Source organism: Pinus tabuliformis, chromosome 7 (assembly GCF_031772625.1).
Source record: "Pinus tabuliformis cultivar Carrire ecotype Pingquan chromosome 7, CPIR1, whole genome shotgun sequence".
Taxonomy (NCBI): Eukaryota; Viridiplantae; Streptophyta; class Pinopsida; order Pinales; family Pinaceae; genus Pinus; species Pinus tabuliformis.
The window spans coordinates 1,359,501,627-1,359,573,715 of NC_142293.1; the positions used below are offsets into that span (position 1 = coordinate 1,359,501,627).

The window sequence follows — 72,089 nt, forward strand, 5'->3', positions numbered from 1 at the left end:
GGGCAGTGGGTCGTGCATGGGCGCGCCCGCCCAACTCGGCAAAGAAGACTTGTGTTGTATTTTGGTTAAGTCGTGGTGAGACCACCGTGCGCTCTTGCACGGGTGGGCGCCCAACTTGGGTAAAACGCCGGTGGAGCCAAGCTCCCGGTCACTTGTAAAAATTCTTCATATAATAAAAGATTATTATACATGTGATGTTGTTCTCCTGTTGTTCTATGATGTTCTTATATTAATGGTTTCCGCACATTAATATGTTATTCATGGTTTAATGATGAATGTTAAGGCGTAGTTCGTAAAGTAAGATAACAATGGAAGATGTTAATTACTTAGGCAGTGCTGCACCCGGCCAATTTAACGAAAAAAGAATTTGGGGCGTGACAATATTTATACAAAGGGGAACTTCTGCAGACTTGATCAATTCTTCTTCTGTCTATGGTAGATCTTCAGGGAAAAGATAGAATAGCAAAGGACTGTCCTTCACAGATATTTGTAGAAGTAATATTTCTCATACTCGGAGGTTTGGGAGTTGATACAACCCAGTGTACAGGGAAAGTGAGGTCTTCCCATTTGATAGTTTGATGTTCTACTTTCTGACTTTTGGAATCAGTTAGAACCACAACACTTGACTTTGATTCTTTACTGGGTGCATGGAGGACTGCAAGATAGAGAGTATTGGTATGGCGAAAGCATCCTCTAGTCTGAATGGCAATGTTATGTGTTTTCTTTGACATATCAAATCTAGTTGTCTGGATCTGTAGTTGGAGAATATTGTCAATTGTTTCATCAAAGACATATACTGAAAAGTTTGGATAACAATCGAAATAGACTCGGCCATTTGACAGAGGAGAAACTATTCCTCCAATCAAGGAATCGGTATACTTATTATGTGTAAGATCTCTGACAGTAGCTAGTACGAAGGTATTTAGCCCCTGGTGTGTGAAAGCATTTATGCCAATTTTGATACATCCCAAATGCAGGTATTGAGTTTTTAGTCGTTCGGCTTCAGCTTGAAGTTGCTTAGAGTTCAGAAGGGGAATGGACTGGACACATTCTGAATTTTTTTGGATTTGACTAATAGACTCTTTAATGGAAATTCTTGTGGAGGCCTTTAAATGGGAAACATTAAGATCTGAATATACATGAGAAGCATCAATACTAGGGAGTTTCCATCTAGTAGACGGTTGTGACTCTTCATATTCCAATTCAACAGAATTTATCACACGACTAGAAGCAGATGGAAACATATCCTTGAGGGGATTTTCTTCAATCTTATCTTTCTCATCTAGTTCTCGGAAAGAAACAGATCTTCTGGATGGATCCATTTATCTATAAAGAGTGATGTAATTGAGAACTAACCTTCACGAACCAGACGATACTGCTGGCTCTGATACCAATTTTATGCAGGGGCTCCTTTATTTCCTTTTTCTGAAGCTTGCAACAGCAACACGGGCTGACTAGCCTTGTTGAGTTTTCTTCTTTGTGTTTACTTATTCACCCATACATGAACCCATACAGGAACTTACTTGGGTATTTCACACTCTAACGGCCTTTCTTTGCGGCGTCCTTCGCCTTCTTCGGCCTTGGTGTCCCTTCTACCCTTTGGCGAACCTCTGGCGAACTTCTGGTTTGAATAACACAAATGCTATCCCAACAGACTTTTTGAATAGTTTTAGAGTTTCAACACTAATAAAGTTTCCGAATTGAAAAGAAGAATTGAAGAAAAAAGATGTTATGAGGAACCCAATGCTTTATGGCACATAAAGCAACACAATATTGATTTGCCATACAAACCAGGATATGAAGGTAGGCCTTGCAAAAGTAGAGCTATACCTATGAGCAAGGAATACAGAGATCTAGCTTTAGTCTCTGTTTTTTGTGACATAAGTCCCTCCTTTATTAATAATTATTTATCGCAAGGACGAGGTCTGCTCGACATGGACCGAACGTAAACAATCAATTTTTACAGAAATATCCTACAAAAAGTCGTCCGTTATTGGTGTGCTAGATACACTCTCATTGTATAGTGTTCTTTATGTATGACGCAACCCAATCTTTGCTCTTGAAGTTCTTCCTCCATGGATTGACCCGAGAACCTTTCAGTGGTTAAACTAGTTCATGAATGAAATCAAGGAACCGAATGGACCTTTGACCATAATGGTGCGAATTGTCCGAAAATACATATACAGATGTGCGTATGAAGAGAAGAGATAATGATCAATGAGAGAAAGGTCATGAATATCAAGTTTCATATTTCACAGATGATCTGGACATAATTTTGAAGTATTTTCGGTTTTAGTTATGGATAAATTGGTTCTAGTTATAGATAAATCGAAGACTTCCTCATGATCCTTATTCATATCCATCTACCTACTTCATATTCCAAATATGGATGAATTTAAACTTTTAAATAAAGTTGGATTTTACCAAGGTGGTAACTTCCATTTATTATTTACTGGTCTGATCGACCCAATATGGAACATTTTTTTTTTATTGATGATATTGGCAAAATCATATTTATATATTCTTCATGGAAATTATTTCCATTTTTGTATGAGAAAAAATCCTCTTGTTCTTGGGGTTTCCGCACGTGTAGAAAAAATGTGGGACGTATTGCTCAAATCATTGGCCCAGTACTGGATGTCTCTTTTCCTCCAGGTAATATGCCTAATATTTACAATTCATTGATAGTTAAGGGTCAAGGTACAGCCGGTCAAGAAATTCAGGTTACTTGTGAGGTACAACAATTATTAGGAAATCATAAGGTTAGAGCTGTAGCTATGAGTGCTACAGATGGTTTGACGAGAGGAATGAGAGTGATTGACACGGGAGCTCCTCTAAGTGTTCCAGTTGGTGGAGCTACTCTCGGACGAATTTTCAATGTTCTTGGAGACCCTGTCGATAATTTGGGTCCTGTAGATGCTTGCATAACATCTCCTATTCATAGACCTGCTCCCGCCTTTACAGAGTTGGATACAAAATTATCCATCTTCGAAACAGGCATTAAAGTAGTAGATCTTTTGGCTCCTTACCGCCGTGGGGGAAAAATTGGTTTATTTGGAGGAGCTGGAGTGGGTAAAACAGTACTCATTATGGAGTTGATCAACAACATTGCTAAGGCTCATGGAGGGGTATCTGTATTTGGAGGAGTAGGAGAACGTACCCGTGAAGGGAATGATCTTTACATGGAAATGAAAGAATCGGGAGTAATTGATGAACAAAAAATATCAGAATCAAAAGTGGCTCTGGTCTATGGTCAGATGAATGAACCACCGGGATCTCGCATGAGAGTCGGTTTAACTGCTCTAACCATGGCCGAATATTTCCGAGATGTTAATGTGCAAGACGTACTATTATTTATTGATAACATCTTCCGTTTTGTCCAAGCGGGATCAGAGGTATCCGCCCTATTAGGCAGAATGCCTTCCGCCGTGGGTTATCAGCCAACTCTTAGCACGGAAATGGGTTCTTTGCAAGAGAGAATTACTTCCACAAAAAAGGGATCCATAACCTCGATTCAAGCAGTTTATGTACCTGCTGACGACTTGACCGACCCTACTCCTGCTACGACATTTGCACATTCAGATGCTACTACCGTACTATCGAAAGGATTAGCTGCGAAGGGTATCTATCTAGCAGTGGATCCTTTAGATTCAACATCGACTATGCTCCAACCTTGGATCGTAGGCGAAGAGCATTACGAAACTGCACAAGGGGTTAAGCAAACTTTACAACGTTATAAGGAACTTCAAGACATTATAGCTATTCCTGGACTGGATGAATTATCGGAGGAAGATCGTTTAATCGTGGCAAGAGCAAGAAAAATTGAACGTTTCCTATCACAACCCTTTTTCGTAGCAGAGGTATTCACAGGTTCCCCGGGCAAATATGTGGGTCTCATGGAAACAATTATAGGTTTTCAAATGATCCTTTTTGGAGAATTAGATGGTCTTATCGAACAGTCTTTTTATTTGGTGGGTAATATTGATGAAGCTACCGCGAAGGCTATAAACTCTAGCATGGAAAGTTAATTCTGAAAATGACCCTAAATCTTCGTGTACTGTCTCCTAATCGAGTCATTTGGGATTCAGAAGTTAAAGAAATAATTCTATCTACTAATAGTGGTCTAATTGGCGTATTACCCAATCATGCTTCACTTGTGGCAGCTGTAGATATAGGAGTTATGAAAATACGTCTCAATGGGCAGTGGTCCACTATGGCTATGATGGGCGGTTTCGCCAAGATAGACAGTGATAGAATAACTATATTGGTAAATAATGCAGAGAGAGATGTTGACATCGATCCCCAAGAAGCCCAGGAAAATTTTCGAATAGCTAAAGCTGACTTAGCTCGAGCCGAAGGCAAAAGACAAGCAATTGAGGCTGATTTAGCTCTTAAAAGGGCTAGAACCCGATTAGAGGCTATCAATGCTAGCCCCCCGTCTCTAAATAACATTTTCTATAATGATATGAAAAATGGATTCAATGTTCCGCCTCGATCCAAACACGTGGAGTAAAACTTATTAGATACCATTGAAAACTCGATGGCATCTAATAAGTTTACCTACTATTGGATTTGAACCAATGACTCTCGCCATATGAAAGCGATACTCCAACCACTGAGTTAAGTGGGTCATTTATTCTCATAGGTAGAGTTGGATTTATAAACGATTCTAAATCGAAATCGAATTAAATGTATAGACAATGTATGTGTCCCTGGCACAGATCGAACTTATTGGAACGTATTGGATCATAGTATTGGATCATGAAATATCTACCTTGACATAAAGTGATCCATCTGGTTAGTATAGTAGTGTATCACCAAGACTGGCAAGGAAGGGCTATAGCTCAGCAAGGTAGAGCACCTCGTTTACACGTGCGCCAATGGTTTTCGGGAGAGTTTATCGATTCGTCCGATCCACGAAATAGATTCTATGTGAAATAGTCTTACTCTATAAATTTGTTTCTCTGGGGAACAATAGCATGACAAAGATTAAGTTCGATCTGATTCGAATTACGGATCTAATTGTTATGGTCAATCCCAGCTCTGTTCAATGCCAGGCATAATGAGTATAATACGGGGACCTCAAAATATATTCTTTTCGCTCTATGAACTTTTAGGTGTATGAAGTGTCATATTTTACTTTTGGAGCGAGCGATAGAAGAGACTCTATTTGAGTCAATCTATGCCCGAGCAAGGCAGACCTACGTCAAAAAAACCTTTTGAATAACTTTGGGATTGCTTCCGAAGGGTAAGAATTTGGAGCACACGGAGCCCTATTAGTATCTTACCGGAAAGAGGAGAATGGCAGACTAACCGATCTTTCCATCAGTTAATGAAAGAGCCCAATGCGAGAAAATGCATGTTGGGTTCTTGGAACAGTTCAAATTATTTTGATAATAAGAACTTTGATCTGTTCTACCGAGAAGGTCTACGGTTCGAGCCCGTATAGCCCTATACATTCCACTAAGTGATACTATTTATATATATCCCCTCATAGTCCATCCCTATGACTTGGCCTTGAAAAGTCTTTCAAATCATATCAATCTCATGTCCTTATCTAGATCGATGGATGGGAACGTTGGACCAGAGCAGGCATATTAGTATTTTGGATCGATCGAGATTGATCCGATACCAGATGATCAAACCTATAAACTATTTTTATTTTTTTTTATCGCTAGTTCTTTGAAAAATTCGAGAGTTCTCTCGAATATCATATGTTCCAAGCAATCCATAGAGCAGTCAAAGTATCGATTGGACATGTGACTTTTAGCTCCATCCAAACGCAACGCATTCCGTTGGGGTTGAACAAAATTTCCGTTCAATCGAAAATCCCGGATGTATCTATCCCTTTGCTAAATATCGGGGCGAAGATCTTGATCAACTAGGATTCTCTACAATAAGTTATGTGCGGTAAATCGAGCCTATTTTTGAACCATAGAAGTGGCAAGTATGACAGATATTCCGAATACTTGGGCAGAGAAATTCTCTGGAGTTGATCCATCCTAGCTAAAGGCGAACCTTTGGTTCATTCTCTTTCTTCACCTAAGATCATCACATGGTTTTTGAGACCCAAGATTTTCATATTGGGACAAACACTCTTCCTTGCCTCTAGTTCCGTTCTGGTAACATATCACAAAAATGCAATCTACCGGCTATGCATATTAGATCTACATCTGGACCAACGTTTGCTTTAATCTACCCCACTATTTTATAGAATACACATATTTCATGGAATGCGTTCTGGAACAAACAATAGAATAAAGAAGTCTGTTGGGTTGGGACGAAAGAAAGAAACTATTACCCCTTGTCCAGAAATTATGTGGACAGCGACCTAAAAGAAGCTGCTTTCTGCCCCGTTACAAATAAATCTCTACTCGGCAATAGATCTGTCCGAAATGATTTTATATCATTGTGAGATGAGTGGGCTCATCTCATAACGAACTTATATGTGAAAGATTTGATACGTTCCACGGATCGATTGACGCCTACCAATTCTGTTCGCTTGATCTAAACTTTCAAACGAATTAACTGAAAGACAACAATCAAATTTATATTTGATTCATCAAATGTTCACTATCTCCGTCGGTAGATGAGCCTTTAAATTTGTATCTTTGTCCCATAACCTGCATAATAATATAACAAAGAACTTGATTGTATCCTAACCGTGCATGTAAGATAACAAAATTTTCCAGATTGGAAAACCCTATACCTTCTAATACGAGAAGGAAGGATACAAGTTCAAATGGTCTAGATTCATCGAATCTGAATATATGATAAGCGAATAGGGTAGAACTTGTCGACACAGCCACAACCTTGATCATTTTAAACAACGACTCTCCGATCAAATACCCTGCCCAGAGTTGTTCAGATGGACAAGATCTTAGTATCAAGATAAAACATTCAATAAATATCGAGATAGATCTCGATCTATTCCATTTACACCGAACCATTTTAATGGTTATGGCCCGTTCGTTACAACTCGAATAACGTGGGATCTACCGAACCAATCTGCAAAACTGTGTTAGTTGAAAACTAAAATCTAATAGGGAAAAACAATAATTATCGCCCATGAGTGAATAGACAAAGGATCGATACGAAAAAAGAAAGATTCTTCTTTCACGTTCAAAAGAACGGAGGGAAGATGGGATCGTGATATTTCTCCGGGAGAAATACAAAATACTTCATATTTATCACATATTTGATAATAAGCCATACAACTTGTTCGAGAGTTGAGAGTTAGTCATCGATCTTGCTTTGATCCCCTATCAGAGGTCACCGACGACCCACATAAGAACAAACGTTAGCTCATTTTTTATTCTTGGAAGAAATGATTGTAGATAGATAAATTGGTTTTTCCGGGGTGGACGTAGCCAAGTGGACCAAGGCAGTGGATTGTGAATCCACCACGCGCGGGTTCAATTCCCGTCGTTCACCTCATAAAAGAAGATAAAAAACGGACTGGATCCGAATCCGATTTGTTGTCATTTTCATATTTCGGTGAAAATATTTCTATCTATGTAATAGAAATGGACACCCGAGCCTTCTTTCTTCGTGGGAAACATGAGCCCTTTATCGGACTTGAACCGATGACTTACGCCTTACCATGGCGTTACTCTACCGCTGAGTTAAAAGGGCCCCCTCATCATATATGAATGAGTGAGTCTACTATGGTAGATGGACAACAAATTGGATATGGATGATCCATCTATCTTTATAGATATCAAGTTGAGAACATATATTATAGTAGCTCGTAGGGTAAGGATCGCTATACTGGAAACTCCGGGCTGAGCTGATACGAAACGGATGGAGAAAAGTTATGCCTGAGAGCAATTGCTGAAATATGTTTGTATTGCTAGAAGAGCCAAAGGCTCAACGGGTCAGGTCCTATTGCAATTACTTGAAATGCGTTTGGATAATATTCTTTTTCGATTGGGTATGGCTCCCACCATTCCCGGAGCTAGACAATTAGTGAATCATGGACATATCCGGGTCAATGACCATATGGTAGATATACCAAGTTACCCTTGCAAACCTCAAGATGTGATTACTATAAGAGATCAACAAAGATTGAGAGCTAAGAATATGGAGCCATTCCAGTTTATGGCTCTTTTTCTTCCTGGAAGAGGAAGATCTTTCTAAAATGAATTAGAAAGAATTCAATTAGAAGATTAGAGGAGTTGAGCACAAAAAATTCCTTGATAAAGAGAAAGAACAACCTAGAATTTCTAAAACTAGAATGGATAGAATCCTTTCTTCTCTCTCGGAAATAGAAGAGAGAGAATTAAGGAATTTGTTGTGGGGAAAAATGCCTATGCAGGACGATCCTATCCACCTAAGGTGTGACAGTGCCTTAGCAACAAACGAATACAGCTACACTGGTTTCTTCCTTTATGAAATATGAAAGAGGGGAGATCGATAGACTTACCGTTGTCTTCCATTTGTCCCTCGATCTAGATCCTCTTCTCTTTGGATGTTCACAGCTACTTGCCTCCTCGCTTGCTCAAGAGAACAACTACTTGATTCCACGAGATCACAAGAGAACAACTACCTGTGACAAGAGAACAGCTACTTGCGACAAGAGAAGAACATAACACAAAAGCATATATTCATATTCATAAATGATTCAGGATTAGAAGTGAATCAAATACACTAATGCAATCATACAAATACACCAGTATATAGGAGCAAACCAAGATAGCTTTATTGATAAGTAACAGGGTTCAGGAAGAGATAGAACCCATAGGGCTCCAATCCAGCATCTCCTTCCCAGCAGAATGGAATTCCTTCTTCAGCTCCCTTCAAAGCATTAAGCACCCAATGATCCAGTCTCAAACCAACAACAATTCTTTACATTCACAAAATTCCAGCCTCCTCTTCCCATGGAGGAGAGATCTATATATAGATCTTTTGGAGAGAGGATGAGTCAGCTTGAGGCTGGTATGAAGCTGACTAGTGTCCTCTCCCTCTCTCAGTTCTTAAGTCCACTTGGAGGTTCTTGCTTCCACTTGGAGATTTGGAACCTCTTACTCATCACCGGTCGAATTCCCTGATCCAAGTGTCATTTTGGAAGCTTCCTAGGCATTGACACCTTGAGGAATGACTCTGCCACTTGTCCAAACTCGCTCAGTGCAGGTAGCCTTTGCTGGAGTTGACATTCAACGCAGGTAGACAATGGAGCAGTTGACATTCAGCGCAGATGCTCAGTGGAGCAGTTGACATGATCCAGAATTGGCTTGTTTTTGAGTGTTTTCAGGTGGAGAACTTCTGTGAATTGCTGTGGTTAGTTAGCCTTGTTCCTCTAGGGGTAGGAACAACATATTTAGGGACTTTGGATCCCTTAGATTATGGACATTTCATGCTCAATGCTGTAAGGCACAAAAATGTCTATAACAGTTGCCCCCTAAAGTATGAGGCCGTTTATCGGGTGAAATGCTTTATCCAGGAGGGTCCGAAGTTCATCCATCTGCTAGGAGGGGACCTGTAATAAAATACAATACAATACATTATGATTCATACTGCTTTCATGATCTAGCTGAGGCGGGCATTCCCATGCTCAGCTTTATAAATTCATTTTCGTACATAGAACAGACGATCGTCTGATGGTAGACTGATAATTTTGGCGGAATTATCATCCTTTGAGTAGGATGATCATCTGCTGCAATGATGTACATCTCAAATGTCTTTATTTTTCCTGAATATATATCGCAGCCCGGATGGATGAAACTAGATCCGAGGTCTTCAAACTCGTTCGATCTTCACTTTAAGTACAAGTCGATCCATGTGAGAATTGCGCTGAAGTCGAACATGGAAAGACATCGCTTGATTACCGGTCGATGATGTAAACCGTTAACAAGCGCGAGAGGAATCACCGATAATGATAATGACCCTCAAGGTACTGCAGTACAATTCACGTGGTTTGAATAAAGGACTTGGCATCGAAAACCACGCAAAATCTTCTGGTCGAAGGTCATTGATGTATACCTGTCGCCGGAAGTGAGAAACTTGCCATTGAGGCATGCAAGCTTCAAAGTACTGAAGGGGTTGTTCCTAGATCAACTTCTTGGATAATGAGCTGATGTCTACAAGAAGTGATCCGTCAAAGGAGGGCCTTGATGAATCCCACACCAGTGACACGGAACAAAGCTAATGATTTTAATGGAGGTGAAAACGATCTGTGACATATGATTCAGGGTGGCGGTCATGAATGGATGAAGGATAATGTATGGCAGTGGATGGGACCCGGTTGACTCTTTTCTGAACGACTTCTCTTGAACATTTGGTGACACTGATGCGATGGATTGGTAGCATTGCCCCAAATATGGATGGTATGGCGAGACCATGGTGATGTGACCGGTGAATGAGACAACCCAACCCGATTGTGATACGGAGGAAAAGTGTCATGTTCAAGAGCGACCTGCTACCATCAAAGTTCTCTTTAGTTTTTTCCCAATTTTTCCCCAGTCATTGCTGACCAGTACCTCTTTATTTTTGTCAAGCTTGAGGAGGATAACATATGCTTGTTCTATAACCTGCCCTTCGGGCAAGCCCATCGCTATGTTTTAACGAGCCTAGCGATAGGGAAACTCGTTCTCGTCTAAAGACAAGTTTGTCGCTATTTAATGATTTTAACGCGTCTAACGACAAGGATAACTCGGTTCTTTTCATTTTTAGAGAGTCTGAAAAGATACATAAAGTCAACTCCAAAATTCCTTTTTCGTCATCTAATCCCTTAAGTCCGAAAAAGTATAAAACAAAACAGAAGGGATGAGTTTTCGATAGTTTTAACGAGCCGAATAAAACAAGCGCTCGATCTTTTTGTGCAATAATCCCTCAGGTCCAAAAAGATTAAAATCTAGAGGAGGGATAGCACTTCCGGTCGCTTTAACGAGCTGGAAGGCCAGAACTCGGCAATCTTTTCATATTTTACGAGTCAGTTGAAAAGAGCTTAAAGAAGACTCGTCTTTTGAGGAACGAGTGATAAACAGGGATAGCAGCTGATTCCAGGTACAGGTTGGAATTTTCCAATCACGGCAGTGTCACAAGGATGGCTAGGTGAAATCACTCTTCGCAGTTGTTCCTCAAAATGGGTAAACAATCATATGGAGGTGAACGATCGGCCAAATGAAAAGTGGAGGTGGCAGGTGCAAACACGACCAAGGCTTTTATGGCAGATAAGGTTACATACACAATGGTTATTTACCGGTAATGGGTTCATTTTTTAAAGAGCTTGAATGCGCCAAAACACTGCTCAAACTTATGTTTATTTTTTAACGAGCATGAACTATGTGCTAAAACTGCTCGGATCTTGCGTTTATTTTTTAACGAGCATGAACTTTATGCTAAAACTGCTCGATTATACCAGTCATATGATAAGAGTGTCTCATTGGAGATCGCTATTTTTTATGGAGCTTCATCTCACCACTCTTTGCTCCGGATCCTTTCTTTATGCAAGTTCGGAAATGACTAATCCTACGAGTTTAAAGGGTTAGAGGTCCTAAAAATTTAAAAAATAAATAGTTGCCCCTTGCTTGCACTCCAAAAGGTTTGCATGCCCCTAGGTATAAAACAGAATTTCAAGGTTACCTCTACTTCTCTTCCGTCAAAACATTTGTTTTAACGAGAGAGGCTTACCTCTTTCAGGTTACCCAAAGATTGTCTCGTTAATCTTTCAAACAAAACACTTCTCCAGCAATGTCTACCAAAATAGACAAAGGTGGGTGAAAAGTAGTTTATTTCACTCACATAACTTTGACAAAAGAATCTTATTCTAGAACAACCCCTCTTCCTCTACGGACGGGGTATGGACTAGTCATATTCTCCCGCGGAAACCTACCCTATACCCAAAGTTTCCCTGCCGAAGCAGGCCAGGATGCATGCCCCCTGGGTTCTAGTCATATCCTCCCGGATTACTCGCGCTCATCAGGAGGACGGACCGTGGGTTGAGACACTTCTTGCGTGTATAGACCATTTAGGGATGGCACATGACTATTTGCGATGCGTGATCCGGGAAATGAAAGTTGGTCCACGAGCTTGACCACTCTTCCTTCATGCGGAAAACACATTACTCTAAAGAGTGAGGAGACGATGGCCCCCATGCAATATATATAATCTCGTCCAAGGAGTAGGTTATAATCCAAGGGTCCTTGAACGACCATCACGTTCATTTGAACGATCTTCCCTTTCAATGTTATGGGCACATTGGGGAGGATCCCTAAAGGTCGACTAGTTCCTTTATCAAAGCCTGATAGATTTCTCATTTCAGGCAAAAGCGCAGGCGAACCAAGCGCTTTCCAAGCAATAGAGGAAAGGATACTCACAGATGCCCCTTCATCAATAACTGTGCCAGCCAATACCATTCTGTATATTTGGACAATAATTCTGAATGGTATGCTAGCTGGCAAGCGGGGTCTGCCCAGTTGGTTCCAGTCAAAGGACACAACCAGGTTGCTCGGTGGTGGGACCGAGTATACGGCCGGATAGCGCTCTGATGAACTTCCTTCCTGCGATAAAGGAATGGTGGCATTGCCCCCTTGATCATCAGAGTCAGTGCTGATGAAGAGAATCTGGACGGTGTCGTCTTGATTTTCCTCTGTGATGGTGTCATTCGAAGATAGATCCTCTGACGGCAAAACCGGGTCAACTGCCGTTTCAACCTTTAGACATTCGTCAGGTATGGATTCAAATGGTTCATCTTCAATGACAGGTGCTTCGGCTGATCACCTGGGCGGGTCAGTCGGATTCTCAACTAGCGAGGGACTTGGCAAGAGTTTATGATATCCAGGAGGAAGTTGCGCTCGTAAAATTGGGCGATCTTCCAGAACTCTTTTTGCCTCGTCTAAGAAGGGACAATGGTGGATGGCGTGATCGCCTTCACACAGTCTGCAGGGAAATTTAGCTTTCCCGCTCTGTCCTGGGGCTTCACTCCCACTAGTTGACGGTAAGCAATCGACATGGCTATCAGAGGTTGATGCTACCGAATTGTGCAAATGGGGGGACCAGTCTCTTAGTATCCGGGGGATACAGGGACAATCTCTATGGAAATGGTCTCCCTGGCATATGACGCATGGCGATTTAGGCCTTACGAGTACGGTGTGTGGATTTTTGTTAGATGACATTTGTTTGCCCCCAGTCGCCTTAGGCTCCTTCTTCTTCTTTTCTTTCTTCTTCTTCTCCTTCTTCTCCTTAGGAACACGGTTTTTTGATCTACCAGTTCCGTCAAGCGAAGAGGAAGGAGGGGAGGAAGTTGAAGTGGAAGGCTGGGAGGCAACTCTTGTCTGATCTAACTGTTGGCTCGACTGTTCAGGAATGGTGGTATTCTGAACGACATTGGTTGAAAAGAGCCATACTGGTAGGCCAATTGTCAGTCCTGGAAGCGACAATGTGGCCATGTGGGGCGCACCAACATCTCCCCAAGAGGAGAAGGGACTAGGATTTCCACCAAGAGGAATTCCTTGGTTGGTGTGCTCCATCTTTTCAACCTAAAGATCAACGCAGGATAAAAGGGTGATTGTTCCGTTTAAAATAAATTGTTAACGACGCTTTAGACACAACTTGCTTTTTCAGTTTTAAAGAGTCGAGAAAAAGCTAAAGATGACTCTAGTCTCCTTCGATGTTTTAACGAGCCCGAAGTGACAAATGCTCGGATGGACTTTTTCTGTTATAGAGTCTGAAAAAGGCCAAAAGAAACTGCTCTGGAGATCTAGGCAGAGGGTGTGCCAAACTTTTCGCAAAACCACAGAATACTTTTTACGGTACGGGTGGTCGATCTTCGTGAATGCTGTGTTCACTGCATTGCGATCAGTAGGGCGGCCGACACAGCTTCCTAAGGATAAAAGATATATGCCTATAGGGGTCTCCCAATATATACGCGACGGTACGTGGGAGCACAAATCTGTACTAGCGCTACCGTCTCTCAGGAGGAATCACCCACCTTCTTCGAGATCGACAGTCACTAGGCTTAACGACGCCGGAACACGTCTCTAGCCTAGACCTCTATGTTGTGCGTTATGTTACAAAGCGTTGTTAGGTTCATTCAGTTTATTTTAGGTTGATCTTTTTAAAGTTTGCCTTTCAAGGTTCACCACGAGATGTATGATACAAATTCCTAAATGCAGTCTAAGATGATAAGCAAGCTTTATTATCTTTCAACTTTGAAAATCCTAGCTACTAAGGGAAAAGGAACTATCTTTTCTCAAAGAGCAATCAACACACTCTAATGCACTTTTCCTAAATCCAACATGCAAACTATCAAATGCAAAATGCACAATGCAGGTGTTTGTTTTCCACTTTCTTAGTATAAATGCCTACAAAGAAAGCTTTTTGCACAACTTTGAATTTGTTTTTAAAATGATCAATACAAACAAGCTCACTCTTTCGAAAACAACAAGGGTAGAAGAGATTACAATCACTTTGCTACTTTCGAAATAAAGACTTGTTTTGACACTTAAAAGACACAAATTCAAACCAATAAGCAAAAGTAAATTTGTAATCAATCTGCAAATAGCCAATGAACTCTCTTCTAAGACCACAATCAATCAGATCTGAATCAAAGGCTACAGGATGACTACTTTACTCATGCAAAGGAAGACTGTAAATGACACCACAAACACATAAAAACATTCACAATATTTTTGTACAAAAGGAGGCTGAATCTAAGTAAAGAAAAAGGTTTATCAGACTGGTACCTATGCTGGTCAAAGGCTGCAAAAAACAGAGATCAAAACAGGGCAACAGAGGACAGAGAACCCCAGCTACACAAGGCTAAACTGGTTCAGCGCAAGTCCAACACTGTGGAGATGACATTCAGCGCAGGTAGCCCTCACGGGACCTGCGTTGAAATGCAGACTCCCTTCACAGTGTCTGCGCTGAAAGGAGAAACTCTCGTTTCTCTTGGGTTCCGGGTCATAAAATGCTCAAAAATCAACTGTTTCAGGCCAAATCAGAAACACAAGCAAGGTATAAACAGAGGGATGCTTTGAGAGGGTACTAAAGACTATCACAAAGGATCATCAAATCACTTGTGAGTCCATTGTTAGATCATAGCCAAAATCCAGTGAAGGATCAAGGTAGCAACAGTCTACTTTGCAGAAGCAGTTCGATGCTGTTGACTCTATGAAGCAAACAATGATTTAAACACAAATGAAATGAATAAACAAGTTCTTCCCCAGCGGAGTCGCCAATTTGTTGTGGGGAAAAATGCCTATGCAGGACGATCCTATCCACCTAAGGTGTGACAGTGCCTTAGCAACAAACGAATACAGCTACACTGGTTTCTTCCTTTATGAAATATGAAAGAGGGGAGATCGATAGACTTACCGTTGTCTTCCGTTTGTCCCTCGATCTAGATCCTCTTCTCTTTGGATGTTCACAGCTACTTGCCTCCTCGCTTGCTCAAGAGAACAACTACTTGATTCCACGAGATCACAAGAGAACAGCTACCCGTGACAAGAGAACAGCTACTTGTGACAAGAGAAGAACATAACACAAAAGCATATATTCATATTCATAAATGATTCAGGATTAGAAGTGAATCAAATACACTAATGCAATCATACAAATACACCAGTATATAGGAGCAAACCAAGATAGCTTTATTGATAAGTAACAGGGTTCAGGAAGAGATACAACCCATAGGGCTCCAATCCAGCATCTCCTTCCCAGCAGAATGGAATTCCTTCTTCAGCTCCCTTCAAAGCATTAAGCACCCAATGATCCAGTCTCAAACCAACAACAATTCTTTACATTCACAAAATTCCAGCCTCCTCTTCCCATGGAGGAGAGATCTATATATAGATCTTTTGGAGAGAGGATGAGTCAGCTTGAGGCTGGTATGAAGCTGACTAGTGTCCTCTCCCTCTCTCAGTTCTTGAGTCCACTTGGAGGTTCTTGCTTCCACTTGGAGATTTGGAACCTCTTACTCATCACCGGTCGAATTCCCTGATCCAAGTGTCATTTTGGAAGCTTCCTTGGCATTGACAAGTTGAGGAATGACTCTGCCACTTGTCCAAACTCACTCAGCGTAGGTAGCCTTTGTTGGAGTTGACATTCAACGCAGGTAGACAGTGGAGCAGTTGACATTCAGCGTAGATGCTCAGTGGAGCAGTTGACATGATCCAGAATTGGCTTGTTTTTGAGTGTTTTCAGGTGGAGAACTTCTGTGAATTGCTGTGGTTAGTTAGCCTTGTTCCTCTAGGGGTAGGAACAACATATTTAGGGGCTTTGGATCCCTTAGATTATGGACATTTCATGCTCAATGCTGTAAGGCACAAAAATGTCTATAACAGTTGCCCCCTAAAGTATGAGGCCGTTTATCGGGTGAAATGCTTTATCCAGGAGGGTCCGAAGTTCATCCATCTGCTGGGAGGGGACCTGTAATAAAATACAATACAATACATTATGATTCATACTGCTTTCATGATCTAGCTAAAGCGGGCATTCCCATGCTCAGCTTTATAAATTCATTTTCGTACATAGAACAGACGATCGTCTGATGGTAGACTGATAATTTTGGCGGAATTATCATCCTTTGAGTAGGATGATCATCTGCTGCAATGATGTATATCTCAAATGTCTTTATTTTTCCTGAATATATATCGCAGCCCGGATGGATGAAACTAGATCCGAGGTCTTCAAACTCGTTCGATCTTCACTTTAAGTACAAGTCGATCCATGTGAGAATTGCGCTGAAGTCGAACATGGAAAGACATCGCTTGATTACCGGTCGATGATGTAAACCGTTAACAAGCGCGAGAGGAATCACCGATAATGATAATGACCCTCAAGGTACTGCAGTACAATTCACGTGGTGTGAATAAAGGACTTGGCGTCGAACACCACGCAAAATCTTCTGGTCGAAGGTTATTGATGTATACCTGTCGCCGGAAGTGAGAAACTTGCCATTGAGGCATGCAAGCTTCAAAGTACTGAAGGGGTTGTTCCTAGATCAACTTCTTGGATAATGAGCTGATGTCGACAAGAAGTGATCCGTCAAAGGAGGGCCTTGATGAATCCCACACCAGTGACACGGAACGGAGCTAATGATTTTAATGGAGGTGAAAACGATCTGTGACATATGATTCAGGGTGGCGGTCATGAATGGATGAAGGATAATGTATGGCAGTGGATGGGACCCGGTTGACTCTTTTCTGAACGACTTCTCTTGAACATATGGCGACACTGATGCGATGGATTGGTAGCATTACCCCAAATATGGATGGTATGGCGAGACCATGGTGATGTGACCGGTGAATGAGACAACCCAACCCGATTGTGATACGGAGGAAAAGTGTCATGTTCAAGAGCGACCTGCTACCATCAAAGTTATCTTTAGTTTTTTCCCAATATTTCCCCAGTCATTGCTGACCAGTACCTCTTTATTTTTGTCATGCTTGAGGAGGATAACATATGCTTGTTCTATAACCTGCCCTTCGGGCAAGCCCATCGTTATGTTTTAACGAGCCTAGCGATAGGGAAACTCGTTCTCGTCTAAAGACAAGTTCGTCGCTATTTAATGATTTTAACGAGTCTAACGACAAGGATAACTCGGTTCTTTTCATTTTTAGAGAGTCTGAAAAGATACATAAAGTCAACTCCAAAATTCCTTTTTCGTCATCTAATCCCTTAAGTCCGAAAAAGTATAAAACAATACAGAAGGGATGAGTTTTCGATAGTTTTAACGAGCCGAATAAAACAAGCGCTCGATCTTTTTGTGCAATAATCCCTCAGGTCCAAAAAGATTAAAATCTAGAGGAGGGATAGCACTTCCGGTCGCTTTAACGAGCTGGAAGGCCAGAACTCGACAATCTTTTCATATTTTACGAGTCAGTTGAAAAGAGCTTAAAGAAGACTCGTCTTTTGAGGAACGAGTGATAAACAGGGATAGCAGCTGATTCCAGGTACAGGTTGGAATTTTCCAATCACGGTAGTGTCACAAGGATGGCTAGGTGAAATCACTCTTCGCAGCTGTTCCTCAAAATGGGTAAACAATCATATGGAGGTGAACGATCGGCCAAATGAAAAGTGGAGGTGGCAGGTGCAAACACGACCAAGGCTTTTATGGCAGATAAGGTTACATACACAATGGTTATTTACTGGTAATGGGTTCATTTTTTAAAGAGCTTGAATGCGCCAAAACACTGCTCAAACTTATGTTTATTTTTTAACTAGCATGAACTATGTGCTAAAACTGCTCGGATCTTGCGTTTATTTTTTAACGAGCATGAAATTTATGCTAAAACTGCTCGATTATACCAGTCATATGATAAGAATGTCTCATTGGAGATCGCTATTTTTTATGGATCTTCATCTCACCACGCTTTGCTCCGGATCCTTTCTTTATGCAAGTTCGGAAACGACTAATCCTACGAGTTTAAAGGGTTAGAGGTCCTAAAAATTTAAAAAATAAATAGTTTCCCCTTGCTTGCACTCCAAAAGGTTTGCATGCCCCCAGGTATAAAACAAAATTTCAAGGTTACCTCTACTTCTCTTCCGTCAAAACATTTGTTTTAACGAGAGAGGCTTACCTCTTTCAGGTTACCCAAAGATTGTCTCGTTAATCTTTCAAACAAAACACTTCTCCAGCAATGTCTACCAAAATAGACAAAGGTGGGTGAAAAGTAGTTTATTTCACTCACATAACTTTGACAAAAGAATCTTATTCTAGAACAACCCCTCTTCCTCTACGGACGGGGTATGGACTAGTCATATTCTCCCGCGGAAACCTACCCTATACCCAAAGTTTCCCTGCCGAAGCAGGCCAGGATGCATGCCCCCTGGGTTCCAGTCATATCCTCCCGGATTACTCGCGCTCATCAGGAGGACGGACCGTGGGTTGAGACACTTCTTGCGTGTATAGACCATTTAGGGATGGCACATGACTATTTGCGATGCGTGATCCGGGAAATGAAAGTTGGTCCACGAGCTTGACCACTCTTCCTTCATGCGGAAAACACATTACTCTAAAGAGTGAGGAGACGATGGCCCCCATGCAATATATATAATCTCGTCCAAGGAGTAGGTTATAATCCAAGGGTCCTTGAACGACCATCACATTCATTTGAACGGTCTTCCCTTTCAATGTTATGGGCACATTGGGGAGGATCCCTAAAGGTCGACTAGTTCCTTTATCAAAGCCTGATAGATTTCTCATTTCAGGCAAAAGCGCAGGCGAACCAAGCGCTTTCCAAGCAATAGAGGAAAGGATACTCACAGATGCCCCTTCATCAATAACTGTGCCAGCCAATACCATTCTGTATATTTGGACAATAATTCTGAATGGTATGCTAGCTGGCAAGCGGGGTCTGCCTAGTTGGTTCCAGTCAAAGGACACAACCAGGTTGCTTGGTGGTGGGACCGAGTATACGGCCGGATAGCGCTCTGATGAACTTCCTTCCTGCGATAAAGGAATGGTGGCATTGCCCCCTTGATCATCAGAGTCAGTGCTGATGAAGAGAATCTGGACGGTGTCGTCTTGATTTTCCTCTGTGATGGTGTCATTCGAAGATAGATCCTCTGAAGGCAAAACCGGGTCAACTGCCGTTTCAACCTTTAGACTTTCGTCAGGTATGGATTCAGACGGTTCATCTTCAATGACAGGTGCTTCGGCTGACCACCTGGGCGGGTCAGTCGGATTCTCAACTAGCGAGGGACTTGGCAAGAGTTTATGATATCCAGGAGGAAGTTGCACTCGTAAAATCGGGCGATCTTCCAGAACTCTTTTTGCCTCGTCTAAGAAGGGACAATGGTGGATGGCGTGGTCGCCTTCACACAGTCTGCAGGGAAATTTAGCTTTCCCGCTCTGTCCTGGGGCTTCACTCCCACTAGTTGACGGTAAGCAGTCGACATGGCTATCAGAGGTCGATGCTACCGAATTGTGCAAACGGGGGGACCAGTCTCTTAGTATCCGGGGGATACAGGGACAATCTCTATGGAAATGGTCTCCCTGGCATATGACGCATGGCGATTTAGGCCTTACGAGTACGGTGTGTGGATTTTTGTTAGATGACATTTGTTTGCCCCCAGTCGCCTTAGGCTCCTTCTTCTTCTTTTCTTTCTTCTTCTTCTCCTTCTTCTCCTTAGGAACACGGTTTTTTGATCTACCAGTTCCGTCAAGCGAAGAGGAAGGAGGGGAGGAAGATGAAGTGGAAGGCTGGGAGGCAACTCTTGTCTGATCTAACTGTTGGCTCGACTGTTCAGGAATGGTGGTATTCTGAACGACATTGGTTGAAAAGAGCCATACTGGTAGGCCAATTGTCAGTCCTGGAAGCGACAATGTGGCCATGTGGGGCGCACCAACATCTCCCCAAGAGGAGAAGGGACTAGGATTTCCACCAAGAGGAATTCCTTGGTTGGTGTGCTCCATCTTTTCAACCTAAAGATCAACGCAGGACAAAAGGGTGATTGTTCCGTTTAAAATAAATTGTTAACGACGCTTTAGACACAACTTGCTTTTTCAGTTTTAAAGAGTCGAGAAAAAGCTAAAGATGACTCTAGTCTCCTTCGATGTTTTAACGAGCCCGAAGTGACAAATGCTCGGATGGACGTTTTCTGTTATAGAGTCTGAAAAAGGCCAAAAGAAACTACTCTGGAGATCTAGGCAGAGGGTGTGCCAAACTTTTCGCAAAACCACAGAATACTTTTTACGGTACGGGTGGTCGATCTTCGTGAATGCTGTGTTCACTGCATTGCGATCAGTAGGGCGGCCGACACGGCTTCCTAAGGATAAAAGATATATGCCTATAGGGGTCTCCCAATATATACGCGACGGTACGTGGGAGCACAAATCCGTACTAGCGCTACCGTCTCTCAGGAGGAATCACCCACCTTCTTCGAGATCGACAGTCACTAGGCTTAACGACGTCGGAACACGTCTCTAGCCTAGACCTCTATGTTGTGCGTTATGTTACAAAGCGTTGTTAGGTTCATTCAGTTTATTTTAGGTTGATCTTTTTAAAGTTTGCCTTTCAAGGTTCACCACGAGATGTATGATACAAATTCCTAAATGCAGTCTAAGATGATAAGCAAGCTTTATTATCTTTCAACTTTGAAAATCCTAGCTACTAAGGGAAAAGGAACTATCTTTTCTCAAAGAGAAATCAGCACACTCTAATGCACTTTTCCTAAATCCAACATGCAAACTATCAAATGCAAAATGCACAATGCAGGTGTTTGTTTTCCACTTTCTTAGTATAAATGCCTACAAAGAAAGCTTTTTGCACAACTTTGAATTTGTTTTTAAAATGATCAATACAAACAAGCTCACTCTTTCGAAAACAACAAGGGTAGAAGAGATTACAATCACTTTGCTACTTTCGAAATAAAGACTTGTTTTGACACTTAAAAGACACAAATTCAAACCAATAAGCAAAAGTAAATCTGTAATCAATCTGCAAATAGCCAATGAACTCTCTTCTAAGACCACAATCAATCAGATCTGAATCAAAGGCTACAGGATGACTACTTTATTCATGCAAAGGAAGACTGTAAATGACACCACAAACACATAAAAACATTCACAATATTTAATTAAAAAACAAGTAATAAAAATAACATAATAAATTAACCCTAAATAATAAGTGTTCAATGACAATTATGGACATAATATATATATTTTTAATTTAATTAAAAAACAAAAACAACATGACTACATTTGAAATAAATTTCCCATTTGGAATATTACACAAATATTTGATACAAATTAAATAATATCATTTTTCTAATAATTATTTAAAGCTTTATTTAAAAAATAAACACATAAGCTATATAAGTATTATCCAATAAATATTTGTATGATACGATATATAAATATCTTGTTCACTAATTAAAATAAATAAATATTGTTTGATTTTAGTAATGTAATGAATATAAAGAATTTTTAAAAGTTTATGTATTAAATATAAATTAAATGGTTGATAAGTATTAAAACATATAATATGCAAGTAATTCAATTTTTTTAGAAGTAAAAAATATGTATATGTCTAATCAAGTTTCCAATTGTTATAAGTATATTTCCCTTATGAAAATTTATAAATATTCCATGAGATGAATTTAATAATTAATATTACAAGAGGCTCCTTATTCATGTCTTTGGTCTATCTTTTATAAAAATCCAAATCAAATTTATAATGTAAAAATAAATAAATTTAATAATTATATTATGCATTCCAATTTTTAATTTAAAAATAAATAAATTTAATAATTATATTATGCATTCCAATTTTTAATTTAAAAACAAATAAATTTAATAATTATATTATGCATTAAAATATTAACAAGGTAAATATCTAAGCAAATATCCTTTGAGACAACAGATACCTTATGCAGCGACTCATACAATTGAGCCAACAAACATCAAGGGGTTTCACTCACTTATGCTCGGTGAGGTTTGGTTTATTTAAATTAAAAAACAAAATTCGATTTTTTTTATTTATTGGTTAAATAGTAACTTAATTTTGAATAATCATGCTCTTTCTACAACCATCTAAGTTAACTATTGCTATTTTGACTCAGTTAAATTACGTAACAATAAAAATAAAAATAAAGCATAATTAAAAAAATATACAAACAAAATTAAGAATTTTGAACAACCATATTGTTTCTACGACCATTTAAGTCAATGGTTGCTATTCTAGTTAAATTATATGACAATAAAAATAAAAATAAAGCACAATTAAATAAATAAATAAAATTAATAATTATAATTGGTAGAGATGTTTTTATGTAATGTTTAACATTTTGATTTAAGTCAAATTACATAAAAATAAAATAAAAAGATCAATGTAATTTAAACATTTTAATTGGTCAAAATAAAATAAATAAAACCAATTAAAATAAATAAAAATAATCTTAAAATATAAAATAATAATAAAAATAAAAATAATCCATGATATTCATGTGAAATATAGCATCTTTAAAAAGGAAAATTTAACTTGAGTGGCTTAATGGTTAAGAGCATGTGTTTCTTCCTAAGAGTTAAAATATAAAATAATAATAAAAATAAAAATAATCCATGATATTCATGTGAAATATAGCATCTTTAAAAAGGAAAATTTAACTTGAGTGGCTTAATGGTTAAGAGCATGTGTTTCTTCCTAAGAGGTCACAGGTTCAAAACCAGAGGGGGTTAGAGTATATATGTCTTGCTAGACTTTGCAGTCAAATCACTAGAGAAGGTGGGTCCCTTGTCCCATAAACAAGGGGGTCTCATACACCAATTTGGTGTCTGGCTTAGTTGTGACCTTAAAAATAGATATTATTATTTATTCTTATTAACTATACTTGATAAATGGAAAATTAAAATAGATCTAAAATGATATTAATAAATCTTATTAAAACAATTTTATTTGGAAATTTATCATCCTTAAAATTAAACCATCAATTAAAACCCTTTTAAAAGTAGCATTGCTTTTTATTTAAATAATTTTCCAAATCAGTTGCAACCTAACTTTGAATTATAGCTATATACTACTTTTGTTTGAAATAAATAGATGGGATCTTCTAACTATATCATTCATTTAAATCTTTAAAATTATTTATTCAATAGTCATTTTCCAAGTTACCCACTAATTGCAATCATATTAAGGTTACATGTACTTAAAGATCTCTAGCTAAGTTGGTTTAAAGATATCAAGGATAAGAATCCAATGCACGGCACGACTTCTTTTTCCGGCAATTCCTATTTCCACCTCCATAGCAAAGTTAATGCTATGGAGGGTACCTCTGTCAGAGTCTCACAGAGCACGGCGACGGCATGGACCATACCTCATCCGATTATACATCATCCCTCTCCGGCATCCCTCTCCGGCTGCCCAGCAAAAAGCCCCCGGCGATCCTGCCCGCAGCCAACCTTGCAGTTCCCCTCACATCGTATTGATGACATCGTATTGATGATGTATTGATCCGCCGAATCAATAGCGCGTGGCCTCCACTCAGATAAGGATTAATGCCGGACGGGAGAGCTCACCAACCTCCTCCGGCCTTCAAAGTCCCGGCAGAACATTATCTGCAAAACCATTCGGCGAACAGAACAGAGCAGACGTTCAATACCTGGAGGACCTGGCCACTGGTTATCGAGATTTGCGGTTGGCAAGGTTAGTGCCCCTGTCACCATTGAAACTTAGTCTTCTATATGACACACCTTTGAACTGCATACATATGACACACCTTTGAACAAACAGAGATTTTGATCTTTTTCTAAATGGAGTTGGCTGCGGAGTTCTAGATTCAGTGTTTCAGATTTCTCATATTCTGTGTTATAAATTTTCTTTGAGCATCAATTGGACAGTTGCACTCGGGGCTTTGTTATTTGTTTGCATTTGTCATTAACTTACCTGTAGTTTATGGGTTTCAACAATAATAGTTTTACTTCAACTGAGCAATGATCGTACTGGTTATCATGGGTTCAGGGGGCTACTATGTATTCAGTTAAATGCAAAACTCTAATGTCGTTCATCTAGCAGTCAAGTTGTGTTTCCACATCACCCACGCTGCATGAATTATCTGTGAGTAAAAGAGGCTAAGCACAATGCTCAAAAAGGAAATTACAACCATGGGGTTTCACTGGAGTTCCACTTACAAAATATGTTGTTGTGCTTGTACTGTGCTTTGCACGGTCAGAAATTTTCGAGGTTAACTACTTACGAATGGACCTTGCCCTTGTATTGTTGAGGTTCTTGTATGATCTTATCTTTCTACCAGTGTTGTTTAGTTTACATTGTCTCCCATCTATGAAGTCTATGATGAACAAAATAGCTCTAGAACGCTTCCAAATCAGCATGATTAGAGATTGTATAGAACGGAAAATGAACCGTTAGCTTCATAATGTGCCCACCATAGTTACTCTGTATTGTAACAGTGCTTGGAATTTAGTTAGAATACTTAAAGGGGTAATCTTATTTCTAAATACATGGTATTATTCGTTTGGAATTGTTCACACTTCATTTATAATCAATTATTATAATGATTACTATGATTTTGGACCTTGTATGATAGACTGAGAAGTGACAGTCCTAAAGCTGTAGTGATATATGGTTTTATCTACTCTAGTATGCAAGAACTTTTGCAATGATGCTTCTAAAAAAAATTGTGTTTCAAGATGCTTCCAAACATTTTTTCGCGTGTTAAAAACATTTATGTCGGTAAACCAGAGATGCTTTCAAGCCAGGCCACTGTTTACCTAGAACAATAGAAAATACATCGAAGAAATTCCAACTTCTTTACCGTTGATATTTTGAAAAGTCTGTGCATAAACCTACCTAAAGACAAAGGATAGAGTAAACTTTAAAATGCCACTTGCCCGTAGATGGTTTTGAATTCCTTGAAAAGTAATAACAACAGAATCCATATACGAAGAGTAAGGTTTAGAACAACAGAAAATATATTGAAGAAATTCCGACTTCCTTATTGTTAACATTTGCAAATGTCTATACATAAACCTAAGGACAATAAAATCTGGAAATCTATATGCCCGTAAATGCTGTTGTTGATTTCCTTGCTGAGCACTAAACTAGAACCTGTATTAGTCTTCTATATCGTTGAGTCATGAATTCAAACCCTTGGGAAGCCATGAAACTTGATTGCTCAAACCTTTCTGCTGACCAGAAGGCACTGCTTGAAGCTACCTACGTGCATGCAAAAGCTAGACAGTAAACAGAGCATAGGATGGTAAACATTCCATTAAATTTCCATGAAAAGGTAGACCGATATTGGATTCCTTCGATAAACATCAGTCGTCTCTTACATGAGCATTTGCAATGTAGAACCAACAACTGAATGTTACCCTTTTAAATTATAGGCTCCAACAACCCACAATCATCACCAGTCTCAAAATAGTGAAAAATCGTTCCTGAACAAATTAGCAAGCCTTCGAGTTTAACTCCTGGATTTTGTTGATCCATACACTAGTACTGCCAATTGGATGGATAAAAATTTATGAATGCTGTAATTTACCAATTTTTCCTTCACCAATCCCAAAAAGAAAAAAAATACTTCATGAATTAGCAAGCCTTCTTCTTTTCTCCTGGATTTTGTTGATCCATACCCTAGTGTTGACAGCTGGATACAAAAACAAACCTTTATGAACGCCCTAGTTTACTAGTCTTACTCTAAAATGAGATTAAGTGTGCCTAATGACAACTATTTCATGGACCTAGCTGGTTTATAAAAGAACATCACAAATCAAGAGATAATAGATGCATGCAGAAAGAATTCAAATATACACAAAAACAGAGCAAGTTTAGCATCTTTCATGAATTTTCAATAAAAATACATAGTAAATTAATTGGGTATATTTTAGGTGGTCATGAGGAATGATTGTTATCTTTCATAATTAGATTCAATTCTCATAAGTGACATGATAAACTAATATTGAATATATTATTAAAATGCTTTCAAACCTTATTTTAAAATAGATTTAACCCCTCAAAAGTATTTTACCTTTACCTAAGAACAAAACACACCCAAAAAAAAAGCATTTCTATCTGCTTAGCATTATACTCAGAATTAATAACTCGATAGACTCATAAATAAGTCTAGACCCAAATAGACTATACAATAAGGACCTCGTTGCATTAAAAGAATACATCAGTGCGATCCGATAGCATTAAAATTTTCAAGTTCTTTGAGGTTAGTTTACGGGTTAGTGTAAACTAAGAAAAGGTACAAATTCATTAAGAAAAAAAAAAATAAAAAAATTCGATGCATTTTAGTTTTAGATAAATAAAAATGGTGAAAGTTAAAAATAGTTTGATTTATTTGTATTACATAAACAGTAATGTGCTCAGAATTTAAGTGCCAACAGACCAACCACCGTATATTTAGCTTATATCTATTCACTTTGTTAACTGGAAAAATATATATTTATGTGTTGACATTATTTAACTCTTTTCATTATTTATGTGTTGAGTTTTTATCATCTACATAAAAAGTTGAGTTGCAACAAATAGATATGTTTTTTGTCCAGTAACGTATTATATATAGCTTTTTGATATATTATGGCTTTTTAAATATATCAAGGATTTAAGAACATTTTATTCTATTCCAGTTTTCAATATTTTAGTGTTTAAAATGTATTTTAGTGTTTATTCTATTATTATGTTGTTCTTTTTAGATTATGGTATATGGAGAGCATTAGTGTCTTTACTCTCCTCGTTATGTTTGCAGGGAAAAAATATGTCCTGTAAAAAAATGGCATCCTATTTTACCTTTGTTGAAGAATCCATAGAGCCCTCCCCCATGGAGTGTGCGGGTTACAAGTAGTATGTGCATCTCCCCGAGCTCAGTGCCATGTGGAAATTCAAGGAATGGCCTGGTTGGTCTAGAGAGGGGTTGGTAAAGGCTGCCTTACAGTCATTGGAGATTACTTTTCAGTTTGTTTCGTCTGTCCTCTGTGACACAAGGACTTACATTGACAAAGAGGAATGGAAGAGAAGGCTTGAATCCTTAATTAGTTCCCAGATTGAGTTGATTTCAATGATTTGTGAAAATGACAAGCAGGTTCCCACTCTTCAGTTGTCAGTAAGTAGTGGTGTTTTCTCATGGAAAGTTTTCCATGAGGTATGGCAGAGACCTGGTGCTTTACCTGTGGTTAGCAGAACAAGTGAAGAGAGCTTACTTCCTCGTTTGGGTACATGGAAAAGCGCTGAAGCTATGGTTTCTAGAATATGGCTTGCCATTGAAGGCCATATGCAGAGGACTCCCTTCACTTTAGGTCTGGGGGAACCAAATATGTCAGGTAAGCCTCTTCTTGAATATGATAGAATCTGCAAGCCAAGATATTTGCACTCTTTAAAACAACATAAACAGTTCCATAATCTAGAAGATGCCAAACTTTGCAATGTCCTCCAGATCTTTGAGGCATGGGTATTTGTAGGCCAAGAATTGTTGCAGAGAGTATATGAAAGAATAGACTCTGGGGATTTCGTAGGAGCATCCACAGACTGTTGGATGGTTGAAAGGATGTGGAACATGCTCATAGAAATTGTGAATTTGCTTCTAGTGATGGACCCAGATGATTTCCTTTGCCTTAAACACCAGTTGGCAATTAGCAGCACTAGTACGCTTGCAGGTGCATATTGCCTTCGGTCTGCCCCCCTTAGAGACCTTACAAATGCATGCAAGGAACTAAGGCATCTGGTGCCCAAATTCATCGGTGTTGAGGCTGATCCAAAGGGTGGACCAAGGCTCCAGGAGGCACTTATGCATTTGTTTCATTCACATGGACTGCGCTCACATAACACTTCAGGTGCTTACCATGTTGCAACAATACATGTTCTGTTGGCCTTCCAGGCAATAGAAGCCGCGGTGAAAAGGTTTTTCTTCTCATATCAGCAGCTGGTAGTAACAACCATTGGTAGCACTGAAATGAAGGGTCCATCATATCTAGGTGCTTGTGATGCCCTACGTCATATATATTTTGAACCACCTTATTTCCCCAGTGTGGATGGTGCAAAGACATTTTTGGGTTACTATTGGCACTAAAAGTTACAACTATGGTGGATGGTACACTGGAAGATCTACAGACAGATCAAGTGAAATGTACAAGAGAAAGAATAGTGCCTTCAGTTTTTCAATGTATTACCCCAAATACATACATACACTTTTTACATTGACAGTTTTGAGTACTATACATAGAATTATATTGGATATAGGATTAGACTCATTTTTGTTCATCCCCATCAGTAGGACCAATCAATAGAACAGTGGTAGAAATTTGGGATTTTTTTTTTTTTTTTTTCCCTCTCCAACGTGGATAGGATACTAAGGATTCATAGTGTGCAATTCCTCCTTCGTTAAATAGTGTAAAAGATTGTCCAAAATTAAAAAGGTAATTATTAAAATTATTAAATTTTACGAGTTGTTTCTTTTTTTAATTTTTTAATTCTTTACCTAAATTTTATGATGAGTTTAATGATATTTATATAATTCATTATAAATTTTAACATGAAATGTAGTTTAATGCTGTTATTTTTATATATATTTTAAAGATTTTTTTATTCAGTGTGTGAAACTGAGATAATTATAATTATAATTTGTTAAGTTTGTTTAATGGAATGCATCATAATTTTTTTGATGCAATTTTTTTTTTTTATTTTTTTTATTTTTATTTTTTATTTTTATTTTATCAGATTTTTTGTTTTTTAAGATTTTTTAATTCACTGTGTGAAATTGAGATAATTATAATTTTAGATTATTGAATTTATTTAATGGAATGTATCATAAAAAATTTAATGTATTAAATCTATATCATATTCAAGCTACATTCCTACCATAAATATCCACTCATTTCCAAAGTTTTGAGAAAAAATATTAGATAATGCAGTTAAGATTGACTAATAACATATAATTAGTATAGTTTTTTATCTCTACATTTATTTTACAAAGTACTCTGATACTTCATACTCTACTTTAATTTTCTTGCACATGGCCTTGTGTTATTGCTTAAGATGTCATTTAATTTAACTGAATTTATGGTAAAGGTATAAATTTTGCCTTTAGTTTTAATTTTGAGTGATTTTGATTTGATTGCCTTAGATTTGTTAAATTTGATTTTTGATAAATAGTTTTACATGCTTGATTAATATAGGAAAAATACAAAAATTCTTTTGGAAACAAAGTTTGCTTTGGTAGCATTTGTAGTCTTTTGAAGAAAAAGGAAATTTCGTGAATAATTAGTGGTCATGAGTTGCATGTTTTGAAAAGATAAAGAAAATTGTTTCTTTGATTGTCTTTGTTAAGAAAGTTGTTTTCTATAAAATTTGCATTCTTCCAACTCTCTTAGCTAGGAGATTCATTGAAAAAGAAAAGTAGTGTAAATCATCTTAGGTGCATATTTGTAGTGGTTGAGAGTCGAGTCTACACACCACCAGTTTCATCTCCACTACCTTTTGTCTTAAGAAAGCCATAAAATTAACGCTTAGAGTAAAATCAACTTAGTAACTTTTTATTTACTAGGGCTCTGAAACACCAATATAGATCAGGCTAGTGTCTTGGAGTAGGAGAGTAAAAAACTCTCCAAGACAACAAAACCAAACAAGTAGCTTATCTTGTGATAGATTAAATCCAGCTGTTTCATTTATACTCTGGGAAAGCTCCTCTTAAAGGAGAAGCACGAGCTCGTGTCCGAACCAGTGAGGGGATCAATCCTCCCTCGTTGGGAACGACGCCAGACACGCACGTATTACAAACGGTAAACCTCGGATTAACCATTGTCGAGGAGCCAGGGGTCACTTGTCGGTAAACCTTGGATTATTGTCAAGGAGCCGGCAAGGGGATTGAGCTTGATACTCTGCCCTTGCGTGCTGTCGGAGTGTAGACTGTTCCCCCAGGTATACTTGTTGCTGTTGGTAACCTTAGTGACCATAATCTTTAGGATTCTACCGAGGTGACGGTGGAGGGAAGATCCCACTGTACCTGGAGCAGACGTCGGCTAGACTCACTTGGATTTTCCGGGGGGTTCACTTCACTCGAGACGGTTAAAGTGGAGGAACTTGTGCCGGTCTATTCATTAAGCAGGTTGCCGGGGTAACTGTTCCACCCGCCACTTCTGTACTGAATCCGGCGATGTTGGGTTTCATCTCCAACTAGCGCTTTCGGTCCGGAAGGCTACTGTTTGTGCTTGGTTTGATGCCCTAGATTCTTTAGGCGTGTGCTTCAAATTTGTTTGGTTCTTTAGAGACTTTAGGCAGTTTGCTTTGAGATTTTACTTTGTTTGCGTGTGCAGTAGTTAAAAGTCTTTAACTGTGGCGGAATTACCAAGAAAGTCCCGTAGACTTCGGGGCCAGTCTCCTGAGATTGTTTCCGTGGCCGAATTGTTGAGGACATCCCGTAGAATTCGGGGTGAGGACACAAATTGCGTCTGGGGGGAAACCTCAAGGACAGTATATACCTGTGGTACAATACATTCCTCAAGGTCAGCCCCATCCTCAATATGTACCCCAAGGTCAACCCCAGTATCAGAGCCTTGTTTTGTTCATTTGTTATTAACCTTGGAATTCCCTAGCATTGGTAATCTTCAAGCTTATTACTCTTGATATTGGGGGTTTGTTGGGGACAGGTTTTATGTCTCTCCGTTTCATCCCTATTTGAAGGGACCCATTAACGCACCATCTTATGTGTCAGTGTTAGGCAGTTCCCTTTGACCAATTCCAGCGCAGTGACTCATCACAAGTCGCCCCTCGACAATAACATGGTGGCCCCACCTCCAGAAAGAATTCATATGTCATGCATGGGTTAGTCTAAATTTGTCAGAGATATTTAAGCTTATTAATGACCCAATTTCTTATGATCTTAGTTATCGTACAATGTCATCTAAGATCCCCTGAATATTACTTAATCCCAAAGTGGTTTACGTGAAAAGTATAAAATATTTACTAAAAAATGAGACTTCCATGCTTAGTACGCTATGCATTGATCAAGACCATATTATTTACTCAAGCTAAATTATTTTCAATGCAATTTGTATAGGTATTTTAAGAATGAATAAGTGGGGGAGGATTAACGAGTTGGAAGTTGAAGACCCGGAAGATATGATACAATTTTCAGCAGAAGACTTAACATGGACAGAGATTGAGGGGGACCAAGTTGCAGTTATTCCATATTGTCGACTTGATGATTTCATAAGTGGAGAGGAATCAAATGAAAGTGCACCCACCCAATTTCTTCTTAAGAATCACCGAAGTAAAAAAATAGAGGATATCAAAGTCACCAATTACTCAACATTCTTGGAGTACAGTGTGTGAGTCTCTATATGCTTTTTCAAGATATGTGTAATTTTTTCAATATGCATAAATATTATATCTAATTTGCAGTAATTTTTTTACGTACAGTTATTGGTGTTCATATGGTCCACAGTCGACAAGGAGAATTAGGAGTGCATCATCAGATCCAAAGACAACCCGCAATCGACATGAAAGTATTAAAGTTGGTTGCCAATGTCACTTCTTTGTGCGACGACTTGTGATGAGACCAGATGATGCTGTAATAATATATACTGCATGTAGACATATTGATGAATCCAATGTTATTTGTCATGGGATAGATGCAATCGGAAGTTCCATGAGATTCAATTATGCACCACATTTAAGTTGGCATATGCGATCTACAGTCCAACATTTCGTTAAAAGAGGTTTTAATGCTACAATGATATGGGACAAGTTCATCTCTGATGTGAAGGATGGATCCGGTGAGTTATACACAGGGATACTTCGAGATACCTACATGACAAAAAAAGATATAAGTAACATTTACAATGATATCATAAGGCTAGAGTATGTTAAAGATCAAAGTGATCCAAAGAGTGTGGAGTGCTGGTACAAGGAAAACCCAGAGAGTTTTTTCTTCTACCAAAAACAAGATCTTGTTGAAAATATCCCTTTTATCATAGGCATACAAACAAAGTGGATGTGTTCAATGATGCTGAAATACTCTCACAATAATATTATCTCAATGGATTCAACCTTTAGTACAAATAAGTACGGCGTGAGTACATATTTATCCTAAATCCGATTCATTTATTTAACCTCATATTAATGCATGTATCTTATATAAATGTAATTATGCATATCTTTTGTAATGCAGTATCAACTTTACACCTTAATGGTTTTCGACGAACATCACAATGGGGTTCCAATAGCTTGGGTGATATCATCACGCAACACTATAGCTGATCTTTCTAAATGGATGTTGGCCTTACTTGCAATTGGAAACAAAGAGCGACCAGATTGGCATGTTCTTGCCTTCATCACGGATGATGCTACTGCTGAAATTGAAGCATTGAGGTGATGTGTTTATTATTTTTACAAGAGGCATAAAAAATATTGTTAATGTATAATCTCACTAAAAATTATGTTATTGCAGGTCTACGATCAAGTGCAAAGTATTATTATGTGTGTGGCATGTTCGTCGTGCATGGTTGAAAAATGTTGGAAACAAGGTCAAAGGGAGGGAAAACCAAATACACATTTTTCGTGGATTAGGTGAAATCATGCACATGTGTAAAGATGATGAATCTGTGCGAAAGAAAGTTGAAAGCTTATTTGAAGAATTCAGTGAACAAATTTTTTTTTTTGGAATATTTTAGAAATACTTGGCTGTCCAACAACAAAATATGTAAGCTTCTTATTGGTGGTTATAATGACTCTATTTTTCATGTCATATGTATACTTATTAATATATAACTAATAACTTTCTTTCTACAGATATGTGGGCAAAAGCATACAGAAATTTTCCACATTCAAATCAAGATACGAACAACGCCATTGAATCTTACCATCGGTATATCAAGGAAAGGTACCTATGTGAGAAGAACAATGCATGCCACAGAAGGGTTGATTGGTTAATCTATGTTTTGTTGACAAAGGTTGTATTATTTTACAATCATATGCACCATTTAAAAGAAGCTGGTTTTGTATGACCCAGAAAAATACAGGAACAACTGAATTCATCCAAGTGTAGAGCTAAGAAAATCCCAAATGAAGATTGTGTGCCTGATGAAAAGAGTCATGACTACTGGGTTCGTAGCCAAAATAAGGATACTCGTGACATTTGGTACAATGTCATATATAAGGGTTCTAATCTACACTTCTGCAATTGCAATTGGGCCCTAAATGGAAATATCTGTAAACATGTATTGAAAGTTGAGATGTTAGTGAGTAACACTATTTTGGGTGAAAATGTAGCACCTGGTGTCACTGATCCCACGACAGAAAGGCCTAGAATTTTATTTGATTTGAATGAAACACCTATATTGGTCCCAGAAATCCAAACAGAGCTTTTTCCATGCTTTGATTCTCCTCCCAATCTGAATTATCATAATGAAACAAGCATTGATAATTTAGAGAATTTCTCATACAATGTTGAATCGACCAATGTACGACAAGATAGTGCATTCTCTGAACATGATGAGATGAAACATGTTAACTCATCAACTCTTGAGAAATTGAGATCCATAATACCTACAAATTTGGAACAGGCATATGCATTGAACAACTTGGTAGACAAAGCATGTCAAGAATACAACAAAATGTTTTTCAATACTATAACTCCATCCAAGATCACTACCAAGAGAAAACATAGTTTCTTGAGTCCAGTAAATAAAAAGAGGCGATGTGGTCGCAAGTCAAAGTCAGGGACAGATATACTACAATTTGAAAGGGTTGGACGAGTTCATGCAAGGAAAAAAAGAATGGATGAACAATTGGAGTCATCTTCTCAAAAACAAGGAAATATGGACCACGCGCCTGAGATAATTCAAGATTCTATTATACCCAATATTGGTATGGAAATGTCATGCTATGCATTGTTTTACGTTAAATGCGATATATTATCATGTTCAACACATTTGCATGACTATACGAACTATTTTTATTGTTACAGCTGAGGGACCCACATCTCACAACATTCCAAGTTGTCGAATTCGTTTATTCGATGAACATGCTACCGAAAAAAGATCTAGCATTGGGAACACTGCTTCAGCGATTAACACCCCAATATCCTCCCCAAGGGTGCTCCCCCTATTGTTGAACCAATTAAGATGTATCATCGCCCACACCCACCACCTCTTTCCTCCACAAATTCTTCCATGCCTATAACCACCTCTGTAATACCTTCCCAATGCTCACCCCTACCCTTCAATCATCCACCATTCTCATTTTTTCAATCGTCCACCCTTAACATTCCAATTTCCCCCCTAGGTTAATCCCCCGGCCTATAGTGATTCCCACTATTGTACAACCAGTGGGGGTGTATCGTCACCCGCACCCACTACCTTTTCCCTATTTCACATCCACCATGCCTTTATCCAGCGCCCCTGAACCATGCCTATATCCGTCACCAAGTGCTCCGCCATCTACCCAGGAAGGGTTGTCTTCTCCATTGCCTCAAATCCTCACGGTGAGAATGAGTATTTGATCAAAATATCATCATGAATTAATGAAATTGATTATATGCCTTTCAATTTTTACAACTAATTGATTATTGTAATTTTTTGCAGAGACATCAATTTGGAAATCCACCTGGGAGTGCCTCATGGGACGAGGGTGACTTAGAGACCCATACGGTAGATCGATCATGATGTTGTTTTTCCATTATGTCATTGATGGGCATGAGATTCCATTATTTATGTTGGAAATGAAGTTCTATTTTGTAAAAAAGAAACATGTATAGTTGGACCTATTTTGAATAAAAAATACATAAATTTATATTTGTGTTTATGACAACATCTCCATTGAATTTTAAATCCTTATGTGGATGCGATGTTATATTCTATCAATGTTACATTACTTTTTGATGAATAGTTGTAACGGATTTTGTTTTTATTAGTTACAAATTATCAAGTTTATAAGTTAAGTGCTTCAACTAACCTTGTAATATCAATTAAACCATCCTTCAAAATAATTATTTGAGCTTTTCAATGGTTGGAAAATATGTATTATAGACTTCCCCATTATTCCAAATGAATCCCTCTTTTGATTTTCTAACTAATGTTTAATTAGATAACGTTTTAGAATTAAAATAATAAAGTATTATAGTGAATTACAAATGTATTGAAAACAAATATCAATTAAACCAACCATTAAACAATTGAAAACAATTAATTAAACCAACCATTGAAAACAATACAATTAATAAAACAAATACAATAGTTTGAGCTTTTCGATGGTTCGAAAACTTATGTTATATTGAAACATCCACAAATGACTCCAATTTTAATAATTGTATTTTGGGACGGACCTTCATTGATTTTTGGAGAAAGTTTATTTAATAAGGAAATAAAAATATTCAATATTCTTTTTCAAACTTTTGATTATGAGTTGATTATTCTCTTATTTATTTGAAATTTTGAAAATAAGATTTGTTTTTTTCTTTATATATAACATTATAAGTTAAAATGAGAAATCTAAAACATTTCTCATTAAAATACTAACAAAAACAAAAACGAATATTTGACTTTAACAGTAAAGACATATTTGACTTTAAGAGTAAAGAGATTAAAATACCCATTTGACTTTAACAGTAAAGACATATTTGACTTTAAGAGTAAAGAGATTAAAATACCCGGTTCCCGGAGCTAAATATGATCATAACTATAATGTATCTAGAAAAGTTTTATAATTCCATTTATAAAAATATAATTGAATAATAAGTATCACTTAGTATTTCATTAATCTTTTTGGAATTACTAAAAAGCTTTTTAATAATAAGTATTATTATTAATATTACATAAGTCTTTTTTGGTCCTGAAGATGATGGGAGGTAAAGAGAACTATTTAATATTAATAATGAATCTTATTAATAAAAAGTTTTAAAAATTTCGGAAAATATTAATGAAATGTTGAATGACATGTAATTATTTCATTTCACTGTATCATAGTTATATCATATTTATTTAAAAAAAATGTAACTTCTAATGTATTTATTGCTTAAATTAAATATTCATTTTTATGAATATTTGAATAATTTTTAGAAATAAAATTTAAAAACTTTTTCTCAATATATTAAAATTATATCATATTTATTTAATGAAAAATGCAATTTCTAATGTCTTCATTGCTTGAGTCAAATATTCATTTTTGTGAATATTCCAATAAGAAATGTTATGGATTTTGCATTTTCCCATATAAAGTTGTGTAACCTTTGAAAAATGAAAATTTAATTATAACTAGCAATTGCACTAGATGTTGCAAAGGAAACTTAGTTAGGCATAAATTCGAAGAATCGTGATATATAAAAGATCAATATATAAAAAAAAAATAAAAAAAAAATCAATGCAAACAAAATTTTGAAAAATAAAACATATAATTACCCTTTTATCATTAGAAATATCTTCTACATTCTACATCTCCATTCTTTACCCTTTTACATTACAAAGTTATCAAATTTATCTGAAACAATTTCTAACATGAATCATATCCCATAATACAAAAGAAATTTAAAATAGAAGAAAAATTTAAAAATGGACAACTTACGCCATCATTTTATTTTTATTTTTAATATTATTTTATTATTATTATAAATAAATAAATTTTTAACTTCCTTTGAAAATTATTCTGTGTGAAATAATTCATACTTCATTGAAAATCCATCTTCAATGCAAATTGTAAATTTATTATTTTATCATTTTTTGATGAAGAACATTTCATATTGAATTGGATTCACTCTCATTACATATTAAAAAAATTAAATAATTGGTAAGTATTGCATTAAAATTATCATTTGAACCAAATTTAATAATTTTCATATTAGATTTTGAAATTATCATTATATTAAGTAATATTGGAAGATAAAACCTTATCACCAATGGCAAATAAACAATTTTCCATTCCAAATTACCATTTGAAGATGAGTGGACCATCTCTGTGGGAAATATCAAGAGAGCACAATTTCCAGATGGGTGGACCATTCGAGATCTATTTTTGGGAAATATTAAGAGAGCACAATTTCCAGATGGGTGGACCATTCGAGATCTATTTTTGGGAAATATTAAGAGAGCACAATTTCCAGATGGGTGGACCATTCGAGATCTATTTTTGGGAAATATTAAGAGAGCACAATTTATAGATTCATGGAGACAAGATTGATGAATTGATTCAAACACTTCATACATATGGATAGATCCTTAGATAAGACCTCAATCTAAATGAGACCACCTATCCATCTACAAATAATGGGTAACATGTCTTTTCATTATTGATTTGTTAACAAACCCTGGATACCATGTATAATGTGTCATTTCATTATTGATTTGCTAACAAACCCATGCTTTGTTTGCACACATCTTCCGTATATGAACACATCTTCCGTATATGCCCAGTTTCCGTATATGCGCACATCTTCCGTATATGCACACATCTTCCGTATATGCCCAGTTTCCGTATATGCACACATCTTCCGTATATGCGCACATCTTCCGTATATGCCCAGTTTCCGTATATGCGCACATCTTCCGTATATGCGCACATCTTCCGTATATGCCCAGTTTCCGTATATGCACACATCTTCCGTATATGCCCAGTTTCCGTATATGCCCACATCTTCCGTATATGCCCAGTTTCCGTATATGCCCACATCTTCCGTATATGCGCACATCTTCCGTATATGCCCAGTTTCCGTATATGCCTACATCTTCCGTATATGCGCACATCTTCCGTATATGCCCAGTTTCCGTATATGCGCACATCTTCCGTATATGCGCACATCTTCCGTATATGCCCAGTTTCCGTATATGCCCACATCTTCCGTATATGCGCACATCTTCCGTATATGCCCAGTTTGGGCATATGCGCACATCTTCCGTATATGCCCAGTTTCCGTATATGCGCACATCTTCCGTATATGCCCAGTTTCCGTATATGCCCACATCTTCCGTATATGCCCAGTTTTCGTATATGCCCACATCTTCCGTATATGCGCACATCTTCCGTATATGCCCAGTTTCCGTATATGCGCACATCTTCCGTATATGCCCAGTTTCCGTATATGCGCACATCTTCCGTATATGCGCACATCTTCCGTATATGCCCAGTTTCCGTATATGCCTACATCTTCCGTATATGCGCACATCTTCCGTATATGTGCACATCTTCCGTATATGCCTAGTTTCCGTATATGCCCACATCTTCCGTATATGCGCACATCTTCCGTATATGCCCAGTTTCCGTATATGCACACATCTTCCGTATATGCCCAGTTTCCGTATATGCCCACATCTTCCGTATATGCGCACATCTTCCGTATATGCCCAGTTTCCGTATATGCCTACATCTTCTGTATATGCGCACATCTTCCGTATATGCCCAGTTTCCGTATATGCGCACATCTTCCGTATATGCGCACATCTTCCGTGTATGCCCAGTTTCCGTATATGCCCACATCTTCCGTATATGCGCACATCTTCCGTATATGCCCAGTTTGGGCATATGCGCACATCTTCCATATATGCCCAGTTTCCGTATATGCGCACATCTTCCGTATATGCCCAGTTTCCGTATATGCCCACATCTTCCGTATATGCGCACATCTTCCGTATATGCCCAGTTTCCGTATATGCCTACATCTTCCGTATATGCGCACATCTTCCGTATATGCCCAGTTTCCGTATATGCGCACATCTTCCGTATATGCGCACATCTTCCGTATATGCCCAGTTTCCGTATATGCCCACATCTTCCGTATATGCGCACATCTTCCGTATATGCCCAGTTTCCGTATATGCGCACATCTTCCGTATATGCCCAGTTTCCGTATATGCACACATCTTCCGTATATGCCCAGTTTCCATATATGCCCAGTTTCCGTATATGCCCACATCTTCCGTATATGCCCAGTTTCCGTATATGCGCACATCTTCCGTATATGCGCACATCTTCCGTATATGCCCAGTTTCCGTATATGCGCACATCTTCCGTATATGCGCACATCTTCCGTATATGCCCAGTTTCCGTATATGCGCACATCTTCCGTATACGCGCACATCTTCCGTATGCGCACATCTTCCGTATATGCGCACATCTTCCGTATATGCCCAGTTTCCGTATATGCCCACATCTTCCGTATATGCACACATCTTCCGTATATGCGCACATCTTCCGTATATGCCCAGTTTCCGTATATGCGCACATCTTCCGTATATGCCCAGGTTCCGTATATGCGCACATCTTCCGTATATGCCCAGTTTCCGTATATGCACACATCTTCCGTATATGTCCAGTTTTCGTATATGCGCACATCTTCCGTATATGCGCAGTTTCCGTATATGCCCACATCTTCCGTATATGCGCACATCTTCCGTATATGCCCAGTTTCCGTATATGCGCACATCTTCCGTATATGCTCAGTTTCCGTATATGCCCAGTTTCCGTATATGCGCACATCTTCCATATATGCCCACATTTTCCGTATATGCCCAGTTTCCGTATATGCGCACATCTTCCGTATATGCGCACATCTTCCGTATATGCCCAGTTTCCGTATATGCGCACATCTTCCGTATATGCCCAGTCTCCGTATATGCGCACATCTTCCGTATATGCACACATCTTCCGTATATGCACAGTTTCCGTATATGCGCACATCTTCCGTATATGCCCAGTTTCCGTATATGCGCACTTCATAGGTTGAATGAATGAGGGGTGGTTGTTTTTTATAAATAAAAAATTGAATTAAAATGTAGAAAGTTAAATAATAATTTATATTATTTTTAATATATTATTTGGGTCAATTGAATTTGGTTAGAAAAGAGAATAATTATTTCTTTAAATCACTTAATTTTAAATAGTGGGAAAATTTATCATAATTTCATTGTCAAAATAACAATGTGGATGGACATCATTGGTTGTTATTTAATTTCATTGCCAAACTAACAATGTGGATAGTCATCATTGGTTGTTATCTGCTAATGAGATTGACTCATCAATTAAAAACATCAAAACATAGAATAGTTAAACAATGATTTATATTTATGATGGATCAATTAAAAATGTCAAAATATAGAATAGTTAAGCAATAATTTATATTTATCTTCAATATGTTGTTTGGGGCAATTGAATATAGTTGGAGAGGAGAATAATGATTTCTCTTAACCACCCAATTTTTAAATAGTAGGAAAACCTATCATAACTTAGTTGTCAAACCAACAGTGTGGACAACAATCACTTGCTGCTATATGCTAATGCAGGTTGACTCACCATTGTTATTTAAGGAAAACCACCCCACTTGTAAATACCCATTGGTGGTCTATGAGGGGGCAGACTTTCACTCATGCCACATGCCTCTGCTATCTACTAATGCATATTGACTCATCATTGTTATTTAAGGAAAACCAAACCACTTGTAAATACCCATTGGTGGTCTATGAGGGGGCAGGCTTTCACTCATGCCAGATGCCTCTTAGTCTTGGGTCGTTAAATTGTTTCCTTAAGTCTGAGGAAGAGGAGCTCTTTGCAAGAAAATGCAATTTTAAACCTAATTGATTTACATATAAATCAATATAAACCACCCTATATAAACCTAATTGATTTACATATAATCTATTATTATAATAAAATAATATTGAATATTATTCCTTAAAGAGTAATGAGGTATTTCACAACCTATTATGACATAGATGTTATCACTCACTTACATGTAAGTGATAATAACTAAAAAGATTAAATCAATGTAAATCCATCTTGAACGTGCATCACCTACATGTAAGTGATAGTACCTAATAAAATTAAATCAATGTAAATCCATCTTAAACCCGCATCTATAGAGGGATCAAATTTATTAAGGTGTAAATTTTGTTTAGCATTTATTTCAGCATATTGAATGATAAAAAAAGTGTGGTCTAAACATGTTACAATTCAGACTTGTTTTAGCTACGTTTTTCCAACCATTTTTTCCCAAAATCTAACTAAAAAATTATAAGAATTGTTAGAAATTTAAATATTAATTGTTGATATTGCATAATCCAAGTGCAATAGGGTTTTTGAGGATATTGAATCCCTTTATGCATTCAAAAACACAATTTCAGTAATGAAAAAGATGCAATTTGATCAAAAAATTATATATCCAAATTACGGTGATGAATACCAAAAACAAAATTCAAACTATATAATGTTTAAACTTATTTAAAAAAAAAGATACACTAATAAACTTGATCCCTCTCAATATTTAATAGATATGGATTTAAGAAGGATCTATGTGTATTAAAGAAATTCAATCCATTTTAATACTTGATAAACATGGGTTTAAAAAGAATCTACATGTATAAATAGTAACCATAGCTTAAAATACACCCATAAAGTATACCACTAATACTAAATGATACATAGCTAATTCAATTTACATGTGTTACCCTTCTTATAAGTTTAACATTTATAGAAGCAATGTGGATGTGTTAATACTGATCCAAAAATGGGCCAAAATCAATTATTGATCCTCAATCAAATTGCACATTAAGAAAAGTTAATACATAGTAATAATTAGTAATTATTTATGGGTGCTTTGAGAAACCTTAATGCCAATTGAAAAACTTTCTTCTAAGTGTAATGGATACCCCCTTCAAAGTAGGGTTGCAATCCATTCTCGATGCTAAAGGTCTAGCTTTTGAAACCATGGTTACTACCTACACTAAGATTTCCAAATATCAACTAAACATATTTGTGAAGAGAATTGAGAAAATTCTAGAAGCCATGCTATATCCTACCATGTGAAGATACAAAATCTTGGCCCTTGTTGATCATAGACTTATTGGGCAACTCACTAGGATTTGGCTCTTTCACAAAATTATGAAAACTTGTTTGAAGAATACCTATAAGCCTCATATCAAAAGACACAATGTTGTTGATCTCGTTTCCCGTCAACGATAAAAGTCAACATCCTAGGGACTTTTATATATTCTATGGTGTTTTTATAGAGGTGATACTCCTCTTTCACACACTCACATTTTCTGATTAACTCAAAAATGTGGAATTAAACATTCAACATATTCACCTTTGAGTGGACCATGTGATTTTAAAGAAAATAAATAAAAACAAAAAGAAGTAAATACTATCTAATTAAGTCATTCCATGGCACATATCCATTCACATATCATGAGGGAGACACATTTGAAACAAATACATAGACAAAAAATAAAGAAATTGCACATTAAGAAAAGTTAATACATAGTAATAATTAGTAATTATTTATGAGTGCTTTGAGAAACCTTAATGCCAATTGAAAAACTTTCTTCTAAGTGTAATGGATACCCCCTTCAAAGTAGGGTTGCAATCCATTCTCGATGCTAAAGGTCTAGCTTTTGAAACCATGGTTACTACCTACACTAAGATTTCCAAATATCAACTAAACATATTTGTGAAGAGAATTGAGAAAATTCTAGAAGCCATGCTATATCCTACCATGTGAAGATACAAAATCTTGGCCCTTGTTGATCATAGACTTATTGGGCAACTCACTAGGATTTGGCTCTTTCACAAAATTATGAAAACTTGTTTGAAGAATACCTATAAGCCTCATATCAAAAGACACAATGTTGTTGATCTCGTTTCCCGTCAATGATAAAAGTCAACATCCTAGGGACTTTTATATATTCTATGGTGTTTTTATAGAGGTGATACTCCTCTTTCACACACTCACATTTTCTGATTAACTCAAAAATGTGGAATTAAACATTCAACATATTCACCTTTGAGTGGACCATGTGATTTTAAAGAAAATAAATAAAAACAAAAAGAAGTAAATACTATCTAATTAAGTCATTCCATGGCACATATCCATTCACATATCATGAGGGAGACACATTTGAAACAAATACATAGACAAAAAATAAAGAAATGGTCCAAATATTTTAAAGAGCTCTAAAATGATTTCATTCAATATCATAAAAAATCATAGGAGAACATTCATGAGATTTCAATGCTTAATTAAAAGTATACGAAACCACAAATTCCATGCGCTCTTGGAAATAGCTCTCTATAAGAGTCAAAAAGATATTACAAACTTTAAGTTCAAATAGAGCAAGTGTGTAAAGTACTCTACAAAATTCCTAATACTTAAATGTAAATTGAATGCATTCATCCTTAAGGGACTAGAATGGAACTCGAATGGGACTCTTGAGCAACAATAAATGGTATATATTAAGCTAGAAGAAAGCAAAAGGAATGCAGACAGAATTACAAATGTATAACAAACTTTACAAAGTTGGATGATTTAAGACTAGGGAGAAATAAATGGGAATTGCTTCAAATAAAATATAGAACACTCACAAAATTGCAGAAGGATGACCGACTTAATGAATTATGTATCCCTTATAGCATCAAATGTTGGAGTATACATTAGTCTTTGCATATTTGTTAATCTAACCAATGGGGAAGTTATTCAGGATTAACAATTTCATTTAAATATTTTCTAAGCCATTCTTTAATATAATCGATGGGAAGGACGATTATGTCGTGTCTTACATCTAATGCAAAAGTATGCTCATATGTTTCTTTTGTATTTGAACATAATTGATTGATGACTGATAGTTGGTCTTCATTCTCATTATTATATGTAACTAACCATTTTTTTATTTCTTCCTTCAAAGAATTTGTTAAGTTGTCGAACTCATTACCCCATAATGTCTTAATAACTTCCAATTCTTGTAGCACATCTTTTGGAACTAACATGGAGTCTGTAATCATTCTTGACCCTTGAATATCTTCAACAACTTTAATACATTTAAAGAAACTATTGCTTCGTTAGTCATTAATCTTTGTACACTCAAAAATAGCATCCTTTAACATTTTGATTCTAGCATATAATCTTGCCTTTATCTATTTTATTTGCTCCCCATTTGAAATCCCTTGTTGGGTTTTTTGAAAGTCATTAAGGGTAGAAATTCTAGTAATAAATATCATTAAATCACTATGAGCAAAGTGTTAATCATGTTCCAAGTCCTTTAGCAAATAATTTGTAAAAGAAGAAATCTTTGAGAGAGCTTTCTTAAATTTAGAAATAGCTCCCATGCGTGTTCAGTAACTATTAGTCACATATTGATATTGTCTACGACTTAAGTCCTAATTCCATTCAATGGTTTTATTGCATTCATAATTCTATTTAGTGTATTAAGCGTGACTGTTGGTACAAGTTCTAGGTTTGGGATAGCTAAAGGGTGCATAAATGAAGGTCTATGGCTGAGAGCTTCTTCAAGTTCATTGATCTTCCTCTTTAATCACATGTTCTCAATTTCTTGCTCTATGTCAAAATGTGTAAGCGTGTCCCTTTTAGCCATATGTAATTTAAGAAGTCTAGTAGGTCCAACTCCTAAGACATCTACTTTCGACTTTCATTTCTTTGTCACCTTCTTGTTCCTAATATGCACCTTCTCAATTTGTAACTTCATACTAGCCTTATCATAATGAGTATTATGCATAGTAATAATTGTTCTTCAAAAATGGTTGGCTCCTATATAGTTAATTATTCTACTATTCTTTGAATTTCTACTAGACATAGTGCTACCCAATTGAGGACTACAATAATATTTACTTTCATGTCGGTGAGCCCTTCTGCTTGTTTTGACTATTTCTTACTAGAACTTATATTACTTCTTGATGAGGTAACCATGGTATGGGATTTATCCAAACTACCATGATGGGGTGGTTCTTCACCATCATCTCCATTAGAGCATCATTCATTACTCTCTCCACAGGTTATAATTATCTCTTTTTCTTAGGGCCTAGGGAGGGACTCCGACGAGTCTGTGGGGCTTATAAGGGTTATACACTTGTAGGGTTCTTCCCTCTTTCCTTGATTTTGGTATTCTATTCTAAAGTGGAATTAACTTTTGTGATTAAATCATCATTTATTCTCTTGGAAGAATTTTCTTGTAAAATTCGAGTTCTTCACACTAATTAAGACAAGGAATGACTTTTGATTTTAGAAATTCGAGTTCATCTCATCATTATAATATCTTAGTTTCATTCTTCCTCATATTTCTTTATCACGACAAAACTTTTCATTAAATATTATGTCATTTTAGCTTGAGCAAAAAGTGACTTTGAATAAAGTGAAAAATAATTTTAAGAAACCTCTTACTTTCATAATACTTATCCATATATATAATATACATAATCATATCCATAATTTTAATAACAAAAAAACTTTGTTTAGTTTTATAATAAAATAATATTTATTAAATATTAATATTTTAAATATTAATTTTTATATTAATTAAAAAGTAATTATTATATTTTTTCCAACCCATGGCTTAAATATAATTTACAAAAAATTAAATAAACTTTCTATAAAAATATTTTATTAATTAAAAATAAATAATTTACAAAATTTCTAAATAAACTTTTTATAAAAAAATTATAACTTTTATACCTTCACTTTATTATTTAAAAATAAATTTAAAGTAGGAACTATATCTCAACTAATAACAACATCTTTTAATTGTAATTCTTATATTTTAGTTTTTGGAAAGAATTAATATTTAACGTAATTAATCATTATTTATAAGTGAGTTAGGGCATAGTTTCAGTGTTATCAAATATTATGAATTCTAAATAATTGAATTTATTTGTAACGATGATGTAATGATGCTAAGATTAAGATTATTTGGAACAAAACTTCCGTTATAACCTTGGACATTGATATTGTTTGTTTTTATGGCCAAGATAAGAGATATTTTTGGAACAAAACTTGCATTATAACCTTGGGATATTGATACTATTTGTTTTAAGGAGAATCCTACCTCGATAACAAACCCACAACTAATGATCCTCTAAACTTTAGGTTTTGTTTTTTGTTTTTTCTTTTGGTTGAAGTAGTTCTATTAAATGCAAGGAGAAAATAACAATAACGTAGAGATAATTTTCATTATTTTATTAATGGTTTTTTTTAGTACATTAAAGTTGTAACTAAAATTAGATGTTGGCATTTTAAAGACATACTTAGCACCTGGAAACAATTTTTGGAAAAAAAAATGATGTATTAAAAAGTCTAAAAAATACAGAGATTACATATATTGAAACTGTCCTTGTAGCCCCTTTATAGATAAAACAATGGCTAAAGTTATATTATTGTAGCCTAAGTCATTTAAACTTGTTGGAATGTTTAGCCTTCAAAGTAGCAAACCTAGTGGGTTTAGTGAGAGCAATGCTAGTTGAGCATATATGCTCTATGTATTGTTTGCGTGACTTGAACCCACGTGCTTTCAAGTCCTTTGGCGTGATTTTGGTCCTTTTAACCATAGCATCAACATTTATCTTTTTTGTTTTCTGTGGAAATTAAAACATTATCAATAAATATCAAAATCCACATAGATATAATGAAAATATGCTGACCATGTAACGAATATGAAAAGACATTTCATTGACTAGCTATCAATAAATATCAAAATCTATATAGATATAATGAGAATATGGTGAACATGTAAGGAATATGAAAAGAAAATGCATTAACTAGTCATAAAAAAATACGTCAATGTTATTATGAGCTAAGATATGTAGTATATAACTTACCTCTCCTAATTTATCTTGAAGTCTAGGTGAATGCCGCAATGGTTGAGGAGAATGTGATTTTTGCTGAGTATCATGTCCACCATCATACATGTGCAAAGGTGTTTTAGGAGATGTATATTCATTACTCTGAACATTAGATTATACATAGATATAAGTATGTGAATCAAAAAGAATTAAATGTAAAAATATGATAAAATTATAAGAGTATAAATAAATATAGTCTTACCTTGCATTGTGACATTGGACATGAAGATGGTTGTAGCATTTGAACCATTTCATTTCCATTCTTCTTAAGGCTTCTACAAGGGGTTTTCATTGATTGTGATGGTTCCAAAGGGAACACCTGCACCATAAATAAGAAATAACACACACGCACATAATAAAAAAAAATCAAAGATAAGGATATATAATACAGAACATCCATTTCTCATCCCATCATTATGGTAAAACATAACAATTTATATATTAATATTTTCGGTGGAATAGGTTATATGGATTAAAAACTTACTGGCCCAGTAACCCCTTGAAAACCTTGAAATCTAGGTGAGCGTTGCAATGGTTGGTGGCTTGAATTTGGGGAATTTTGTTGATTAGGCTATGCATATCAATAACAATGAGAAATTAGTATACAATTATAATAAATATAAATATTATTTAATGTTAAAATGTCTAAAAAATTAATATATGCAAAAAAATGGACTCAACTGTGTTGTCATTGTCCTGATTGGTTTCATCAAAGTTTAATATATGGTTGTGCCCATCTGATCCTTCTTCCCCCACATCATCGGGAACCTCAGTGCTTGCTTTCTCTTTTATAGCAATATCTATGCGCTTCATTGTCTGCATGCGTCTACGAGGTAGACTCTGATCCCAACGTTGAATTTTTTCACAAATCCTTTGCTTTGAAGTGTCATTAAGCTGATCAAATGTAGCAACTGACTGTGAAAACAAGTTTCAATGAATTTAGTCCACAACAATAAATTAATATTAATAGAAAACATATACAGATAAATACTAATAAATACTTACAGCTGAAAGAATTTCTTCATTGACAATATTAATAAAAAATCATATACAAATAAATACTAATAAATACTTACAACTGAAAGAATTTCTTCATTGACAAATCTTTTATATGCTTGTTGTCGTGCACGACATAGCCTTGCATCTAAGTCATATTGTATTTTGGCAATTTGCCTTTTAACTGCACTTGTTGATTTGACCGCCCATGTAGCATTTGCATCTCTTGCTTGACCTCTTTGACGTGGAGGAATTGGTGGGAGATTGTGGGTGGTAGCGCGATGATGATTAAGGCCAGATAGCTTAGATCGACTCAAATTCCCCGCACAGCCACCAACAAGACAAGTGAACACTTGCTTGGTGCCTTTGATAGTTACCTCCCATTCATGTCTAATTTCCTCCATTTTCTTACTTCCTTATAAATGAATATGTAAACAACAATGTTGTTAAAAACATCATAAAAACACATTAAAATAAAAATCAATATTCATATCTATTTTTTTGTGGTCACTGTTGCACATCCGGCAAGGACAAAGTCTGTAAGTGCTTTCATCAACTGATTTTAGTCTGATTTTAGTTTAACGATTATGTTTTTTTCTTTGGAATTTCTTGAAAGAAAAAAATTGCAGGGATTTTAGTAAATCTAAATAAAAATTATGTGTACTGCAAATTTTTGACAGTGTTAAATTTATTTCTATTATAAAAATATAATTCAAACACTGTATTTACAAAAATAAAATTTTTGAGATTTTTACCCAAATCCAAAATTCACTATAATAATAACATGTTTAGATCTTTGTGGCAATTGGATTGGATCACTTTGTGGGATATACTCCAGACAATCGAAAGGTGAAAACAGAAATAAATTTTAGATTCCATGGATTAGTTCTGTTTTGTGATTAAATTTCCTGTGAAATTATATTTTTAAGAGTATTGAGTTGATTTTGAAAATGGACAGCTTCCGTCTCAACACCAGCTATTGTTTGCATCTCGTTGGGTTCAGTTTTATTAGTATGTATGATCATTATAGCTCTCTACCGTTCAAATCAGCCTAAGCCATTTACTAAAGTGGATGCGAACAAAATGGGTCAAGGTATTATTTCTCTGGATCATATCATGGATTTAAGAATTATATCAACATCAATATGTGTCCTTTGTTTAAAAAATGCTTTGATGTCCTAACCAGGTTCTCCAAGGTTAGTAATATTGCACATGGACATGGCCCTTCTCATGTATGATGACATAATGCGATTGACTGAAAATTTGAATGAGAAATATATAATTGGTTATGGGGCTACGAGCACAGTTTATAAATGTATTCTCAAGAATTGTAAGACAATTGCTATTAAAAGACTATACACACACCATCCACAAAGTTTGCGGGAATTCGAAACTGAGTTAGAGACTGTTGGAAGCATTAAGCATCAGAATCTTGTGAGTTTGCATGGTTATTCCCTTTCTCCACATGGAAATTTGTTGTTCTACGACTACATGGTGAATGGAAGTCTGTTTGACATCTTACATGGTGAGTGAAATGGATGGCAAAAACTATCAAAAAATTTACATGTATAATGGTCATATATAGGTTTTAACAGAAAAGATTGTAACCAGCCTTTCATATATAGTGAATGTTTGCTAATGGCCAACTTAGAGAATCTAAGCAGTGCATCTTGTATGTAGGATCTTCGAAGAAGATTAAGATAGACTGGAACACGCGTCTGAGGATTGCTTTAGGAGCTGCACAAGGTCTAGCATATCTCCATCATGACTGCAACCCACGTATTATTCACAGAGATGTTAAAACTTCCAACATTCTCTTAGATGACAATTTTGAAGCACATTTGTCAGACTTTGGCATTGCCAAGTGTATCCCTTCTGCTAAAACCCACACCTCTACCTATGTTATGGGTACTATTGGTTATATTGACCCTGAATATGCAAGGACGTCTAGGCTTAACGAGAAGTCTGATGTGTACAGCTACGACATTGTTCTTTTAGAGCTCCTCACAGGGAGGAAAGCTGTGGATAACGACTCTAATTTGCTTCAGCTGGTAAGATGATAATGACTCTGAATTTGCTCAAGTTGAGATCGCCTTTTTGTCAATTGTGAAGGTTGTTCGTCTTGAATTTGCTCCAGTTGGGATTGTCGTTTTGTAAATTGTGAAGATTTTTTGTCTTGAGATATTGCATGGACCAAGAAAATAAAGAAATAACCTTGGTTTTTTTGACATGGGCATTTGAATGCAGATTCTATCAAAAGCAGACAACAATACAGTAATGGAAACTGTAGACGAAGAAGTAGCAGCAACCTGCACAGATCTTGGGGTTGTAAGAAAGATCTTCCAGCTGGCACTGCTATGCACAAAGAGACAGCCTTCTGACCGTCCCACCATGCATGAGGTTACCAGAGTTTTACAGTCTTTAGTACCAGCTTCTAAACAAGCTCCAGGTATCAGAGTAAACCAACCAGCCCCCAGCAACAACTACATAAGATATTTGGACGAGTATGTGGAAGGCAATCACAAAGATGTTACAGGAAGCACAAGCAGCACACGAAATCTGAAACACTGAATCTAGAACTCCGCAGCCAACTCCATTTAGAAAAAGATCAAAATCTCTGTTTGTTCAAAGGTGTGTCATATGTATGCAGTTCAAAGGTGTGTCATATAGAAGACTAAGTTTCAATGGTGACAGGGGCACTAACCTTGCCAACCGCAAATCTCGATAACCAGTGGCCAGGTCCTCCAGGTATTGAACGTCTGCTCTGTTCTGTTCGCCGAATGGTTTTGCAGATAATGTTCTGCCGGGACTTTGAAGGCCGGAGGAGGTTGGTGAGCTCTCCCGTCCGACATTAATCCTTATCTGAGTGGAGGCCACGCGCTATTGATTCGGCAGATCAATACGTCATCAATACGATGTGAGGGGAACTGCAAGGTTGGCTGCGGGCAGGGTCGCCGGGGGCTTTTTGCTGGGCAGCCGGAGAGGGATGCCGGAGAGGGATGATGTATAATCGGATGAGGTATGGTCCATGCCGTCGCCGTGCTCTGTGAGACTCTGACAGAGGTACCCTCCATAGCATTAACTTTTCTATGGAGGTGGAAATAGGAATTGCCTTTCCGGCTTCTTTTTCCTGTTCCAGCTGGCGCTAACGTTCAAAATAAGTACAATACACGCCATGCCTTCTTTTTCCTGTTCCAGCTGGCGCTAACGTTCAAAGTAAAATAGGTACAATACACGCCAAGCCTTTGTTTTCATTTCCCAGCTGGCGTTTTGATCACCTTCGTCCATCGTTTTCCACAGTTTCATCCTCACCGTCCATTTAACCCTCTCAGCCTATAAATGGATGAGTTCTAGATTTTGTTCAACCACATTCTTTCGCTTGTTTCCCACCGTTCTTCCCTCTTTACAGGGATGGAGGGGGAGATGCGATGTGATGGATGCCCGACTCACAGAAGGGAGGAAAGGGTTTTCATCTGTTTTTCGCATCTTGCTTGTAGTTGTCTCCAGGCAGTTCTAAAATAGCTTTACTTATTGGTATTTCTCCTTCGCAGGGTACAGAGGCGTAGGGTTTTTTTTATCAGTGGTTCTCTCTGTCCCTAATTTCAGTACATCTTATTTTACCTACCATCTTATTTTTCTCTACTGGCGCTCTTTATCCATAATTTTTGTACTTTTCTTGTTCTTGCTATTATATATTCTAATATCTCAATATATTACACACGCTCTTCTTGAGATGTGAATTGAGGATGGGATTGGGGATGCGTTTTCCATAGGTCTTTGGAGATAGCAAGCGACATGTTTCAATATACTGTTCAGAAATCTAGTGCATTCTCTCAGGTATTTTTGTGAAGCTTTCACTCTAGGGCATTCTTTCAGGTATTTTTGTGAAGTTTTCACTCTGTAAGTGATTAGGTTAAATGTGTTTTTCCTGTTGTGGTTTGAGGATCAAAATAGATCAGTGGAAACTTCGCTCTGTAAGTAATTGGGTTTAATATATGTTCTTGGGTTTAATATATGTGGTTCTGTATGCTTTATAACCACATGCGATTGCTTTGTAAAGAAGCGCGACCTTTTAGTGTCTGATAACAGGACCGTATGATCTCATGCTTTTTGGTTCCCGGAAGGGGATCTCCTTGTGTTGGTCTACCTGGTTGTCTAGATCTGAAGATTGGATGTTAGCTGCCACAAGGCCGTCAACACCATTACAGTAATTGAAAGTATTTCATCCCCTTCAACATTATTGTTTCTCTTGTTTAGATGTAGTGGCCGAACGAGGGCTGTGGCTGCAGTATCAATACGGGCGGTTGTTGAGTTTTGTTGGTGTTATTTTTATTTTGTGGTTCTGTATTAAGCATTGGCGCTATTGTTCTTCTCATACGTGATTTGAGAGCTGATTGATCCTTGGGTTGCAGTGCCTTTTAATTCAATCATAGGAACCGGATTGATTCTTGCAACATCCTCGAGAAGACTTAATTAGGGATACATGATCTATATAGGGGGTTTGGTGTCGAATATTTGTTGTGTTATATTCATGTAGTCTATTCTATTTGGCGTCAACGTTGTTTCATTTCTAATCATTGCTATGCCTGGTTTGTCTAAGAAATTTGTCCTTGGGCTGCAGGTAAAATATATTGCTCTACATTTGCGAGTTGATCATAGAAAGCAGAATAATCTCTTGAAACTTTATGAACAAACAGGCATCTTACTAAGTATCACAGTTCTATAGATCTAAACTCTTTTTGAGTTTGTACTTTGTTGTGCTGAATAACTTTAGGATTACTCCACAATCTGCCGCTCTAGGAATAAATTGTGCAGGATGGTGGATGAAAGGTGGCTTAAAAGGCATTTTTGGGTCGAAAACATCATCCAAAAGGTTTGCTGTTACTGTTAAGCTTCGACGAGTGGTTTTTAGTTGCAGTCATCTGTTCATGTTCTCTATTTGTTAGAGGTGCAGAGATTATATGTGCGATTCATGTGAAATTAGAACAAGAGGAAGTTCTTTAGTTCAACAAGTGTGAGGTAGTCTGTATTTTTGGGTCGAAAACATCATCCAGGAGGTTTGCTGTTACTGTTAAGCTTCGGCAAGTGGTTTTTAGTTGCAGTCATATGTTCATGTTCTCTATTTGTTAGAAGTGCAAAAATTATATGTGCAATTCATGTGAAACTAGAAGAAGAGGATAAGCCATTCACGTGAGTCAGTTCTTCAGTTCAACAAGTGTGAGGGATTAGTCTGTCTATTGATATTTTGGTAATAATTTATGACTACCCCGCAGTCTGCAGCTCTAGGCATATATTGTGCAGGACAATGGATTGAAAGGTTAGAAGGCGTTTTTGGATCAAGAACATCATTCAAGAGGTTTGCTATTAAGCTATAATGAGTGGTTTTTAGTTGCAGTTACCTCGTTTGTTAGGAGTGCAAGATCATATGAACTAGTAATGTTGAAGTAGAACTATTCATGTGGAAGTATAACAAGAGGATAAGCAGGGGCATAGTACGTCTGGATCAGAAGTGTCCTCGATGTTTGAGGACTGCTTTGGACGCCTAGTCGCCATATTGTCATTGGGAATAGTAAGGATTACAATTCCAATCAGATCATTTTTTTCACAATTCGGATCTGGTCATTGTATTTTTGTTTTTTTAAATCGGGGCCAGTATCTTTAAGGTGGAATGATTTTGATGGTATTTTTGAGACGAGATTTTGTGTTTGGTGAAGATGTATTGGATCAGGTCTTATCTACAGGTTGTGCTGTTCAGCCTTGAAGCTGCTAGTAATATTTCAGTAGGGTCGTGACATGTTTGCCATTGAATGGTCAATTTCTGAAATCTCCGAAGAACTCGTCTCAACGGTACTTGTGAAGGCTTTTGGCATATAAATCATTTTTTATTTCTATTTTAACGCCATCGCACTCATCGGATTGTTATCCAAATGTTTATCAACGTGGTCCAAAACTTTATAACAGATGTTGCCGCATCGGTTGAGTTGCCACAGTAGGATCGTGGGTAACTTTTCCAGTTGTTGTTGTCACGGCTCACGGTTCTTCGGAGTGGACCTTTCTTCACATCTTTCCTTAATTTGTTACGTTGCTCACTGTCTTCAATAGTCTTCTGTCTTTTGTAGTTGTTACCTCTGACTTCCGCTGTGCATTGAAACACATCTCTGGTCTAGATCGACTCTTTAGCTACATTGATATTTGGACATGGTCTTCAATTCTCTAGATCGGCTCTTTGGGCTGCGTGGCATGGTTGCATTTTGAAGATAGGTTTCTGAGCAAGATTAATTCTTCATTTCGTCATTCTTTCAAGCGAGCCTGTTTCAAGATAGGTTTCTGGCAAGATGAGTTCTTGTTTCGTCACTCTGTCAAGCGAGCCTGTTTCAAGATAGGTTTCTGGCCAGATGAGTTCTTTGTTTACTCACTCTTTCAAGCGAACCTGTTTTAAGATAGGTTTCTGATCAAGAGGAATGCTTTGTTTCCTCACTTTTTCAAGCCAGCGTGTCATTTCTTGATTGCATCTGCTTCTAATCAGCGGATATGTCGGACTGTCTTCCTTGCCCATTCATTGCATCACAGGTTCCATAGAGGTGATTTATTCCGCTCCAACTAACCTGGGTCGCCTTCTATGATGAGTATATCAATCGGACTGTCTTCCTTGCTCGTTCATTGCACCACAGCTACCATTGAGGTGATTTATTCCGCCCAACTCACCTGGCTCGCATTCTATGAGTCAACACAATGTCTTCCTCGACTTTCTGTGAATGCGTTTTTGTGCTACTTGGCTTGGATCATTACCATTTGGAGTGGCCTTCTGTGCTGAGATGCTGTCTTAGACAGGCTATGCTATGATTTGTCTTAGCATGTGTTCTGTTTGATCATTCCTTTGTGTCTTCGAGCATGGGTTCAGTCAATACCAGCGCTCTCCTTCTCTAATCGAGGTGTTCCATTTGTTGAGAGATGTTCAGATTGTCTCATTTTCCCATGAGATGAATATGTTGTCATCCATGAGTTGTCATCATTCTTGTTATTGGAAAGTGATTCATTGGTCCATATTTGGCCTCCCTTCATGCTTGGTTGCTATCTTTGTGTCATGTTTCCTTTAGGACTTTTTATCTTACCACATGATTATCGTTTGTAGAAGACTTCCACAACTCTTCCCTTAGCAAACCTTCCATAAGCCCATGCAGGGATTGTTCAAAAATAGAAAATGAACATTAAATCAATGTTACCTTTGTGATGTTATTTCATCATGACATCTTATTTACATTGTACATATTGACACATCTCCAATAGCTATACATTGTCAAGGGTCTCTTTCTATTTTTTAGATCTCATTAGGGCCTTGATATCTTACATGGAGATATCATAGTCCAATCTTTCAATCCTTGGATGTTGATTGCCTTCTCCATAGTTGCATTTTTCATGATCTCTTCCTTTTTTTCTTCACACATTTTCTTCCAGAACTTCCAATTTCATATGAGTACATATTATTTTATTTCATCAATGAGTCAATGTGTGATCCATGCCTTCTTGGATCCTTCCAAAGGAGGAGATCCTTTCTTTTGATCATGCTCTCGAAGTAGAGCATTCATAATATCTGCAACCATATGACATGACTTAATATATGTGCAAACATACCTCATTTCTTCCTTTAGGTCATCTAGACTTCCTTCAACAACTTCCTTGATTGAAAGAACTTCAATTCCTTGACTTGCTTCACTTCTTTTGACATCATACCATCATCCCCTGAATTCCATACAAGCTGGAATTCTTGGTGAGACACTTGCTTCTTCTAGTAGGTGAACCTTCCAATGAAGATCTCGATCATCTTCATCTTGCAAAAGCTTATTTTGAATGATGTATGGTGAATCATGCTCTCGAAGTAGAGCATTCATAATATCTGCAACCATATGTCATGAATTAATATATATGTGCAGACATACCTAATTTCTTCCTTTAGGCCATCTAGACTTCCTTCAACAACTTCCTTGATTGAAAGAACTTCAATTCCTTGACTTGCTTCACTTCTTCTGACATCATACCATCATCCCCTGAATTCCATACAAGCTGGAATTCTTGGTGAGACACTTGCTTCTTCTAGTAGGTGAACCTTCCAATGAAGATCTCGATCATCTTCATCTTGCAAAAGCTTATTTTGAATGATGTATGATGAACCTGTTGATGGTGTTAGAAATCTGTCAACTAAGGGAGATTTCCATGATGTGAAGTCCCAAGTATACCTCACATCGTTTGGTGTAGGAGTCCCATCTAGTATGAAGACCAGATTGCCAGATACTTAGAGATTTGCTTTGGCTCTAACTATCAGCGCATGAGAGTGTTATGTTGGTATCTTCAAACATCAAGGTACATGTGCTTGGTGAATGCATAATGTAGTCATGTCAAGGTTCTCTTACTACATTGGGGAGAGAGTAAAGTGGGGAGAGTAAAGTGAGCCTCGAAGTGAGAGGTAGTAGTACCACCCAAGAAGAGACACGTGAATCAGGAAGGGTTTGTCCAGCATCCCAACAGAAAAGTCCACAACGGACACAACAATCGTTAAAACCAAGGTACAAGGGCAAACACGCACACCATCTAGTAAACAAGACATGTTTGTCTAATGTCATGTGGAATAGTCCACTAGGACGAGACAATAGTGAGAAACAATACAACACATCTTCAACAATGTAAGTACTAAAACAACCAAAGTAGTTTAACTATTTTAGTACATGTTAAGCAAACATGCATTACAAATGTTTAAAGTAGTCTTACAAACATTTATAAAACATGTGTGAAAACTTGTTAGCTTTAACAAGCTTCTGAATTAAGCAAAAATTCCAAGACACTTGTACACCATACGTCACTAGTCCCAGTAGTGGGACATTAGAGCTACTCGCTCAAAAAAAGATTGCGAACTATTAAGGCTATGTGGGAGGATCCAAGATGAAAAAAGTCCTTGCTCATACAATGAGGGGTATATATAGCCAAGGGTGATGCTTTACCCTTGTGACTGTTCAACTTCCCATGAATTTTCAATTGACATGACTCTTTGACTTCTTGTGTGTGTCCATTGGACTTCACTTTACATTCAATTACAATGGATATGGCCCATAGTGGTGATGTGGCCGCGACAACTCATGACACAACTCAACATGACATTGCGGACATGTATTGGTTGATTGTGGTGTCCATGTCAAGCTGCTGTGCTGCTGAGTGATGGTTATACTCCTGGTGTACTTTGGCTTTTCCTCCGCATGGCGTGGTGCTACGGGGTCTTCGATGGTCTTGGAATTTCTTGATGGTTCAATGCATATGTTCCTTTCGCTGCTTGTTTGACGAGCTTGGTATGTTCGTCTAGTTGCAAGCAAGTCTTCTAGGATGTATGCTCCTTCATCTCGTCTGTTGTCTCGCCTTGATTTATCAGTGTACCTATTTTGCAATTCACTCATGATGGGATGACATCAAATCCGAAACATCTTAGTTTAACATGATGCATTTTTATCATGTTCCAGGTGATATAGAGGGAGGACAACTCACTGAGACAACACAGAGCACAGTTTAGGCTAGAATGAGGAACTCTGGGAGGACAACCTGCATTGTTAAGAAAAACTGCGCAGTGACCATTGGGAGGCAAAATTGCACAGTGAAGGACACCAGTGGCACGTGCAAGGTGGGACCCTAAGGGGTACTTCTATGCAATTCCTGGAGGGAAGACAAGACAGGGTTGCAGGGGATAGTTGGGCAATTCTGCATAGTTTTTAGAGGGAAGACAAAGTAGAGTTGCAGAGGGACAACTGGGAAATTCTGCGTAGTTTCTAAGAGCAGTGTAGGACATCGTTGCAAGGGACTTGTTGAGTGTTGTCACTCACTGTCAAATTTGTTTTTAGTTGTCCCAAAGTGAAAAAGAGCAGTAAATTTTGAAGCCATCATTCAAGCCACAAAAGCTTTCAAAGCTAAATCAGTCATTCTCCATTAGATAGTGCTTAGAATAAGCTTTCCGACGGTATATGGAACTCATAAAATGGAATGCAGAATCAGAAGATATGCACAATTGAAGTTCAAAGGGTTTGTTGCCTTTGAAACAAAGGAGGAGCTTATCAGAGATCTGGGAGCATATTGAAAATCACATATCGAAGGTCCCTGGCAGCAATGAGGCAAGCCGAGCAAAGAGAAAACCAGTGATCAACGATCATTGATATCAGAGATTGGAGTTTCCAGCGATCTCGCATATTGACAATCGCCAATGTCAGAGGTCTGAGATATAATGTATGAGCGATCAATGATCGTCAATACCAACGAGGTCAGAGCTAACTTGTAATGGAGTGATCATCGATATCGCAAATCTCATATCAAAAGGGTCCAGGGCTTCGCACATTGGCAATCGGGGAATCGACGCGTCGAGAGGGTAACATCTCTAAAAATGTTGTGAAATGGAAAAGTTTCGATATAGTGTAAAATCACGAGGAGCGCTGAAAACATTTTAACAAAGGAAATCAACGAAAAACAAGGGTAGACAAACATTTTCTCTCTCCTAAAGAGGGCCATGTGGCAACTGTCGTCATCATGACGTGGCAGTACGAAGGACATGTGGCATGATGATCTGAAATTTTTAGGGGTCCTATGGGGGCATATCTGAGGGACACATGTCACCACAAGTTCCGATATAGTGTAAAATCATAAGGAGCACTGAAAACATTTTAACAAAGGAAAACAATGAAAAACCAAGGGCAGACAAACATTTTCTCTCTCCTTAAGGGGGCCATGTGGCGATTTTCGTCATCATGACGTGGCAGTATGAAGGACATGTGACATGTTGATCTGACATTTTCAGGGGTCCTATGGGGGCATATCTAAGGGACACGTGTCACCACTCACAAGGTGACACGTGGCAAAGGATGACATCACATTGGAGATCGCAAATCTTCATTTGTAGGTTGAGGCATGTTATTACATCAAGGTTAAAATCCCGATTGCAATCCACTGAGAAAGGGGCTTCGATAAGGGTGCTAGCACACGGTCACATAAAGAGCTAAAAACTAGGGGCAAAGCACAGAGGGTGATCGATGATCGATGATTATGGTGTATTGTGCATCAAAAGGAAATCGTCGATTGCGAACCTCCGATAAGGGGGCTAGCCAATGGTCATAGGGAGAGTGAAGAACCAAGAGCTAAGCAGGACAAATGATCCTTCATATCAACGATCGCAAGTATCAAAGGGTGAAAACATAGATTGCTATGAAATTGCCGATTGTGATATCCTAGGTGGGCCCAATTGGCATTCGACGATTACATGTTATAGAGGGCACAAACCCTCCTTTATCCTTTTTCCAAGTGGGCTAGACCGCATCACGCATTAGAGATCACAATGTTGGGGAGAAGGAACCAAAGGCGAACATCAGAAATCACCGATATGTGGGATTCCATGTAATGTAACAAAGGAAAAAGACCCCAGAGGGGAGTCCAAAGACCCTAACGCCCGAGCACTAAGCACTTGGTCATAGCCCCTGGTCACATGAACCAAAAGTGGCTAAAGTGGATCAGAATGCCCCATCCATAAGGACTTTTAATGGGAAATATCAATGCGATAAATATGGGACAAGGTAATGCTGAACTTTAAAGGTGTGGTGGGTCGGCAACTGAGGCATTTAAGAAAGGAGATGGAGCATTCAAAAATCGGCATGGGTTGACCTTGTAAGGCCCCTTGTGACATGAAATCAGGGTCGACACTGACAGAGTAAATAAAGACATGGAAGCTTGGGAGGACTTGATGATCCAAAATGGTGCTCCATGTAGAGGGAAGACGAAGTACCGCTAGGAAACCTTTGCTTTTGTATTATGGCATGAAATTGATAGTTGACCACTCCCAACTTTTAAGAATGAATGATTCGAGTAGTAAAGGCAAAAGCGACGGGAATTGACTGAGTGACACAGGAGGCCAAACTGTGGGCAAGCAACAACCTGAAGCAAAGGCGATCCCATGGATGGGCATGGACATATTTTGTTGGTGTTTTCATCCGATTGTTGACTCGTTTTGTTATCTTGTAATGTGTCGCCATTTAATGAAGCAATTAACTTTTTGTAGTCAGTTTTGGGCCACCGAGCCATCCGAGGTCGAGACAGCTAGTCGATCTGATAGCTGAGGCTCGATTGAGATATTTTGTTGTAATTACTGTTCAATTCTCCCCTCTTCATATAAATAGTGGGAAGCAACACTTCACACATGTTCAAAATCCTAAATAAAAAACTACATGTTATTTTCAAGACTGTATGACTTTATGATATGCGTCTTTTGGAATATTAAGGAAATGGTGGCGATTCCTCCTTCGAGTACTACATTATGTTACCCCCTTATTTAAATTCCATTATGTTCATGTTTTCTCTATGATTTCAGGTAATCGCACCTGCTAGAAATGTTTCATACATTCTTACATATTCATTTTTATTGACTTGTTAATGCATGTGCTTGTATGGATCTTTGAGATTATATCTTTAAAATTGTGTTCCATGAATCATCACACTCAATCCTCTTTCATCCATTACGTCCACCTATAACTCAGATAAGTGTATAATTCTTGATGCTTCAAGCACTATGTGATGAGTTATTCTATATCCTTATCTTCTGTCATTGCTCTGCCAAAGCTTATTAAATTGTAGGTCCTTGAACTACTCGGCCTCCACTAGTTTATATATATATTAAACAACATGGGTTGGTTCATTCATCTAAAGGCATAAGCCATGTATTTCTGGTACTTTTTCACATATACAACTCACAAATATATATATATATATATATATATATATATATATATATATATATATATATATATATATCTATATCTATATCTATAAAGACATATCTACAAAAATATATGTGATGTCTCCAGCTTTTTGAGAATCATATGAGATGCAAAAAATCTAGATGTTCCAAGCACTGGTCTTGTAAGCAATCTGATGCTGTCTCTGGAAGTGACAACATCTTTGGCGCCATTATCGAGGAACGTAATGAAGGATTTTTCCTTGGGATACGACAAGTTAAGCACTCTTTGTGTAGGTGAGAAAAGACGTTATGATTGCATCCTCATCACCTTGGCGACTCCACAAATCCCATTATCATTTATCATCCTGGCTTTTAGAAAGCCTCACACTCACTTAGATACCTCTCAACATAAAACCCCATCTCCATCTGACCTAGAGAAATTAATTTTCAGAAGTCTGGAAGGAGAAAACTCCTACTACCTATGCTACTATCTCATCATTCTTTGAATCCTCCTCATCCAGCTCCCAACCCGCTGTCATTCACTACTCATAATTTACTCCTAAGATCCTTACATACCCTGCTCTCAGTCTAGCCACTCCAACCACTGTGGTTTTGGCCCAAGTTCCTCCGGAAAATCTCAACCCCCCTCCATTAATTCAGATGGTTGTTCTGGGTTTCTTACTGAATAAATATGCCCCTCTTGATTTACCTCAACCCCTAAGTGTTATGCCTCAGGAATACCTAAATCTTTTTCATAGGTTCAATGGGGAAGATGAAAACACTGCATAGAGACACATTAAAACATTCTGTGCTTTTGCTGAGAATCTAAATGTAGAACAACTGGATGTGGCCCTAAGATTCTTTGTACAATCCATTGATGGAGAAGCTAGAAAATGGTTTAAAACCCTACCTAATGCCTCCATCACTACCTGGGAGGAACTCAAAAACTCTTTCACACAAAAGTGGGGTGAAAAGAGAAATCACAAGTATGTCCTGACAGAGTTAAATTCTATAAGGAAGAAGCCAGAAGAGGATATTTCAAAATTCATAAAAAGGTTCAATAAGTAGTATAATAACATCCTCGGTGAGATAAAGCCTCCTTAAGTTGCTTCTCGCGTAGTATTTGTGGGAGCCTTTGAATGCGACTTTGGTTTTACCCTAAGAGAGAAAGTCTCTCACTTCGGATCAACTACAAGTTGATACTCTTGCGGATGAAGAAAATTTCACCTCGGCAGGGAAGTCAAGAGGCAAGGATGAACCTACGAGAAGAATAGGGGGAAAGAAGAAACATCCTCCTCTGTTCAAGCTAACGAATCACCAAATCCGAAGTGGGAAGAAATTATGGATAAACTCATCAGAAGTTTATTGCATAAGGTGGTGAAACTTGAGCTAGAGACCAAGAGTCTCCCGAAACTGAATGCTTAAGGTAACAACTGAGGTTATAACCCACAACACATAAGGCCACCATTGTAGATACTTCAAAGGGAAAGAAAAGATCAACTTGATCAGATCCCTCCTCCTCTATATTTAGAAGATGATCCCTATGAACAACCATCAGATACACATGAGATGCAGGGAAACTTGTATTCCTCTTTCTCTGAAGAAGAACATGAAATATGGCTCACCAAGAGACAGATAAGAAAAGAGAAGCAACAAAAAACGAAGAGGACAGGTGATTTTTGTAAACAATTTGCAGATTTCATGCAAGCACAACTACACTAAAGGTATGATCTAAGATCTTCAAGAAAGAGGTCGAGGGAACCATAACAACAAGAGGGAATTTCTCCATAAGATATTCCCCTAGTGTTAGACAAAGAGAAAGGTAAGCTGAACCGTGACTCATCCAAGGTAAAAGTCTCCCTCAAATAAGGAATGCAATAGCTCTGAGGTACACACAGAAGAGAAGGCACCTGTTCTGATAAAAACTACCAATGATAAGGAAAGAGAAGCAGAGCTAGGAGGTGTAGAAAAAGGCCAACCTGCATTCAATCTTCAGAAGGAACTCGAAAAGGTAAAGATTCTTGTTCCTCTAATTGAACTTCTAAAGCAACCCACTTATAAAGCCCAAGTCTCTCAGTTCATGCTTCCATCCACCTCAGTACCGACCCATGACTGTTTAAACCTTCAAGAAGAAAGACCAATGGTTGTTTTTGGGCCTCATGTTGACAAAATTGATCCTTCCACTGCACCCTTCTATGTGACCCTAGTAATTCATGACCTCTTATTGCACAACTGCATGTTGGACTCCGAAGCCTCGCATAACCTCACGCCCTCAGCGATGATGAAACAACTTGGCTTGCAGATCACCAGGGCCTACAAGGACCTATACTCCTTTGACTCTAAGAGGGTCAAATGCTCGGGAATGATAAAATATATGGTGGTAAACCTGGCTCAAATCCATGTGAAGAGCGTAGTGATGGACATAGTAGTGGAAAACATTCCCCTTAGATTCGACATGCTCCTATCTAGGTCTTGGGGTTCCAAGGTGGGGGGCCCTATTAATTCTGATCTAACTTATGCCACTATTCCCACTTTTGGAGGTGAAGAAAGGAGGTTGTACAAAGAGTCTAGATTTGTAGAAACTGTGACCCCAGCGGAAGGTTCTAAAAATTCCCCAGTGTATGGAAAAGAAAGTGACCTCTCCTTCTCATTCCTAGAAGAAGATGAGACTATCTTAGAAGAAACACCAACACACCTAATGATGCATTTAGAACACCAACACACAGATGAAAACAAAGTGTGGAAATTATACTTTGACAGAGCAAATTCCAAAGAAGGAAATGGAGCAAGAATATTGTTGGTATCTCCTGAGGGCAACCTGATACCCCTCTCATTCAAGCTGGAGTTTGAGACAACCAAAAACGTGGCAGAGTATGAAGCATTGCTCCTTGGGCTACAAACAGTAAGGAATATGAATATTGAATGCTTAACTGTGCATGGAGGCTTCGAGCTGACTGTAAAACAGATCAGAAATCAGGCCAAGGTAAACACCCCAGATTGAGGACTTACCAGAATGAAGTATGGGATTTGATTGATAACTTCTTCCTGTCCTTTAATATCCAATTTTTTCCCAGAGAAGGAAACATAATGGCTAATTCCCTTGCTGTAGCAACAAGCAATTTCAAACCCCCTCAAAATCTACTTCTCAGGTACAAGGTCGAGGTCAGATATAAATCCTCTATACTTGATAATGTCAAGCACTGACAGGTATTCGAGGATGATGAGAAGATCAAACTATTTATAGAAGTAGTTGGGGAGTTCACTAACTCAACCATTAATCAAGGAGGAAAAAGAGGTAGATCAAGAACCCACTTCTGGGAAGACACAATGATAGAACATAAAATTATACAATTGAAAGGGAATACCATTCCTCGTGGGTTAGTCCCACTAGAAAGATTACTTAACAAGGATGATGTAGCCTCCAAACCAATGGCTCCAAAGATGGATGAACAAGTAAAATATTGCAATATCGACTCAGAAGATGAACCCCAGATGGTTAGACTATCAAAAGGAATCTAGGGCTGGATAAATCTAAGTACAAAACCCTGAGACTACAAGCTCAAAAGTATATCATATCCAATGGTCAACTCTACTGGAAGGACCCGGTGGGAGTTTTGATGTTATGTTTGGTGGAAGGAGAAACTCATAAAGTGATTGAGAAATTTCATGGAGGAGTTTGTGGAGGTCATTATAGTTGGAAGACCACAACTCACAAAATCCTCAAAGCAGGATTCTACTGGACTACACTATTTGGAAATATTCATTCCCAAGTTAGGTCATGTCAAAAGTGCCAAGTCTTTGCTGAGAGACAAAAACTTTCTCCTCTTCCCCTGATCCCAGTGCATGTGGAAGAACCCTTCAGACAATGGGGACTAGACTTCATAGGAGAGATAAACCCACCTTCCAATGGCCAACATAAGTGGATATTAACGGACATAGATTATTTCAGCAAGTGGGTAGAGGCTATCCCAACCAGAAACGCTAAAGATTCAGTGGTAATCAAGTTTGTGGAGGAAAACATATTATCTCGTTTCGGTTGTCCTATCAAAATGATCACTGACAATGCTCAAGTCTTCAAATCTACAAAATTCACTAGCTTCTGTCAGAAGTTCAATACTATCATCGGGCACTCCACTACCTACTATCCTCAAGGAAATGATTTAGCTGAGTCCTCAAACAAAACTGTGGTGAGAGTGCTGAAGAAGACCATCACCAAAAATCAGAGAAACTGGGACACCCGATTGAAATTTTCCCTCTGGGCCAACCGAGTGACTCTTAAATGTTCCAATGGAAAATCACCTTTCGAGCTAGTGTATGGTAAGGCTACAATCTTCCCAATCCAATTAGCAATGCCAGTGGCAAAGTTACTACAAGAAGCCAAGGAGGATCCATGTGCATTGACAAGAAGGATAAACCAACTGGTTGAGCTTCATGAAAACAGGGAATAGGTGGGGACTAAATTGGCAAATTACCAACAGAAGATGAAATCCCTGTTTGACAAAAAGGCCAAGTATCGACCTCTTCAACCAGGTGATTTAGTTCTCTGATGGGATGTCTAACGAGAAGAAAAAGGTAAACATGAAAAATTTGATTCACTTTGGTTCGACCCTTTCAAAATTTCAGAAGAGAAAGGAAATAATATGTACCTGCTTAAAAATCTAGAAGGTGAATCGTTGGAGCTACCAGTAAATGGTCAGTTCCTCAAACTCTATTTCCAGAATTAAAGGTACTTGTCTTGCACTCATTGTAAATACCGGTGTGTGTGTGTGTGTGTTGTAATTATCATATGAAATTTCCATTTTTATGTTTAAAGTTCCACTTTCAAAATTTTCACCTATTTAAAAAGACTCCATGCCCAAAAAAGAGAAGTTCACAGACTACAAGTTCTTGGCGCATTGCAATCCAATGCCCTGTCCCCAGGTGGAGCCAATGTTGTCACTCACTGCCAAATGTGTTTTCAGTTGTCCAAAGTGAAAAAAATAATCTTCCAAGCCACATAAGTTTTCAAAGATAAATTTGTCCCTCTCCATTGGATAGTGCTCGGAATAAGATTTCCGATGATATATGGAACTCCTAAAATGGACCCCGGAATTAGAAGATATGGCCTATTGAAGTTCAAAGGTTTTGTTGCCTTCGAAATAAAGGAGAAGAGGTTATCGGAGGTCCAAGAGCATATCGCAAATCACATATCGGAGGTCCCTAACAACAATGAGGCAAGCGAAGCAAAGAGAAAACCAGCGATCAACGATCAACGATATTAGAGATCGAAGGTTCCAATGATCTCGCATATCGACGATCACCAAGTATGGGGTATAGTGTGTATGAGAGATCAACGGTCACCGATATCGGCGAGGTCAGAGCCAACTTGTGATGGAGTGATCGCTGATATCGCAAATCTCATATCAGAAGGGTTCAAGGCTTCACACATTGGCGATCGACGAATCAATGCGCCGACAGGGTAACAGATCTTAAAATGTTGCGAAATGGAAAAGCTCTGATATAGTGTAAAATCACCAGGAGGGATGAAAACATTTTAACAAAGGAAATCAATGAAAAACCAGGGGCAGGTGGACCTTTTCTCTCTCCTCCATGGGCCATGTGGCAGCTGACGTCATCATAACGTGGTAGTACGAAGGACATGTGGCATGTTGGTTTGACATTTTCAAGGGTCCTATGGGGGCATATCTGAGTGACACATGTCACCACTCACAAGGTGACACGTGGTAGAGGATGATGTCACATCGAAGATCACAAATCGGTGTTTGCAGGTTGAGGCATGTTATTACATCAAGGTTAAAACCCCGATTGCAATCCACTGAGAAAGGGACTCCGATAAGTGACACTAGCATGCAGTCACATAAAGACTAAAAGAACCAGCGGCAAAGCATAGAGGGTGATTGACGGTTGTGGTGTATTGTGCATCAAAAGGAAATCGTCGATTACGAACCTCTGATAAGGGGGCTAGCCAGTGGTCATAGTGAGAGCGAAGAATTGAGTGCTAAGCAGGACAAACGATCCCGCATATCAGCGATCACAAGTATCAAAGGGTGCAAACAAAGATGATGTTATGAAATTGTTGATTGCCATATCCCGGGGTGGGCCCAATCGACGTTCATCGATTGAAAGTTATAGAGGGCACAGACCCTCCCTTATCCTTTTTCTAAGAGGTCTAGATCGCATCGTGCATCAAAGATCGCAATGTTGGGGAGGAGGCACCAAAGGCGAACATCAGATTCACCGATATGCGGGATTCCATGTAACAAAGGAAAAAGACCCTAGAGGGGAGTCCAAAGGCCCTAACGCCTGAGGACTAAGCGCCTGGTCATAGCCCCCTGTCACATGAAGCAAAAGGGGCTAAACTGAATCAAAATGCCCTGTCTTGTAAGGACTTTTAATGGGAAATCCTGATGCGATAACTCTGCAACGAGGTAACGCAGAACTTTAAAGGTGTTGTCCCTCGACAACTGAGGCATTTACGAAAGGAGATAGAGCATTCAAAAATCGGCATGGGCTGACACTGTAAGGTCTCTTGTGACATGAAATCAAGGTCGACACTGATAGAGTAAATGAAGACATGGAAGTTCGAGAGGACTTGATGATCCAGCATGGGGCTCCATGCATAGGGAAACTGAAGTACCGCCCAAGAGACCTCTTCTTCTGTACTATGGCATGACACTGATAGTTGACCACTCCCAGCTTTAAAGAATGAATGATTCGAGCAGTAAAGGCAAAAGTGTTGAGAATCGACTGAGTGATAAAGGAAGCCAGACTATGGGCAAGCAACAACCTGAAGCAAAGGCAATCCCATGGATGTGCATGGAGATATTTTGTTGGCTTTTTCATCCGATTGTTAACTCGTTTTATTATCCTGTAATGTGTTGACATTTAATCATTGAAGCAATTAATCTTTTGTAATCATTTTTGGGCCATCGAGACATCCCAGGCCAAGACAGCTAGTCGATCTGACAACTGAGGCTCGGCTGAGATATTTTGTTGTAATTACTATTCAATGCTCCCCTCTCTAGATAAATAGTGGGAAGCAACACTTCACATAGGTTCAGAATCCTAAAGAAAGAACTACATGTTTATTTCAAGATTGTATGACTTTATGATATGCGTCTTTTAAAATATTAAAGAAATGGTGGTCATTCCTCCTTTGAGTTCCACAATATGTTACCCCCTTGTTTAAATTCCATTATGTTCATGTTTTCTCTATGATTACAGGTAATCGTAGCTGCTAGAAATGATTCATATGTTCTTACAAATTCATTTGCATTGACTTGTTAATGCATGTGCTTGTATGGATCTTTGAGATTATATCTTTGAAATTGCACTCCATGAATCATCACACCCAATCCTCTTTCATCCATTACGTCTACCTATAACTCAAATAAGTGTAGAATTCTTGATGCTTCAAGCTCTATGTGATGAGTGTAGAATTCTTGACACTTGGAGCTCTATGTGATGAGTTATTCTATCTCCTTATCTTCTCTCATTGCTTTGCTAAAGCTTATTAAACTGTAGGTCCTTGAACTACTCAACCTCCACTAGTTTATACATATATTTCTGTGAGTTGTATATGTGAAGAAGTACTAGAAATACATGGCTTATGCCCTTAGATGAATGAACCAACTCACTTTGTTTAATATACATATATATATATATGTATACATATATATATATGTATACATATATATATATGTATACATATATATATATGTATACATATATATATATGTATACATATATATATATGTATACATATATATATGTATACATATATATATGTATACATATATACATATATATATACATATATATATACATATATATATACAAAAATATATGTGATGTCTCCAACTTCTTGAGAATCATATGAGACACACAAAATCTAGATGTTCTAGGCACTGGTCTTGTAAGCAATACATTGAGCCTGACTATGTATTTTTGGAGAACAATGCAAGACATGCAGCAGGGGAACTACTAGACATATCAGCGCAGTAACTGAAGGCAGTGCAGAGCAAGGCAACAAGGGTTAACTGGGCACGTCTGTGCAGTTTTGGAGAATAGTGCAGAGAAAGGAAGCAGAGGACTTGCTAGACATGATTGCACGATTCTGGAGAACAGTGCAAACCCAAGACTAAGAGCAGTGTAGGCTTTCGTCAGACAAGAAGGAGGCTTGATGACTGTGCTTGAGAGATGCGCAGTTCAGTTTGGAGATGGAGGCAATTTTCTGCATAGTTTTAAGAGGCAGACAGGTTGCTCACCTCTGAGATTGCCCAGTGTAGTTGACCTAGGGAACAACCTCAAGCACTGCGTTGTTCCGGGCAGAAACACAAGGTCACTAAGGGTTGAGACTGCACAATGCAGCTCAGTCGGGGTTCGATGGAAGAGGGTTGTCCGGTCGGACAAATTTTCAAGTAAGTGTTGAAAGAAAGTGAACTTGTGCAGACTTGACATTGTGATCATACACTTAACATACTTCGACGACGAGACAACACATACCACCAATACAACAAGAAAAAACATGCCCTCGATGAGACTGTCTTAGAGCTGAAAGTGAAAAGTGCAACCCTTGAGATAGACCTTCAGATGACCGCAACGACACTTGCGCGAAAATGCTTACAACTTTGTGTGTGAGTACAATGGATGTTTACATAACGAAGACAACCCAAACACACAAAGGAAACCTTCAAACTCACCTGAACAAGGTCGCAAGCATGACAAAGCAATCAATATGCCAAAAGATGATCACTGGTCAAACAAGAAAAATGGTGAAAAGTCTTCACAAGAACTCATGGGGCAAGCTCGAGTGTGTGCAACCATCAAAGGGAAAACTAAGGAAGGCTCCGAAATTTGGATGCAGGCCAAAATTTTGGTGGGTGTTGCTTTCATGCTGATGCACTAGTCACTTAATAGTCACATCTCTCATTTCTCCTAGCTATGCACAATTTTTACACCTCCGTAAGCTTTGGTTCATGTGGATATTGTCTCTAGATTTATCTTGGGACTTTGATATTGTCTCAATTCTTTGAGTAGCTCCTTACACTTCAAATCAGGGTCTTATCAGTGTTAGAAAATGATATATTACGGAGCAATGGAACACATAAAATATTGCAAAAATATAAACACAGAAAACAAATAAAACAAGAGAGACACAGATATATGTGGTTCACCCAATTTGGGCTACGTCAACGAAGAAACAATCAGTCCTTCCTTTTATATTATCCAGCAAACTTAAGAGATACAACCTACAACAGATCCATTGTAACACCCTCTTCGCTCTCAATCTCCTCTCTCTTCCTCACTCAGAATATAGATCTACATAGACGCAATACAATTCCCTCATATATAGTGAGGGGTTTCCTTCTACGGCAAAAAACCCTAAATTAAACATAACTTCTACCGTCAGATCATCCGCCTAATGAACGACCCAGATTGACTAGAAATTACTAGACTTTTACAAGGTAATTTTACATCTATTTTTAACGTCGGAGGCAACCCCGGACCCCGGCCGAGGGGACAAGTCCCCCACGCACCCCCCCGCATGGAGGGGTGTACAATATTCCTAGGGTATACATATGGCTGAAACCTTTGAATACAGAATATAATCAGGGTCCACACCCAACAATCTCCCACTTGGAGACTGATTATAGCAACTCCACCGCAGCTTCATTTTCTAGACAATGACTCCAGTTTGGACCTGGCTGTTTCTCATCTTCTTCATCATACTTGAAGACCAATTGAAACTGAGCAGATTCTCAGTTTCTCCATGGTTACAACTTTTGTTAGCATATCTGCAGGATTCTGGCTAGTGTGTATCTTTTCCAGCTTCAACTGTCCATCTTCCAATGCTGACCGTATGAAATGGTACTTGAGCTGTATATGTTTAGTCTTGGAATGAAATGCAGAGTTCTTTGCAAGATGTATGGCACTCTGGCTGTCACTATATAACCTGCCCAACTCCTGCTTCTTACCCAATTCATCTAGAAACCTTTGTAACCAAATCATTTCTTTACTAGCCTCTGTAGCAACAACATACTCTGCTTCTGTTGTTGAAAGTGCAACAACACTTTGGATTTTTTAAACCCAACTGACAACTGTTTGGTATCAGAGCACATTAGTCACATCTCTCATTTCTCCTAGCTGTGCACAATTTTTACACCTCCGTAAGCTTTGGTTCATGTGGATATTGTCTCTAGATTTATCTTGGGACTTCGATATCGTCTCAAATCTCTGAGTAGCTCCTTACACTTCAAATCAGGGTCTTATCAGTTGACATATGTCCGGTTTCATCGTCTACTATGATCATAGCTTGAATATTCCTAGATATGGTCTCATTGTCAACGACTCTTTTCACCTCTAATCGAGATATTCTAATTGTTGAGAGATGTTCAATTCGTCTCATTTTCTCTCATGAAATGAATCAGTTGGGATAATGAAATTATTAAGTTGGAAAAATATTTTTTCTCTCATGAAATGAATCAGATGGGATATTGAAATTATTAAGTTGGAAAATTGGTTTTATGTTGTCTTTCTCTAGAGGCATTGTTCATATTAGTATCTCTTTGGTTTTCCAATATATCACTGTTCTCTTCATTAACTGGCTTGAATAGAGTCTCGTTTGTTGTTCCTCCTTTGTAAGCGAGCGCGTACATGTGTTCTTTAGGCTAGCATGAGATTGTCATCAAAAAGGTATCTATGTGGGAGAAGTGTTTCTTTTATTCAAAGAAAAAGAAAGTTATACACATATTATGGCAGCTAGTTCTTGGGATAATATATTTAGCAAGGGGTTTGTCGAGAAGCTGGGAGTGTTTATTGTGAGTATTCCTAGAAAAGGGCAAAATACATCAACTGCATGAAAAAGAAATATGCCCCATAGGCTATAGGCTATTTTTGGCCTTGTGGACGTTAAAATAATTTTCTTTCTTTCTACCTTTAATATGAGTGATAACGATGCCCACAGGGCTTTGGATTGACGGTGAATGGGTGCACTGTTAAGGCACTCCTTGTGATAGGTCACCGGTTCAAATCCCCCGTGGGTATTTAGGTTAGTCTTAACTAGAAAAAAAAAAAAAAATATGAGTGATAACGATATATTTTAAAAATTTGGAAATTAATGTGACTGACAACGATATATTTTTAAACTTTGTTTTTGCCACTGGCCTCCTAATTTGGTATTGTCACAATGTTAGCAGATATATAAAGTTATCCCGTCCATAGGTGTTGTATAATGATATCATGGTTTTTAATAACAATATATCATCATGGTGTCTAATACGATGTTTTGACTTTCTAAGAACAATATACAACTAGCAATTGCTCCAAAAGTGCAAAAATAC

General features: G+C 37.8%; 2 protein-coding genes, 2 long non-coding RNA genes, 1 other non-coding gene and 1 pseudogene across 5 annotated transcripts; 3 read left to right on the top strand and 3 right to left on the bottom strand.

Annotated features, from left to right (window-relative positions):
* Positions 1–7,563: 7,563 nt before the first annotated feature.
* TRNAT-GGU (transfer RNA threonine (anticodon GGU)) lies at positions 7,564–7,635 on the bottom strand. The gene has a single exon. It is a non-coding gene; the product is annotated as a tRNA-Thr (tRNA).
* A 19,644-nt stretch (positions 7,636–27,279) lies between these two features.
* Positions 27,280–28,473, top strand: LOC149252633 (nematode resistance protein-like HSPRO2 pseudogene; annotated as a pseudogene).
* Positions 28,474–46,541: 18,068 nt separating this feature from the next.
* Positions 46,542–49,024, bottom strand: LOC149252634 (uncharacterized). Its single transcript, XM_089454215.1, has 6 exons — positions 48,956–49,024; positions 47,772–47,918; positions 47,488–47,574; positions 47,206–47,322; positions 46,980–47,105; positions 46,542–46,736 (listed from the first exon to the last, which is right to left on the bottom strand). The coding sequence occupies exons 1-6, from the start codon at positions 49,022–49,024 to the stop codon at positions 46,551–46,553; spliced, it is 732 nt and encodes a 243-aa protein (XP_089310341.1). The 3' UTR covers positions 46,542–46,550.
* A 188-nt stretch (positions 49,025–49,212) lies between these two features.
* LOC149252635 (LRR receptor-like serine/threonine-protein kinase SIK1) lies at positions 49,213–50,570 on the top strand. The gene is made up of 3 exons (XM_089454216.1): positions 49,213–49,524; positions 49,680–50,050; positions 50,247–50,570. The coding sequence occupies exons 1-3, from the start codon at positions 49,218–49,220 to the stop codon at positions 50,568–50,570; spliced, it is 1,002 nt and encodes a 333-aa protein (XP_089310342.1). The 5' UTR covers positions 49,213–49,217.
* Positions 50,571–51,379: 809 nt separating this feature from the next.
* On the top strand, positions 51,380–53,910 carry LOC149252636 (uncharacterized). Its single transcript, XR_016266968.1, has 2 exons — positions 51,380–51,836; positions 52,621–53,910. It is a non-coding gene; the product is annotated as an uncharacterized LOC149252636 (long non-coding RNA).
* Positions 53,911–54,160: 250 nt separating this feature from the next.
* Positions 54,161–54,541, bottom strand: LOC149252637 (uncharacterized). The gene is made up of 2 exons (XR_016266969.1): positions 54,430–54,541; positions 54,161–54,368 (listed from the first exon to the last, which is right to left on the bottom strand). It is a non-coding gene; the product is annotated as an uncharacterized LOC149252637 (long non-coding RNA).
* Between the last annotated feature and the right edge of the window lie 17,548 nt (positions 54,542–72,089).

Excerpts from the sequence above, each read along its gene's own strand:
- LOC149252634 (XM_089454215.1), bottom strand. The coding sequence starts at position 49,024 with ATGATCATACATACTAATAAAACTGAACCCAACGAGATGCAAACAATA. Across the intron at positions 47,919-48,955 it reads CTGGTGTTGAGACGGAAGCT|TCAGTTGCTACATTTGATCA; the intron begins GTCCATTTTCAA and ends TTGTTTTCACAG. Across the intron at positions 47,106-47,205 it reads GTCCAATGTCACAATGCAAG|AGTAATGAATATACATCTCC; the intron begins GTAAGACTATAT and ends TCTAATGTTCAG.
- LOC149252635 (XM_089454216.1), top strand. The coding sequence starts at position 49,218 with ATGGCCCTTCTCATGTATGATGACATAATGCGATTGACTGAAAATTTG. Across the intron at positions 49,525-49,679 it reads TCTGTTTGACATCTTACATG|GATCTTCGAAGAAGATTAAG; the intron begins GTGAGTGAAATG and ends TCTTGTATGTAG. Across the intron at positions 50,051-50,246 it reads ACTCTAATTTGCTTCAGCTG|ATTCTATCAAAAGCAGACAA; the intron begins GTAAGATGATAA and ends ATTTGAATGCAG.